The sequence below is a fragment of the Caretta caretta genome, chromosome 3 (genome assembly GCF_965140235.1).
Source record: "Caretta caretta isolate rCarCar2 chromosome 3, rCarCar1.hap1, whole genome shotgun sequence".
NCBI classification, from domain to species: Eukaryota; Metazoa; Chordata; order Testudines; family Cheloniidae; genus Caretta; species Caretta caretta.
The window spans coordinates 24009222-24081064 of NC_134208.1; the positions used below are offsets into that span (position 1 = coordinate 24009222).

The window sequence follows — 71843 nt, forward strand, 5'->3', positions numbered from 1 at the left end:
AATTGTTGCCCATATTTTGCAAAGGTAGGGTATGTAAATCGGGATTGAGTCATACTATGCTTTAATATCTTTTGTTATTTGTCAAAACAAATAATTAGGTTTTTCAGCACCTAGGTCCAGATTTACCAAAGGACTTAGGCACCTGAGAGGGGTAGGGTTTAGGACATTTCCTTTTCCATAGCATCTGCTCTTGGCTAGCTTAGGTGGCTCTCCACCCAGCATGTATAGGGAGCCTGGGGGCTGGATCCGCAATGGTATTTAAGTGCCATTAAAATCTATGGGAATTAGGTATATAAATACCTTAGAGGGTCTGGGCCTGGGCCTCTCACTAGGCAGCAGGTACATAAAAGTTAGACTCTGCAATGCCTAGTGTTGCAACACTTAATTCCCTTTGTGGAGAGGGTCCCAATCCTGCACAGACAGATCCATGTGCCCATGTGGAACAGTTTGCAGGACTGAGGCCTTAATTTATCTGTATCAACCAAAAGATACTTGACATGTAATACACTGCCAATTAAACAGTCCTCCCCAATTAGCAAGACTGTTTTTAAATTGTTGATGATACTTTGCATACATCCTTTCAGTAAGACCCTGGAAACAGACCTTGTGTGAACACTTTAGCCCTCTTATTGATATTTTGTTTTACAGTTCAAATATGCTTCTGTTTTATCTTGAGAGCAGTAGAAGAATCTTCCCATGGCTAATCTAATACCCAGATATTTCCAGAATATTAATCAAAGTCTGTGTGCCCTAATCTAGAAGTGTCTGTTGTATAACTCAAATGATGTAAGTTCAACTCCTGTTGGGCTTTAACAGGTCTATGATCATTTTGCAACATGTAAATTATGGATTAATTACTACTTTTCTAAAGCTAAATGAAAAAGGCATATGACATATTTTTCAATGATATATCTTCACTGAAATTGATGGAATTACACTGGAGGGTAAATTTTGGACAGCATGTCTGAATATAAATATTTGCAGCTAGATTCTGCTCTTGTCAGACTTGCTTGCCTCACCTCCTCTTCATTTTGGTTAATCTACTTGGATCTTGGCTCCTGGGTTGGTGTGTATAGTAGTCCCAGCCTACCGTTGAATGCGTATCACTTCGAGCAGCTGGGCACGGAGTTGGTGGTGAGTGAGAAGAGCCAAGGTTCTGCTCCCTTTCCTCCCCACTCACTGGCCAGGCACAAGGGGAAAATAAACTACACCATTTTTGTCTCCCCCAGAGAACAGTGGAAATATTGACTCTGGTTCACAGTTCTTTCCCTCAGTTGCTTTTGAAGAAGTACAGTTATGTGCCATCCTTTGCTCAGCCTAAATAATCATAATATGTTTGTTCAAAAAGTTAAGAAAACAGTTCAGTGATATAAAGATATGATATATATGGGCTTTTTTTTATACATGCAGCCTTCTAGGGAACAAAGATCCCCAGAAGGCTGCATTCATGCTGATGTCATGAACCTAATTCTCTAGGGGACTAGAGAAAAGTCAGGGTGTTGACCAAAGTGAAAGAGGAGGAGCGGAAACTTCTGCTGCAGGGATTGCTAGAGCGGTTTAGGGGAAGGAGATCTCAGTTAAATGAGTTCTCTGCCTCCCATGCACCAAATGTTCCTGTGATGCTGGCAAACCAGGTGCCAGCTCATGCCAAGGCCCCTACACCTCACTGAACACTGATAAATGCATACCTGGAAACCAGTCTGGCTCGCCTCTCTGTTAGTAATGTTAAAATAGAGATTAGAATTATAAGAATGTGTTTAGTATTTAGACTTTTTGAAATGCCTGTAGGATGCTAAAAGTATCTTGTTAATAATATATGTATTCCATGTTATAAGGCAATATTTAAATGTTTGTTCTGTAACTATAAATATATTTGCTAAGATTGTAAACCCCCAGTCAGGAGAGAAGCATTACCAAGTGTGAAACACTAGTTTACCACAAGATGTATCATCTCCTCTCCAACAAAAGAAGGCCCATAGATACCAGACAAACCATAGTGGAACACCGGTGGACAAAAGATTTTGTTGATTGCTTCCTCTACACCCGTGAAGAGTAGACATGTACAAGCCCTTGTCCCATCACAGCTTGATCGCTGGGGGAAAGGAATAAAAATCCCTGTTAAGGAGAAATTATTATCACTATGCTGCTTGGAATTCAGAGAGGGCAATATTTCTAAGCATAAGTAAAGAATCCCCACCCTGCTTAATTTACATTGTTCCTAAAGGACATATAGAGCTTGCGTATTACAACAGAATCTATTACCTTTTGAAACCTAAGACAGTAACTCATCTGTGTGTATATGTTTACCTGTTTTAACTTTGTAAATAGCTCTCATTTCTTTTTTCTAGTTAGTAAATCTTTAGTTAGTTTATTACAGGATTGGCTACAAGTATTGTCTTTCGTGAGAGAGCTAAGGTACAATTGACCTGGGGTAAGAGACTGGTCCTTTGGGACTGGTTATAATCTGAATATTGTTGTGATTTGGGATGTAAGTGACCATCATTCACAAAGGCTTGTTCGCCTGTGTGGCAACATAGACCCGAGTACCCAAGGGGACTGTCTGTGACCCCATTGTTAGGCTACTATAGTGCTTGAGGAGTTCACACTTGTTATTTGATTGGTGAAATCTAAGTACAGAACTTACCACCAGTTTGGGGTTTTGTGCCCTGCTTCTTGACAGTCTGTTATGAGGTTGGTATTCACACTCAAACTTGACAGCTCCTACCCTGGACTCATCTTTAGTTCCTTCCCATCCTGCCATCCCCACACTGGAGTCACTCATGCTCCAAGTTACTGGTAGACATGTGAGATGTCATCTGGTAAAATGCAAGATCTTTATTTCCAAGTAATACATCTGGCCATTGCTAATTAATTTAATGTTAAAGAAAAACTTTAACAATAGAACACAGCTGGAAAAAGGACATCAAACTGTTGCCATAGGATGGAATGTGATGTCACAAATTTAGTGTTCCAATTTCCCTAGAAGAGCAGTGGTGGCAGGGCGGAGTGGGTGGAGTGGGGTGGGGAAATGGAAAGGATGGGCTGAGGGAGGCACAAACCATCATTTATTCTGTAACATCGTTAATAGTTACCAGATGTATGAAGAACTTTATGAAAAGAAAGAGGAAGGTAAATACCTTGAAGCGTTTGAAAGATTTCCACAGCGTAAATGTATCATGGCATATCTCTGCTATTTACCAACTGACTTAACATAAAAGTGGCATGCATGAATACAGGCACTTTAAAAGACAGCATCAAGAGGAAGCATGCAATTAAAGGGACAGAGGGAGTCTAGGATTCAAATGTAGGTTTTGTGGAAAAAATGTAAAAGATATATTGGTAATAGAAATGTGTTCATGATTTTTTTAAAAATCAGTGCTCTATGTGCAGAATTGTATTTAGAAGTATCTATATTAACTACAAAGCACATGGGCTTATCCGAAATGGTAATCTGGTGGAGCAGATGAAATTATAATTATTTATTATGTGTATTACCATAGCGCCTAGGGGTTCTAGTCATAGACCAGGAATCTGGTAGTACTTCACCAGCTATGTTTAGCAGCATGTCCTGGTTTGCTGCCCTGGGCCAAAGCCTTTCCCAGGCTCCTTCCAGGAACATTTCACTTTATGGCATGAATCTGGAAGACATACCAAGCATCAAATTGCCCTGTATGCATCTAGTACCTTTTGTAGCTAAGTCAGTGTAATCACACAGATGAAGTGTCCTTGCAGAGTCCATTCTGCAATGTATGAGTGCCTTACGTCCTAAGGACTGAATATTGGCTACTTTGCATTATCTATCAATGTGCACTATTTCTTACGGTCTATCCATTGAGAAGATAAAACTGATCCTTCCATCTCAGGCCCCTTCTTTGCCTTTGGGCCCAGAATTCTAAAGTTGGGAAGCTTCTTATAGCTGTTCCAGAGATGAATGGATCCAAGAAAAAAGCAACAGAATTTTCAGTGGAACCTTCAATCTGAGCACTGAAATACTGTCCATCCTTAAGCTTCTTTGTTTTTCTTTGCACCATTCCTGGAGGCACTGCAATACCAGGTCGATGCCTGGGGTGGACAGATCAAGCTCCTATTCCATCCCCCTGTTTCAAAAATCAATTTAATATACAGTCCTCAAATAAAGGACATATCAGATGTTAAACTGATAAGAACAGATACTACACTTGATCTTAAGTTTCTTGTTAGACAGGGACACCTAACGAGTTGATGGGAAAATAATTTCAACCAGGGATCAGTATCAAAAAGCAGGAAACCTCTCTTTCTATCCTCTCAGCGGTGACCGACTGTGAAATACACATGTGATTTTTTTAACAGCACATTCACAGGGTATGTCTACATTGCAATGTAAGCCCAGGTTAGTGGGACTCGAGTCAGCTGACCTGTGTTAGGGAAATCTGGGCTAGAGTATTCACATTATATTTTAACCCTATGTTAAGACTTTTCTAAACCATGCTCAAACCTAGAGCTCTGATGTCCACACTGCAGTGTGCAGACATGAGTCAAAATAACCATATCCCAGAGTCCCTAGCACCCCGCCCCCAAAAATGTGGCTGCTCTAGCCCTATGACCGTGGTGTACTGTGGGAAAACTTTACTGCCAACACGTTACCAGGAAGCAACTCAATTTGCAAAAGGCTTGATCAGTTCACTCTTCCTTGCAAACCCAGGAGGCTCTCCGATAGTGTGCTTGCAGACCAATAATCAGAAGAGAATGGGTTAATGCTGACCTGAGCTGCTGCCATTTGCAAAGTGGGGGTGCCTTCTGTTTTCAATAGAGCAGATTACAGATTGTTGGGAGAGAGGAAGCCATCCCATGGAATTGTGAGATACTTCTGGCTGACTCTTGGGTGGGACCCAAGTCAAGCGGGCTGCGTCTACATTGCAAAGCAACAGGACTCAGACCCTGGGTCCTGGCTTAACTCAAGCTTGGACCCTCCAGCCCTGCAGGTTCCTGGGACCCTGGATCTGAGCCCTGGTTTAGCGCAATTGTAGCATAGATGTCAGAGGGGTTAGGCTTGAGCCCAGGCTCAAGCATGGGCTTACGTTGCAGTGTAGACAGACCCACAAAGGCTCGAGCTCTTTTTTAACAGAGAACCCTAGTACAAACATTGCAGGTAAACTGGGAAATTCACTTCTATTAACTTCTGGCTGAGAAACCACCAAAGGAGTTAAATTTTGGATTCTTTCCTGTTCTTGGATTCCCCAAGAGACTTGAAGCAGTGAGAAATAACCCATTCCTCCTCAACAGAACTCTAAGGGCACCATTAAATATTTCAGAGGACGCCACTGAATTTTGCATTTTGAAGGTCATGGCTTGATGTGTAAGCCCCTGAAGCCAGAACACTTCAGTGGTAGGACCCAGGATCATTGATTCAGGCAACAGAGTTGAAATTGTTGGCATTTTCTGGTAACTTGAAAAGGGTAAAAGGGATCTTCATCACTAACTGACTGAATAAACCACAAAAAGATGGGTGTGATAAATTCTGATTTTACTTGTGAGAACAGCAATACAAAACATTGCACTGAGGGGTCAAATTAGAAGAAAAAAGTAGCGGAACTCAAAAGCGCCATCAACTGGTTTATATTTCAATGTAAGCTTACACTTTAGCGCAGAAGAGGGCAGCTACCACAAAAAAAGCTCCAGCTCATTGTAGTATATAGGAACAAAGTAGCAATAAATAATAATACCTAGTTTGTATGCAGCAATTTTTCATCAGTAGCTCTCCAAGTGCTTTACAAAGGAGGTCAGTATCACTATCACCGTTTTACAGAGGGGGAAATTGAGGTATAGAGTCATATTTGCCCAAGGCCATCCAGCAGGCCAATGGCAGAGCCAGCAATAGAACCCAGGTCTCCTGAGTCCCAGTCTAATGCAGAATCCACTAAGCAACATTGCTTTCTTTTAAATAGTTCTCAAGCCGTCCAGTGGTGTTCACGGCTGTGTCCTGTGTTTTAGAGCCACCCAGACACCAGCCAAAGTAGTATTTGTGACGAGGCCTTACCTGTTGTCTATATTTAATGAACAAAGTTTCTTGGACCCCACTGTTCCCATGTAGTCCTTCATATTATATTTGTTATGTAAAGAGCACAAGACACAGCACTCACTGCGCCACTGAGAGCCAGCCACTTTTGACTGGTGGACACATCATTGTTCTTTTTCTCATATTCTAGTGAGAAAACCTTTGGATTTTTCTGCTGCAGTTAATGTTAAAGCAATTAAACTGTTGTGCAAGTCATAAGTCTCTAATCCTGTTAATAAAATCAGTGCCTGAAGCCATAACATAATATTAAATGGCTAAGACTAAGACTTGAGACATTAAGGTGAACAGCAGTTAGTCAGTGTCCAAGCTGGAAGGGCCAGGTCATATAATTCTTTTTCCATATTCCAAATTCTTCATTGTTCTCCTTAAAAACAAGCCCAAATAAACACCAGCAGCCTAGCAGCTACAGTTATAAACCAGTGCATATATGTTGAAATAATATTTCTGTAAGGAAACAGATTTCAAATTCTGAAAGGGAATTTCCTTTGATCCATCCACTGCCCTTTTTTTAAGTTACTAATACTTTTTACTTACTAGTGTTTAGGGCCTGATCCCAAGCCCACTGACTTCTGTAGGCTTTGGGCCAGGCCCACGCTTCATTTCTTCCAGTGATCTCACAGTACTTTGTAAAGGTGGGAAACTATGAGAAGTGAAGGTCAAATTTGCAAGCATGGGTGCCTGAAATTGCGCAGATAAATACATACTTTTAAAGTAGCCTTATTTTCAAAGGTGCTGGGCACTAGCAACTCCCATTCAAGTCAATGGAAGCTGTGGGCCTCTCTAAAAGTAAGGCCATTTATTTATTATGTAAAGCTGTATTGGGTGACTAAATATAATTTATTATGATTCTAAATTTAAGCAGCCACTGTAATAAGAATGTGACTGACTCCAGTGGCTACTGTTTGGGATTTGCAATCTAGCCCGTTCTCCCCAGACTATCTCTGTCTGTGTGTGCGTGCATGCAGGCATGCGTGGGGGGAAGAGGGGTTCAAGTGCAGCTCTGGCCCCTGTTCTTCCTAGGCTATTTGTGCATTTGTCTTTCTTTCTGGGGGGGTGGGAGGTTGGCAGCCATGGCCCATTACCCCTTAGGCTGTGTACCTGTGGATGTCCGTCTGTGTGTGTGTGTGCATGCCCCTGTTCCCCTCACTCTGTCTGTCTTTCTGAGTTGGTGGTGACGGTTGCACCTTGGCCTCTGTCTCCTCCCCGCCCTCTGCTGTGTGTGTGTGTCTCATGGGGTGTGGGTTACAGCCAGGGCCAGCTCTAGACCAAATGGTGCCCCAGGGGAGAAACTTCTTAGGTGCCGCCCCCCCCAACAATTTGCTAAACTTTTGAATACCTTACACCACACCAAGCCTGGCACCCCTGAAGCCCAGCACCCCAGGTGGTAAACCTGCCCCTAAATCTGGCCCCGGTTGCAGCCCTCCCCTGCCCCCCCCCAGGCTGTGTGTATATGTCGGGGGGGGGGGGAGGGATTGCAGTCCTGTCCCCTGTTCCCCTCAGGATGTATCTGTCTGTGTGGGGGTTGCAGCCCTGACCTCCCGAAAAGCTGTGTGTAGCTGACGGGGTGTGGGGGGAGGCTGCAGCTCTAGTCCGTTCCCCCTAGGCTGTGGATAACTGTGTGTGTTTATGTGCGGGGCGGGGAGGGGGGGTTATAGCTCTGGCCCCTGTTCCCCCCAGACTGTGCATATCTGTTTGTGTGTATGTGTGTGTGTGTGGGGGGGGGGGTTAGAGCTCAGCCCCCTGTTCCCCCCAGCCTGTGTGTATCTGTGTGTGTGTTAGCTCTGCCCTCTATTCCCCCCCCCCCAGGTTTTGTATATCTGTGGGGGGGGGTTAGCTCTGCCCTCTATCCCCCCCCCAGGTTGTGTGTATCTGTCGGGGGTGGGGGGCAGGTGTTGCGTCCCTGGCCCCCAGGCTGTCTGCATCTGGCCCCCAGGCTGTGTGCATCTATAAGGGAGGGGTGGAGGGTTGCAGCCCTGGTCCCCCCAACACTTTCCCGCAGGCTGTGGGGCTTGGTCGGCGGATGGCGGGCAGCAGGCCCGGCGCTGGCGGCAGGCGGAAGGGCAGTGGTTGGCTGGGCGCGGCACAGCGAGCCCCGGGCAGGGCAGGGCCCGTCCCGTCCCGTCATCACTTCCCCACAGCAGCAGCGGGCGGGGATGCCCGGAGAAGGCTGGTGCGCTCGGCGCTGACCTCGCTCCCGCTGGGTCCCTGTCGCTGCAGAGATCCTCCTCCTCCTCCTCCTCCTCCCCCGCGCCGCCCGGCTGCAGCAGCGGCCGCCAGCAGCGGGCCCCGGCCGCCGCCATGGACTCCTGCAGCTCGGACGAGTCCCAGGGCAACTCGGCCTGCAACAGCCCGCTCACCCCGGCGCAGCAGGCGGCGGCAGCGGCCGGCGCCGAGCAGGACTGGGCAGCGGCCAAGGCTTTCTACGACAACCTGGTGTCCACCAAGAGACCCCGCCCGGTGAGTGCAGCCGGCGGCAGCCCGGAGCTGGGGCGGGGGGGAGCCCTCCGGGGCTCATAAACAGCTGTGTTTGTTTCCTTCCTCCTCTCTCAGATACGTGCCCTGTCTGTCCGCCTCCCTCTGCCGAGCCTTCCCTCCAAACCCCGGGCCTGGCTTCCCCGTGTGCCACCTCCTCCCGGTGCCACCCCCATCTTCTCCTCCCTGGGTCACTGGGTGCCATCCCCACCCTCTCCTTGCTGGATACATCCCCCTCCAGCTCCCATGTTATCCTCCCCGTGTGCCACCCCCCATCCTCTCCTCCCGGGGTGCCATGCTCCTCCCCGTGTGCCACCCCCCCGTCCTCTCCTCCCTGGGCGCCATCCTCCTCCCCGTGTGCCACCCCCGTCCTCTCCTCCCGGGGCGCCATCCTCCTCCCCGTGTGCCACCCCGTCCTCTCCTCCCGGGGAGCCATCCTCCTCCCCGTGTGCCACCCCCGTCCTCTCCTCCCGGGGAGCCATCCTCCTCCCCGTGTGCCACCCCCGTCCTCTCCTCCCGGGGAGCCATCCTCCTCCCCGTGTGACACCCCCGTCCTCTCCTCCCTGGGCGCCATCCTCCTCCCCGTGTGACACCCCCGTCCTCTCCTCCCTGGGCGCCATCCTCCTCCCCGTGTGACACCCCCGTCCTCTCCTCCCGGGGCGCCATCCTCCTCCCCGTGTGTCACCCCCGTCCTCTCCTCCCGGGGCGCCATCCTCCTCCCCGTGTGACACCCCCGTCCTCTCCTCCCGGGGCGCCATCCTCCTCCCCGTGTGTCACCCCCGTCCTCTCCTCCCTGGGCGCCATCCTCCTCCCCGTGTGTCACCCCCGTCCTCTCCTCCCTGGGCGCCATCCTCCTCCCCGTGTGACACCCCCGTCCTCTCCTCCCTGGGCGCCATCCTCCTCCCCGTGTGTCACCCCCGTCCTCTCCTCCCGGGGCGCCATCCTCCTCCCCGTGTGTCACCCCCGTCCTCTCCTCCCGGGGCGCCATCCTCCTCCCCGTGTGTCACCCCCGTCCTCTCCTCCCTGGGCGCCATCCTCCTCCCCGTGTGTCACCCCCGTCCTCTCCTCCCTGGGCGCCATCCTCCTCCCCGTGTGACACCCCCGTCCTCTCCTCCCGGGGCGCCATCCTCCTCCCCGTGTGACACCCCCGTCCTCTCCTCCCGGGGCGCCATCCTCCTCCCCGTGTGTCACCCCCGTCCTCTCCTCCCGGGGCGCCATCCTCCTCCCCGTGTGTCACCCCCGTCCTCTCCTCCCGGGGTGCCATCCTCCTCCCCGGGTGTCACTCCCATCCTCTCCTCCTGGGGAGCCATCCTCCTCCCCGTGTGCCACCCCCATCCTCTCCTCCTGGGGTGCCATCCTCCTCCCCGTGTGCTCCTGGGGAGCCATCCTCCTCCCCGTTGTCACCCCGTCCTCTCCTCCCGGGGTGCCATCCTCCTTCCCGTGTGTCACCTTCCCCCCATTTCTCTCCTCCCCCCCCCCCATCTGCCGTCTCTCACCCTTCCATTGTCTACAGCCTAAGCCCCAAAATGCCATCACTGTGGCAGTCTCCTCTCGGGCTCTCTTTGACATGGTGAAAGACAGGAAAATCTATGAAGAGGAAGGGGTGGAGACCTATGTGAAGTACCAGGAAGAAAACGAGAACCTCCCCCTGAAGCCTGGGCCAGCTTTCTACTTTGTCAAGGTAAGACACTCCATATAAAAATTCAGCTAAGCTTTCTGTTCCACAAACTGCCTTACACAGAGTTTCCTGCCTGCCTCCACCCTTCCCCAGAGCCAGAGTGGTTGGTAAATACATCCGTTTACATAATCATGCAGCCAGCAGCCTTTTCTCACATAAAAATACACTAAACATGGCTCCTAGGTTTGTGTGCTGGAGGGGAACTACTCCAGGATGTCACACCAGGGTGGATGCTGAAAGCTCAAGCCCAAATTTGGGGAAGAGGAGGAGTCTTCTACTGAACACAGTGAGGCTGCTGGAAAATGATTTCAGGCTTAGTGGCCTGTTTGAGTTGATTGAGTAATCTCAGTTTGGTCTCTTTATCTCCCGACTGAAATAAATTAGAATTATTTTAATCTCCTCCCCTCCCTGAGTCAGTAAAGATACAAGCCTGTGTAAGATCATGTAGTATTTCCTACTGAAAAACTGGCACAGTTTAGATGGAGGAAGTTAATAGCCTCTTGGGAATCTAAAGGATGGTTTCATACACAAGGTGTGGTTAGGAGGGTAGAATTAATGCCCAGAGTCATGGTAGACAGAAAATTCATTTCCTTTTAAGGCGTTGTCAGATAATTTAGGCCCCAAACCAGGGGCATAGCTACAGGTGGACCTGGGTAGGCTGCAGCCCACCCACTTAGCATCCAGGCCCACGCCCTGCCCCGGCTCTGCTCTGGCCCCAGCGCTAGCCCAGCCCAGACCTGCAAGATACTGCACGCCAGGTGCACACACACCCAGCTCGACCAGAGGGGGAGGGACAGCAGTGACACAGCAGCAGAGTGCTTGACGAACACGCCGCAGCAGGGGGAGGGCGACCCGCCCACACAGCAGTGGCGATCGTCAAAATACATAGGCCTGCCGCCTCGGGGAGCCAGGGCTTGGCGTGGGGCAGTGTGACGGGGATGGGTGCCAGGAGCCATGTGTGCTGCAGAGTGGCGTCTCCTCATGGAGCTGGGTGCATGCATGAGGCCCTGGGGGGCCCCTGGCCAGAGCATCCGTCATCCCCCACAAGGCCAGCTGGACTGGTGGGGTTGGACAGAGGTGGGCCCCCCGATCCCTCTTGCCCCCCATCATTGCCCGCCCACCCAAATGTTCCATGCTAGCTACGGCACTGCCCCAAACTTGTGTGGGTTTTAATTAGTTATAAAACCAAATAAGTTCTTTACTCAGTGTGGAATGACAAAGGTTGATATTGACACCCTATCAAGGAAGATAGTAGCTGAAATAAATGGTCAAAAGGTGAACGATCCTGTGATTGATATCAAAGCATCTCAGAAAATAACATCCACTATTGTGAGGCTGCAGATAAACCACATGGCAGCAGTCAGAATCAATAGAGATGGGACCAAGATATATCTATTTTGGAAGATGATTTTAAAAAAAACTAGATACGTTCATGGAACATAGGTCCATCAATGGCTATTAGTCAGAGTGGACAGGGATGGTGTCCCTAGCCTCTGTTTGCCAGAAGCTAGGAATGGATGACGGGATGGATCACTTGATGATTGCCTGTTCTGTTCATTCCCTCTGGGGCACCTGGCATTGGCCACTGTCGGAAGACAGGTTACTGGGATAGATGGACCTTTGGTCTGACCCAGTATGGCCGTTCCTAGTTTTTAAGACAGAGGTGGGCAAACTAAGGCTCGCGGGCCACATCCGGCCTGCAGGACTGTCCTGCCCGGCCCCTGAGCTCCTGGACGGGGAGGCTAGTCCCCGGCCCCTCCCCCGCTGTTCTCCCTCCCCCATAGGGACGCCACCGCACGGGTAGCGCGGCTCGCACCCGCCCACCTCTCCGGCTTTCCAGTAAGCCTGTCCGGGCCGCTCTGAGCAGCATGGTAAGGGGGTGGGGGGAGGGGGTTGGATAAGGGGCAGGGGGTCCTGGGGGGCAGACAAGGGGCAGTTGGATGGGGCGGAGGTTCAGGGGGGGCGGTCAGGAGACAGGGAACAGGGGGGGTTGGATAGGGGGTTGGGTGTCAGGAGGTCCCGGGAGGAGGGGGAGAGCGAGCGGGGGGGGTTGGATAGGGGGTGGGGTCCCGTGGGGGGGCAGTTAGGGGTGGGGGGGTTCCAGGAGGGGGCGGTCAGGGGACAAGAAGCAGGGTGGGGGGGGTTGGATGGGTCAGGAGTTCTGAATGGGGCTGTCAGGGGACAGGAAGTGGGAGGGGGCGGATAGGGGGCGGACGCCAGGCTGGTTGCAGACGCACAGCCTTCCCTACCCGGCCCTCCATACCATTTTGCAACCCTGACGTGGCCCTTGGGCCAAAAAGTTTGCCCACCCCATCTTAAGATGTACCAGGAGCAGGTTTAAATACTTGCCCAAGCTTTTGAGTGTAATATTATAAGGAAAGTGAAGCTTTTCAGATTGGACAGCTTGGATCAAGCCCTACATAGGACCCTGTACAAGTTGCTAAATTAATTCTCAAACTTCATGACCTGATACAACTCTTGTCCCACGATAAAACAACACCTCAGTTTTTCTCTGTTTACTCACTTCAATTAGAATTTACCTGACTAACAATGTGGGTTCAATATGAATAGAATTCCTTGCTCTATTTAAAAATAAAAACATTTATGACTGGTTTCAAACGTTGCTGGTGCAATGAGAACCAGGCAAAGAAACTGACTCTGATTCAGGGGCCTATATGCAGGAGTGAAACTGACTATTTTGTTTTCATTGTGTGAGCTAAGAGATATGCCAAAGGTAAACAGCCCTAAATGATGTAGGGTAAACTATATTTAAAATAGTCTTTCATCTTTGGTTATTTAAATGTTTCTGATAAACACAGACTTCAGCAGGGTTTCTTGATTGTTATAGAGGAGAGAATTTGGTCCACAGAGTTCATTTTAGTTCTTCAGGGAATTGTCACCTCACAGGCCTCACCAATGCAGTTTTTGAGAAGATCTACTGGACTGTCGGTAATTAAAGAGACTAGCTTGGAGGAAGAGTCTATGGCATAGCACTTCCATGTGGATTTAAAATAGACCCTTAACTTTAATTGTTATAAGACTGGCCTCAGAAAGGTTTTGAGTAGCTAAACATTTTTTACCACTTATGACCAAATTATGGATGTGCTGGATGGAGGGGCAAAAAGAAATAGGTGACAGCCATGATGCGATTACTTGTGGTCTCCTAAGTGCAACAGGGAGAACAGCCACCAGCAACACTCAGCACCTTAGCAAGGATGTGTCTGGGCAGGATGGAAGCAGGACAATGAAAACACCCCTCCCACACACCAACAGGGCTACAGTGGATGGAGCACATGCTACACCATTTTACAAGTATAATAACTACTCCATATGGGTACGAGCATGCTCCCACTAGCCTCCACAAGCAGAATGTGTTTTCAAAAGAGCCTAAGAGTTAAATGCCCAGTTCCCAATGAATTTCAATAAGATTTGACTGCCCCACTCCCATAGGCTTATTTGAAAATCCTAGTTTTTAGGTAGTGTACCTCCCCGCTCATTCTATTGCAGTTCAGGCTGTATGAGCCATAAATTAGGCTCTTTAGATTTAATCATTTGAGCACTAATGATAATTTTTTTTTAAGGACAATTGGATTGGAATGTGCTCACAATATTTTTTTAAATATTAAACCGTAACATACTATACGTATGTTTGGTTGGGTGATATGGGATTGTTTACTCCAGGTTTCAGTCCCTGAGGCCAGAAGGGGTCATTGGATCATCTAGTCACTAGTCTGACCTCCTGCATAACACATAGGGCACTAAATTTCAAATCTGATGAGGGATTATTTTCTACTTAGATGCAGAAATGAATAGTTCTTAAATAGTATCTCTGTATATGGACTCCTTTAAGGGAAAGCTTTAATATGTTGTTTGTATTACCATAGCACCTAGGAGGCCGAGTCATACCAGAACCCCATTGTGCTAGGCACTGAACAACAAGAACAAACTGAACAACAAGACAGCCCTTGCCCCACAGAGATTAATGTAGAACAACAGTCAAGGTTTGCTGACTTTTCAAGCCTAAAACCTTGAGTTTCTCACTAAAAAATTAATTAAGCTTTCAAGTCCACAAAAGTAACTTTTCCAGGTGAACAGCATTACCTGCCACTTCAGAAGGGATTTCTGTTTACCTTCAGGTTGGACTTTTGGGGCCAAATCATCAAATGCTGTAAATCAACATAACTCCATTGAAATGAGTGGAATCTAGCTGATTTACACCAACTGATGATCTGGCCATGGTGGATTTGCTTTGTTTACAGTTTCTTTAAATTTCAAGAAAGTTGCAGTAAAAATAAGTGTGGTCGACACAGTCACTGTAATCGACAGAATCTTATAAGTCACTACATCCACAAGGTGCTTGGGAGTGTGTACCAGATAATGAAAAAAATAAAAACATGATGAATTACAGTAGCCAATACACTAACATATCACCCTCTGCACTAAATGTATCCTCTTATCTGATACTTCAATGAATATGCAGTGTTGTTGTAGCCATGTCGGTCCCAGGATAATAGAGAGACAAGGTGGGTGAGGTAATACCTTTTATTGGACCAACTTCTGTTGGTGAGAGGGACAAGCTTTCAAACTACACAGAGCTCTTCTTCAGGTCTGGGAAAGGTTATGAGAATGGCACAGCTAAATACGAGATCAAACAGATAATTTAGTATAAGTAGTTAGCAAATATTGTAAGGGACCATTCAAGATGAAGTTAACACCCCTGTAATCATAGGACACAAAAGGGGGCTACGGGGTTGCAGATTGTTGTAATAAGCCATAAATCCTGTGTCTTTATTAAGACCATGATTTTTAGTGTCTGGCAAAGTTATGAATTTCAGCTACCAGGCTTCTCTTTTGCAAGTGTTGTGGAGGTTTCCTTTGAGGATGAGGACTGATAGGTCAGATATAGAGTGACTGGTTTGTGAAAAGTCCCACAAAGCGAAAGCGTGATATTACCTTGCCCACCTCGTCCCTTCAATAAATACTGGAATACTACAGGCCCGTGGACACAAGGTGGGAAAGGGGACATAGGGAGCCTTATCCTTTCTCTGTAGGTCTATAGATGGCTGTCACCTAGAGCTTTCCTAAGCATAGTCCACACAACAAGGCCAAGAATTTCAAAACTAAGTGCCTAAAGGTAGGTTAGTAAGTGCACACTTAAGCACCTAAATAAGTGGTCTGTTTTTTAAAAGCACCATCTTGTTCCTTTATTTTTTCTGATACCCTGGGTCACTGGTTCTCAGACGTATTTGATCGGGCCCCCCTTCTTTGTGTATGTAGCTGTTTACGCTCCCAACCCTCCCGTGCGTATACCACCACCCAGCGTTGCGCCAGCAGCAGCAGCACAGAAATAAGGGAGGCAACATGAAAAGTGATATTTCTCAGTGTCACTTTTCACAGCAGACTTACCACTCCACTGCCACCCTTACTTCTGACTGCTGGAATTCCGCCGCCTCCAGGTGAAGGATTGGGGGGCAGGGAAGGAAAACCTGAGCCCAGGTTGTCTCCTCGTCAGGGATTGAGGGATCCCGAGCCTGGGTGCCAGGGCCCTTCTGCAGGAGCCCCAGCCACCCAAGACTGACAGAGCTCTTAAAAAACAAAAACACACACACACATACACAGATCTCACCCCCCTTGACATATTCCTGTGACTCCCTTGGGAGGCCTACCCCATAGTTTGAGAACCACTGCCCTAGGGTAAGCAGGATCTATCCAACTCACTACTTGGATTAGAATCCTCCAAGGGAAATATGTACTAGATAGGGCAGGATTTAATGCTTAATATTTAAGGACAAATTGTCAAACCTGCCTTCCTAAATAGTGTCTACACCAAACCTGCATTTGTAATCACATACATAAAGGCACTTTATGCTTGCTTGTGAATTTTGCAGGAGGAATTTAGATGTTGAGTTTAAAAAGTGTTTCTCAAAACCTGTATCCGTTAACAAAATTTCATAAAGGATTACCAAAAAGTATTAACAGTTACCATCTACAATTTAAACAGCTGTACAGGTCTGGAAAAAAAATAATCTTTTGGCTCCTGGAGAAATCCCATTATCCAAAACCAGGAAAAACTCCAGTTAAATACAGATCATAGTAAAACAAATATACTTCAACCTTCAGAATCTAGAAAGATTAGATGCCACAGTTCATCTGAAAACTAAAAGAAGACCTTTGGTTGTGTACAGTACCGTTGCGGATTTATTTTAGCTGATGATAGGTGTCCCAAGTAAAAGTTCCTTCATTATAAAGTTGAATTCTGTAACTTTCATAAAAAGAAAACGGCTTATTTGCTTCTCTTATAACAAGTCCCAGAAAATAGTTGCTGGGAGGTGAAGAAGGGAAATGAATAAAACAGGTTTGGCAAGTTTAAACTGCCAAACTGCTTTTCACATTCTTCTTCAAGGCAGGGCCCATGTGTATAACCAAAATTACTCTGATTGAGAGGGTGCATATGCAGCTTGTTTATGCACATCGATGTTTCTAACCTGTAGGCACTGGAACAGGTCAATGCCCGGCTTCGTGAGTTGTACCCTAATGATGAAGAGCTATTTGATATTGTTCTGATGACTAATAACCATGCCCAAGTGGGAGTGAGACTCATCAACAGCATCAATCACTATGGTAAGTAAAATAAATAACACCCTGTAGAGCTGCTTGCTGCCATGATGTAAACTGAAGCATTTTCAGTTTGCTCACTCTGACCCTGGAATGGGCAGTTTTTTTGATACAGATACCCATTGCAAGGTGAATGATGTTTATTTGTGTGTGTCAGAACAAATGAGAGTGTGTTAAACAGGATTTGGCCCAAAGCTCTAGACTTAACTTGTCAAGTCTGAATCTCAATTTCTAAGGAAAGGTCCTTGAATGTTTCTTTATTTTGTATTTTTCCCTCTAAACTTGCAATCACTGAGCTGTCTCAGAGGGATTTTGGTGGGGATTCTTGGGGGATAAGGAACAATCAAACACTGTGGCCAGTTAAACCTCTTAAAGTTGTTAAAAGTCGGACTACTACTGAACACGGAAAACATCTTTAAAAGTTTAACATTAATTGAAAAATAAAATTCCTCTTGTAGAACTACAGTGTCAGTTCCTCAGCTGATGTAAATTGGTGTCACTCCATTGATTCTGAATCGTCACTTTATAAAACTGGAAGTCTTCAGACGGACATAGAGGAAGTCCTTAGCTGAAGATCTGGCCACTATGTCCTTCTCAAGATTCATATTAAGTTTCAGTCTTTCCAACATGTGACTGCAAGAGTTGTCCAACATGTGACTGCAAGAGTGCATGTAAGCTGGTATCCCAGCTACAGATGACCCCATGTTTCAGAGGAAGTGGGAAAAGTAGCTTTTGCTCAGTGAGGAATTGGGACAACTGTGCAGCAAGGACAGATCTTAACATTTCAGAAATTTCACTCTGTTCAGATAGTAACTGTATTTTGTTTGTGTTAGGACAAAAACACAGCAGGGTTGCACCTTGTCATACTTCGTTTGTTTCCTCTGTATCTGAGATTTTCATGCCTGTTTTTAGGTTTATCGATTGAACGCTTCTGTATGACTGGTGGAGAAAGCCCTATTGGTTACCTAACAGCATATCTTACCAACTTATACCTTTCTGCTGACTCTGAAAAAGTCCAAGAAGCTATAGAAGCAGGTTTGGATTGGCTCTTACCTTGGTTTATTTCCCACTTAAGCCTATTAACACATGAACTCAAAAATTACATGTATCTTTTCCACAGGAGTAGAAAAGATTGCACTCCATATTTATTTCAGTAAATATGGAGTGCAATCCATATATGTAATATCAACTTGTCACTGATTTTATTTAATGATTATTATTCTTCTGCTTGGATTCTGTTTCTTATAATGCCCCTCTTCGCCCCCTGCACTGTGCCAGTAATGCCAGCCTAACCAATCCTTTTCTTTATCTCTTGCTCCCAGCTTCATATCTTCACCCATGCTGCCCCCTCCCTTGCATGACCACCAGAGTACCAGTCCTGCCTCCTGTCTCACGCAAATTATTCCTGATGTCACCTTTCCTCTGATGTCAAAAATTAGCCAACATCCAGTGCCTTCTGCACTACAACATTAGAAAGAAGAGAGTGAGCTTAAAATAAAAATAAATAAAGCTGGAATAAATATTGTCCTCAGAATTTCCCAGTATTTAATCATAGATCTTAAAGATTAATCATAGAATATCAGGGTTGGAAGGGACCTCAGAAGATCATCTAGTCCAACCCCCTGCTGAAAGCAGGACCAATCCTCAATTTTTGCCCCAGATCCTGAAATGGCCCCCTCAAGGATTGAACTCACACCCCTGGGTTTAGCAGGCCAATGCTCAAACCACTGAGCTATATTTCTTATCTTCAGTGTGATTTAGGGTCCAATCCTGCAAACACTTATGACTGAAAGTAACTGTTCATGAGAATAATCTCACTTAAATCAATGGGACTGCTTGCATATATAAAGTAACTCCTATGCATAAATCTATCCGGGGTCAGGGCCTTAGACTGTAAGTGCCTCTGGGCAGTGAAGTTTTGTACCCATTCTGTGTCTATGCAACAGCAATAAAAATTAATAATAGTGAGTCCACTGGAAACTGCTAATTGAGCTTCTGATGTATTTTCAGGCATTGCATCTGCTACAATGTTCACTGCAAATAAAGACATACCTTACTGTGATAAGCAGTTGAGGGTGGCGTTTGATGGGGATGCTGTTCTCTTTTCCGATGAATCAGAGCAGATCGTCAAAGAGCATGGATTAGATAGATTTTATGAACATGAACAGATGAATGAGAATAAGCCCCTTGCACAGGTATCTGCTTCTTGAACTGTTAAGACAACTTTGCTTTTTTATTGCTAACATTGTAGTTGGTACTTTGATTTTGTTTTTCGTATGTGTACATTATTTTTCTCTTAAATTTATACATTAATGTGTCTTGTTCTTCATGGATGTTTTATTTGTGATTCAAAGAACCTTTTAATTGTAACATCAATTTCATTATACCTGCTTGGATTTCCTTTTTCACGGACAGTCCTTAGAATGCACGTTTGATATTTAAGAGCCTGATCCTGCAGTCCTTCCACAGGACTCCCATTTAATTGGGAATATTGCATGAGTAAGAACATGAGGTTCTTGTAGCTACCTCTGGAGGTATTTTCATTTAATCATCCCCTAGAGGCCTGATCCAAAGTCCACTGAACTCATTGAAAAAGACTACTATTGATTTCAATGGACTTTGGGTCTGGTCCTAGGTAAGGTGAACATGGCAGCTTATATCCATTCATAGCAATCACCCCCACCTCCAAACATACTGCTGTGGAATGTTTGGTCAGTATTTGTGATCCCTTGTTGCCCTCTGTGCACGTAACAGAATGCACATGTCTGGGCTTGGAATGTAATATCCATTCATACTTTGTTCCACGTTTTATTGTCATATGGAACAGCTATTGTACATCTCTCAATAACATATTAATAAAGAGTTGGCATTTGCTTCAAATACCAGAACGGTCCAAGTGTAATATTTATGTTCATTGTCAAACAGAATTATGATGTTTGTCCAGGAATGCAAACATGTTAGAATCAACTTAAACCAACTTTATTTTCATTTACACTGGTATAAATCAGAATAAGGGCCTGTTCTTTGAAAGCAATGGGAATTGCAGGTACTCAGTGTGTAAGAGTTTGACCCAAAATAGTTTTTGTTTTTAATTTTGGGCCTCCTCCTTCTGTCACTCAAACTAGTGTAAATCTGAAGGAACTCCACAGAAGTCAATGTAGTTACATGAGTGTAAAAAATCATTATGAGAACAGAATCAGGTGTCGTTAAAAAGCAAAAGATACGTTTTTAATTTCATGAACTCTGGACACAAACTGTGAATTAGGGATCTCCAGCCCCAGTCAGGGTCAGGACCCCTCTGAATTAGGCACTGTAGAGAAATATAGATTTACAAGATCTCTGCCCCAAAGATCATACAATCTAAGAAGACAGGCAACATTCAAAAAGAGTAAGAGGGATGCACTGAAATATATAGAAATTCTTATATACAAATATACTTTGTGGTGGGAGGGTATTCTATTATGCAAATAGGTATTGGTATTCAGCAGTTGCCCCACACAGCCAAGCTGTCATTTGCTGGTTGGATTTCTTTGTAGGCATTGTGTTGAGAAAGGATTCCAAGGAGGAGAAGGTTATGGATCATGGAAGGAGTTCTATACATAAGGGCCAGCATGGAAGAAAGTACAGAGATGTTTGTGGGAGAAGAGAAAAAACATTAAACCTGTTTCTGATATTTTATACCTAGGGTCCTTTGAAAGGTTTTCTGGAAGACTTAGGGAAGCTGCAGAAGAAATTTTATGCAAAAGACAAACGATTAGATTGTCCTATAAGGACCTACCTCGTCACAGCTAGAAGTGCAGCAAGTTCTGGAGCCAGAGTGCTGAAGACTCTCCGTAGCTGGGGTTTGGAGATTGATGAGGCGCTTTTCCTTGCAGGAGCTCCTAAAGGACCGATTTTGGTGAAAATCCGGCCTCATATTTTCTTTGATGATCAGATGTTTCACATTGAAGGAGCACAACAACTGGGTACTGTAGCAGCACATGTACCTTATGGCATTGGTCAGAAGTACAACAAATCCAAACGTAAAGATGACACTGTTAAAAAATAGCTTCCCTTTAACTTAGACAGCCTCTAACACATCAATAGTTAAGTCTGAAAACTCTACATTTGTATATTATAAGGAGTATGTTTAAAGATTTGACCTCTGTAGCTAAAGAAGTTTTAAAAGGAAATATTTTTAATATAGGCATGTTTTTAATAGTTTTTTAATAGTATTCTTGAACACTTTTTGGTTTGGTTTACTAGGTCTAGCACTGTAGTTTTTTTTTTATATTAGGAAAAGTCTTGTGTTGTTTTTATATTTTAAGACATATTTTAAAGACTTATAAGTGTGTGACTTCTCTGAAAGGGTTGTAAATGGGTTATTTATAACATGAATCATGCTGCATAAAGAATATTTACAGGTTATTTTTGAAAAGACCAAAAACGTGGTGCAAGTATGTTTACCTATTCAGTGATTGTGTCATCATGAATCTTTGATTTGTATGGGTGATTTGTAATTCCAGTGGAAACTGTTAGTTTGTTTGGCCTTCTGTTTACAGGAACCCTTTATTTTTCTAAACTATTTTTCCTACTCGAATAAAGCTGACTTTGCAGAACATTGCCATTTTTCTGTGTTGGGGGTGGGGTGGGGGGGATTTTTTTTCCGCAACAAGGATCACTCAGAAGTTAAGGCTCTTCTGAGGCTTATGTAAAATGAGTTTGGTGACCTCAGTTCAGTTTCTGGTCGACCAGTGTCCACTTAAACACCACATTAATGTTCATTTGCACCATTGTTGATAAGCTGAGCAGAGAACCAAGGAATGACTGGGTATGGGAAAGGGAATTATGCATACCATGCACCTTCCCATCCAACCACCAGTCCATCTAGAACATGAAGTGTGTTGGCCAGGGCATAGTTAGTAGGCTTGCAATGCTTCAGTTTGTGTTGATCCTGTAGATAGAGCACATTTTCTCCAGAGCCTTAACCAATCATGAGCACTAAAGTGTGTGAGGAGAAAAATTTAAAAAAGATCCTACTGTTTTTATTATGTTATACGTTTGTTCATCAGTAGTCAGACTCTAAATTGACACTGAAGGTTCTATTCTTTGATGTTTTAGTTATGCAAGCTTACCTTCAGATATGTCAGCTACATGTTGCAAGATATCAGCAATGTAAGATACTCAAGAATACATTCTAGCTGAGATAAAGTTAGCACAAATCCTAATTCATCTTTCCAAAGGAGGTTCCTCTTCACACACTTTATAAAGTTTCTGAATGCAAACCACAAGGGATCGACTTTAAAGCTCAGGACACATTTAGGCCAAAATTTTGAAAACGGGCCTCTGATTTTGGATGCCCATCCTGACACCTTGGGAGCTAATTCTCTAAGGTGCTGAGCACACACAACTCAGCTGAGGTCAGTGGGAGTGTACAGCATCTCTGAAAATCAGGTTGAATTTATTTCAAGTTGGGTGTTTAAAAAAAAAGAAGAGGACAGAATCAGAGGCTACTTTTAAAAATACTGTCCACAGTGATTCTAGCCATGAGGTATGAAGATTGATGATTAAGTTTTCTGTAGTTCGCAAATGCTGTGTTTCCAGTTTTCTTTAATATAAGCAAAGGAAATATCCTGGTATCTGGTTAGGTTTTGTTGAGCTCTGTGATTGAATGGGCACATCCCAACTATTTGCTGGCAACTCCTGTAACTTCTGTCCATTACAGAATCAAAAGTAAAATGACGATGTATTTTTTGGAATGTTCTGCAACAGTTTGAAGCGTATTTTAAAATCTGCCTGAGAATTTAGTAAAGAACTCATCAACAAGGAGTCAGGCTGCAATCCTGTGTAAGCTTCTGAAAACTTGGAGGATATATACTACCTTTATGACCTGAAACTTAAAGCTAAAAGTACTTTTTTCTGCCGAACTCCAAAGATTAGAGTTCTGGAATGCAGTAAAACTGAGAATTGCCTTGGGATTACCAGTGACTATTAAGATACGTATCAGGCCAGCTGTCCTGAGAGATGGTAGTGAGCTAGATACTTTGAATTCTCCTGAAAAGCTTTCATTTTGGAAAACAATGATCATTGCTAATGGGCTAACTTTCTCATTATGGAAACAACCCATTGTAAAAATATAGTACACTGAAGGACTGACTGAATAGAGGTGATTAAGTTTTTAATCAAATACCTTTACCAGATTTGCTGAACTTTGTTCTGTTATACTGTGGCAGTCCTTCTTGGAAAGGATTTAGACTGAAAATATATTTTAGGCCTGTGGCTGACTTTGTTCTCTTCTTGATAATATTAATTTGATTGGTGTGTTCTGACTGGGATAACCACAGGACAGAGATGAGGTTTGGGGTATTGTGACAAAGTTCCTGCTCTACCTTGGTGGGTCTTGTGCTTATTGGCAGATTTGCTCGCCTGGGAGCTTCACAGCAGCCCTCAGCTTGGCCGTTTTTCTGAACCCACAGTCCAGGTCGACTCCTCCTGTGTCTGACTGGGAGTTGGGAGGATTTGGGGGGAACCCGGGGCCGCCCTCTACTCTGGGTTCCAGCCCAGAGCCCTGTGGAATGCAGCTGTCTAGAGTGCCTCCTGGAACAGCTGTGCGACAGTTACAACTCCCTGGGCTACTTCCCCATGGCCTCCTCCCAACACCTTCTTTATCCTCACCATAGGACCTTCCTCCTGATGTCTGATAATGTTTGTACACCTCAGTCCTCCAACAGTCCGTGTTCTCACTCTCAGCTACTAGTGCCTCTTGCTCCCAGCTCCTCACACGCACACCACAAACTGAAGTGAGCTCCTTTTTAAAACCCAGGTGCCCTGATTAGCCTGCCTTAACTGATTCTAGCAGCTTCTTGATTGGCTTCAGGTGTTCTAATCAGCCTGTCTTAATTGTTTCCAGAAGGTTTCTGATTATCCCTGTTACCTTACCCAGGGAAAGGGAACCTACTTAGCCTGGGGCTAATATATCTGCCTTCTATTACTCTCCTATGGCCATCTGGCCCGACCCTGTCACAGGTATCTTTAGGCATTGCTCCAAGTCAGCATCTCTTCTGGGTGTGGTTCTTAGAATGAAAAGCAAAACTCATCCCTTTGACTTAGCTTTCCTTCTCTCACACACACACACTCAGGGTGTGTACACACAATCACTAAGGCTGTGATTCTTTCACAGAGGTCGCAGAAGTCATGGATTCCGTGACTTTCTGCAACCTTCATGACTTCTGCAGCAGCTGGTGCAGCTGACTTCAGGGCCCCTGGGCCAGCTGTTTGGGTGACCCATGGCCAGCCACACCTGCCACCAATGGAGCGACCTGGGGCCAGCTGCTCTGGCAGTCCCCGGGGCCAGCCGCACCAGCCACTGCTCAGGCAGCTGGCTCCGGGGACCGCCAGAACAGCAGCTGGTGTGGCTGGTTCCGGGGAACACCCAAGCAGTGGTCCTGCGGGAGCCCTGGGGACCGCCCAAGCAGCTGAAGCAGCGGCTCCAGAGGCACCCGGAAGCCATCCAGAGAGCAGTCCCCAGGAGCAGCAACTGGAAGGCAGTCAACCCCCAGCACTGGAGCAGCCCCCCCATCCCCTAGCAGGGGCTTCTCCTTAGCAGTGGGGCCCCAGAAGTAGAGATTTAGTCAGGGGTGTTTTTGGTAAAAGTCATGGACAGGTCATGGGCCATGAATTTTTATTTATTGCCCGTGATCTGTCCATGACTTTTACCAAAAATACTCCTAACTAGATCTTAGCCTTAACTATCAATATCACTAATCTTGGTCAGGGGTGTGATTATGCCACTCCCCTAAGTGATGTGGGTTACACTGACCTAAGCACCAGTGTGGACACTGCTATGTTGGCAGGAGAGCTTCTCACACTGACACAGGTATTGCCTCTTGTGGAGGTGGTTTTATTATGCTAACGGGAGAGCTGGGTTTGGAGGACAAGTTTGATTTATTTCCCTCTTTTTATTTTCCTTCAGAAAGGAGGAAAAACTCAGATGCTTCAAAGTGTATGTTATTCTGTGTGTTGCATTGTGCTTGTGTTACTTATTTTATTAGCATCTGTACAATTGTACTTGAGTTTATATACAAAAAGTTTTGCTACCTCAGGCCCAGTCCTGTGAGGTGATGAGCACCCTCAGAGTCTAGCAGCAATAACTATTGGAAATAAGGGTGCTTGACACTTCGCCGAATTGTGCCTATGAATGATGAGCCAGAATGGACATGTTTATCTACATCTACCTTTGTGGTTGTGGTTTTAAGGTGGGAAAATGTTTGTAAAACATTTTGAGATACTCAGATGGAAAGTGGTAGAATTATGAAGTATTACTTTGTTTGGGGGCATTTTTTTGTTTTTGTTTCTTTGGTCATTATACTACTTAGCTGTCCTCTCAATGTTGTAAGTATTTAATGTGCTTTGTGATCCTGATTGATCATGCTCATCTTTTAGTATCTGAATTATTTGTCTTATCAATTATGCTGTTTTCTAATTTAACAGGGAAATACATTTGTACTCAGCAAAAAAAACCTAGGCAACATTTTCTTTCAATGTAGACTAGTGATTTTTGTGGGTGCGCAACTTGACCAGCTTTGATTTTTGGAGAATGGATGTTCAGCCCTTTTTAAAAGCAGATCCCTTTAAGGCAGAGGTCTCAAACTCAGTTTACCGTAGGCCACTGCCAGTCCTCAAATCCTTCCAGCAGGCCAGTAAGGTCACTGAAGATGGTGTTCAGAAAATAAAATGTTTATATTGTATTTTTTATTTTGAATTTCTTAGAAATAATAAAACTGTCATACAACTTTATACAATTCTTCGCCTGCCAGAGAGTTTTTAGGGTTTGCCAGACACCTGGCAACGCTTCAGTTGTGTCAGTTTGTTGACGTTTGGCCTCAGTGACTGAGCAGCTGAAACGTCAGGATTGCAGCAAGGTGGGCATCAGATAGTTGTGTTTGGTATTTTGACTTGTTTATATTCATTGGGGGAAAAAGTGATGCCGCCTCCATGGCTGACTCTGCCCAGCAACAAATGATGCCGCCTCCATGGCTGACTCTGCCCGGCGACTAGTGATGGTATCTCTGTCCCTCTCCCTCAGTCAGTGGGAGCCATAGGTGCCGACTCTGCGAGTGCTCTGGCGCTGGAGCACTCATGGGGAAATATTAATGTGTGCTCCGCACCCACAGGCAGCCAATCTCCCTGCCCCACCCCCCCCGCCTCACCTCCTCCTTCGCCTCTGCTTCCTCGCAGCACACCGTGTCTCTGATCCTCTCTCCCTCCCAGTGCTTGCCGCTGCCAAACAGCTGTAGCAAGCTCTTGGAGGGAGGGGGGAGGAGCAGAAACATAGCGCGCTCAGGGGAGGAGCTGGGGAAGAGGCGGGGCTGGGGCGGGGATTTGGGGAAGGAGTCAAATAGGGACAGGGAGGAGCGGGGACTTTGCGGAAGGGGTTGGAATGGGGGCAGGAGGGGGCAGCGTAGGTAGGGAGTCAGGGTGGGGCTGGGGGCAGAGGGCGGTCGAGCACCCACCGGCACCAGAAGAAGTCGGTGCCTATGATGGGAGCTGGGGGGGATGGCACCTGCAGCAGACATTGGGCAGCGTGTCTGCATGTGTCTCACCTCCGCGAGCTGCAATGGGGAGGTTCTAGGGCTGCAGATGGCCCACAGGCTGGGACTTTGAGACCCCTGCTTTAAGAATCCTCAAGTTGGGCAACCAAAATCACTGCTGTTTTTGAAAATCTTGGCCTTGGGGACTTTGTCTTAGGAGGCAGTGTTTTGAGGGACAGTATTCAGCTGAGTGGGCTTGGTCATGTCTTTTCCAATCTCTGCTAGATCCTTGAGAAAGTATAAAATTAATCTTCAGGGACCAAGTTCTACCCATGGACTTACACCACATAGAACCCCAATGAAGTCAGGGTAGAACAAGTTTTAGTGCTCCCTTGAGATGAGTATTAAGAAAAACAGGAGCCTGGTCAAATAATAGCATCGTCTTTATCATGTATTACAGGGGTGGCCAACCTGAGCCTGAGAAGGAACCAGAATTTACCAATGTACATTGCCAAAGAGCCACACGTCAGTAGCCCCCTATCAGCTCTTCCCCCGCCCTGCCAATCAGTGCCTCCCCCTCCCTCCCTGCACCTCCCACCGGCTGGCAGCCCTGCCAATCAGCACCTCCCCGTCCCTCCCGATCAGCTGTGGCATGCAGGAGGCTCTGGTGGGCGGGGGGGGGGGGGGAGAGGAGGCATGTCAGGCTCAGGGGAAGGTGAGGGAATGGGTAGTGTGGGGGCAGAGCCAGGGGTTGAGCAGTGAGCACCCCCCGGCACATGGGAAAGTTGGCACCTGTAGTCGGTGCCTATACAAGGAGCTGCATATTAACTTCTGAAGAGCCACGTGTGGCTCCGGAGCCACAGGTTGGCCACCCCTGATGTATTAGATTAAATCAGCAATCCGTACAGATATATATCCTTCTTCTAAGTTTTGTACTGAGAGATGGAGTTTTCTCCATGTGTCTATTAAAATCTTTCATGTTTTGAAGGGTTCTGGAGGCCTTAGATAGCTTTCGTAACCCAATTTGTTTCATTTTTCATTGGGTGGATAATTCAAAGTCATCTGACATTAAATATTTTGGATACTTTGAGAAATATTTCAATAGCAAATTGATTTGAAATTGAGCCATTTATAGGTTCACTATGGTTTATCTTCTGTCTCCCATTTTTGCTTTCATAGTACTAACCTTCATGCTTTTGTCTCTAGATTGGCCCAGAGTTTGCATTGGGAAACCTAAGCAAAATAAAAGGACTGCTGCCTAAAGATAAGGAAGCAAACGTTGTCAGAGTATTCAAGATTAGTCTATACATAGCTGAATCCATGTCCATAAGTGCATCTGTGATTTTTTCTTTATTAGTTCTATGTAATAAATTCACCCATAACCTGTCATTAATAAAAAATGCATTCAGCCATGTTTTGTAATGAAGAATTTGTTAAGTAATATCATTCAGTAGCTCAGATCTGCGTAAAAACTGAGTATTACTTCACAGAATAGTAGATTCGTAGGGCTGGAAGGGACCTCACAAGGTCATCTAGTCCAGCCCCCTGCGCTAGATCATTTCTGACCAAAGTTAGTCTAACCTCCTGTTGAAAACCTCCAGTGAAGATTCCACAACCTCCCTCAAAAACCTGTTCCAATGCTTAACTGTCCTTATAGTTAGAAAGTTTTTCCTAATATCTAACCTAAATCTCCGTTACTGATTAAGCCCATGTCCAGTGGACTTCAGTGGACATGGACAACAACTGATCACCAGCCTCTTGACTTTATAACAACTCTTAATGTATCTGAAAACTATTATCAAGTTCCCCCTCAGTCTTCTTTTCTCAAGACTAAATATGCCTTTTTGTTTACATAGTATTTCCTTGTAGCTGCAGGGGTGCCCTGAACTGGACACCATACTCCATCTGAGGCCTCCTAAGTGTGGAGTACAGTGAAACAATTACCTCCCTCTTTGCAATGGCACTCCTGTTCATATAACCCAGAATCTCAGTCTTTTTTGCAACTGCATCACATTGTCAGCTATATTTAATTTGTGATCCACCATAACCCTCAGATCCTGATCTGCAGTATTACCGCCTAGCCAGTTTTTTGCCATTTTCATAGAATCATAGAAGTGTAGGATTGGAAGGGACCTCATCTAGTCCATTCCCCAGCACTCAAGGTAGGACTACGCAATCACTATTCCATTCCTGACAGGTATTTATTTTTAAAAACCTCCAGTGACAGAGATTCCACAACAGCCCTCGGCAATTGGTTCCAGTGCTTAACTACCCTGGCAGTTAGGAAGTTTTTCCTAATGTCCAGCCTAGCCCCCTCCCCCTTGCTGAAGTTTAAGCCCATGGCTTCTTGTCCAATCCTCAGAGCTTAAAGAGAACCATTTTTCACCCTCCTCCTTGTAACAACTTGAAAACTCTTATTGTGTCCCCCCTTGGTCTTCTCTTCTCCAGACTGAACCCATTTTTTCCAACCTTCCGTCCTAGGCCCTGTTTTCTAGACCTTAAATCATTTGTGCTGCTCTCCTCTGGACTTTCTCCAACGTCTCCCCATTTGTCCTGGTGTATCTGATCTGTCATGGTAGTACTTTGCACCGGCTGCCTTCCCTGACTGCTGCTACCTTTCAGAACAGAGTTCTCCCCATTGTCAAGGGAACTTTGATCTCTTCAGTCTTTCGGGCTCAGGCCCAGTCCTGACTGGGAAACTCACACGAAAAGGGTGCAGAGTAGCAGCCGTGTTAGTCTGTATTCGCAAAAAGAAAAGGAGGACTTGTGGCACCTTAGAGACGAACCAATTTATTTGAGCATGAGCTTTCGTGAGCGACAGCTCACTTCATGGGATGCATCCGATGAAATGAGCTGTCGCTCACGAAAGCTCATGCTCAAATAAACTGGTTAGTCTCTAAGGTGCCACAAGTCCTCCTTTTCTTTTTGCGAAAAGGGTGGTGGCTGCAGGAGACGCTTTTATCTGCCGGGGGCGCAAGCCGCTCAGGGGCTGCCCTGCCCGGGGAAGGGCTGCCTTGGGGCGGGACACCGCGGTACCGGAGCTCGGGGCTAACCCAGCCCAAGGGCCCCGCGCAGGCAGCTCCCACGGGCGCGCAGCCCTGGGCGGCGCTTCGAACCGACACTTGGAGAGGCGGAGGAAACTACGAGTCCCAGAATGCAAAGTGGGGGGACCGCGGCGGCCAATCGGCATCTAACGCGCCCGAGCGCGGCGCTGGGCTTCCGGCGGCGGGGTAGGGCCGGCGGCGCCCTGGGAAAAACGCCGGGGCGGGTGTCGTTCGGCCCCTGCTCGCGGCTCCCTCCTGGCCCCGAGCGCTGGGCTATGGCCGCTGCGGCGCTGCTGGCCGCGGCGCTGGGCGGGGGGCTGCTGCTCATCGCCCGCCGCTACCTGAGCGGGGCCGGCCGGGCTTCGCGGAGCGCGGCGGCGGCGCTGATGCGGGGCAAGACGGTGATCGTCACGGGCGCGAACAGCGGGCTGGGCCGGGCCACGGCGGCCGAGCTGCTGCGGCTGCAGGCGCGGGTGATCCTGGGCTGCCGGGACCGCGGCCGGGCCGAGCAGGCGGCCCGCGAGATCCGCGCCGAGCTGGGCGCCCAGGCGGAGGGCGGGGAGCTGGTGATCAGGGAGCTGGACCTGGCCTCGCTGCGCTCCGTGCGCAGCTTCTGCCAGCGGGTGCTGCAGGTACGGGGGGGGGCGGGGAGAGGGGGCCGGCGGGGGAGGGGTGGGGTGAGGGAAGGGGTTGAGTGGGGAGGGCAAATATGGGGAAGGGGAGGAGGAGAAGAGCGTGGTGGAGGGGGAGGGGCAGGAGATGGGGTGAGGGGAGAGGGCAGGCTGGGGTGAGGAGGGGAAGAGGGCAGAGGAAGGGATGGGGAGAAGGTGGGCTGGGGAGGAGGAGGAGAAAGGTGGAGGGGCAGAGGGCAGAAGATGGAGTGGGGGAGAGGGTGAGGAGAGGGTGGGGGAGAGGAGGGAGAGTGGGTGAGGAGGGGGAGGGTGGGGTGGGGGTGAGGAGGGTGGTGGGAGGGGGAGGAGGGTGGTGGAGGGGAGGGGAGGAGAGTGGGCTGGAGGGGAGGAGGGTGGCGGAGGGGGAGGGGCAGGAGATGGGGTGAGGGGAGAGGGCAGGCTGGGGTGAGGAGGGGAAGAGGGCAGAGGAAGGGATAGGGAGAAGGTGGGCTGGGGAGGAGGAGGAGAGAGGTGGAGGGGCAGAGGGCAGAAGATGGGGTGAGGGGAGAGGGTGGGCTGGGGATGAGGAGGGTGGCGGAGGTGGAGAGGGCAGAGGAAGGGATGGGGAGAGGGTGGGCTGGGGGTGAGGAGGGGGAGAAGAGAGGAAGGGATGAGGAGAGAGTAGGCTGGGAGGGGGAGAGGGCAGAGGAAGGAATGGGGTGAAGGGAAAGGGTGGGCTGTCTCTCTCTCCATCATCCAGTAAGGGCTACTCAGTCTTCACATTACCCCTTTGGTGACTTGGGGTTCTTCAATGCTGATACTGAGTGGAGATTAGCAGCTTTTGTCAGAGCTGTTCTTGCATCTTGTTGGGCATTAAAAATAATCCCAAAATATTTTGGGATGTAATGTAATATTTTGGTGCATTCTTATGCATTGATTTTTAATCCAGGGAACAAAGCCTTATTAGGCCAAAGCTCCTTTCCTAGGGAAATCTTCCTGTTCCACTAGCTGTGTTGACCGGTAAGAAGAGGGACTGGGCCCATGGAGTATACAGTGCAGCCAGAAATCACCTTCACAAGCTCATATCAAGATGCAGCAGGCAAGGGGTGACCTGTTATCTCTGGGGGCAAAGAAAAAACTAGGGCAGCTGCAATCTGCTGCAGTTTATTCTTCAAGGCATCTGGGAATTTGTGGCTGTAAAGTGGCTTAAGTTTGAGTCCCCTTCGACCTACAGCATAGAGGATAGGCTGCAGTGAGAGATCACTTCATGGGGTCATCTGAATCCAACCTACATTTATCACATTTCTATTACAGTACACCCTCTCTCTAATGCCCTTCATAATAACAAATCTTTGGATATAATGAACCCAGTCCCGGGATCCCACCTCCAGCCATGGGGCTGTCAGTTGAGGGTCTGGAGGAGCTGTCAGCTCCATGGCTGGAGAAACTGACCGCTCCTGGCGCCGGTCTTTTGGTATAATGACCCCCTGGCTATAGTGAACAAATGGCTTGGATCCTGAGGAGTTTGTTATATCGAGGGTGTACTGTCCATAATTATTCTGACTTTGTCAGACCTATCCTGGATCCTGCAAGCCTAATTTTTGAGGTGCTCACTAGGGTCCTATAGGCGTTCCTAACAGATTTTGTAGAGGGGCATGAGCAAGCCAACAAATGGTTTCACTGAGTATCTCATGGATACAATTTACACTGTTTAGGGATATTCCAAAATAGAGGAAAGGGTGTGTGCTGTGGGAGACTGTACATAATGGTAGAAAATGAGCTAATGCTGGAGCTGTCACCCTGTATAACTTTGGGGTAAATATTTTCTTGATATAATTTTCTTAACCCATGAAATGTTGTCATCTTAACACTTGATGTTTCAACATAACTTCACATTAATAATAATGTGATGAATATTCTCTTTCTCTTCACCCTTTTGGGCCTTTAACATAATTTGCCAGGAGGCCCACAGAAACAACAGGGGAAATTGACTAAAGCCCTAATTCTGTAATTGGTTTGTCGCGGATGGACAGTTGTGGCCGTGTAAAGCTTCAGTGGGAAACCATTTAGGGCCACCTGCATAGATCCAGTTGCAGGATCTGGTCTTGTTTGACTATACAGGGAAAACTGTGAATGTGACTAACTATACACAAAGTAAACACTGGGAAAACAATATATACTTTTTTCTAATCTGGTGTAGTACCTCATAGGTGTTAGTGATACATTTAAAAAAATGTGATTTTTAGGCTGGCAGTCTCTCTATTGGCAAAACCAATTAAAGTGTTGTCTTTTCACAAGAAAAATTGAGAACTATTATAGCTAGGCAGGAGATGACGTGTGTGGGGTGACATACATGGGAGTGGTGCCGCTCTTGGGTTTATTTCTTGTGGTATCTGCTGTTTTAGAATACCCTCAACACAGCTTAAATGATGGAGAAACAAAATGATTGAGATGACTAGTTCTAGAAACACTTCCAAAGGGCTGTAGTACATATGCACTTACATTATTCCCCTCCTTTTCTGAACTTGTGACTCCTTTCTGAAGTTGTTTGTAAGATAAAGGAGGTTCCTAGATTGATAAGATGAGAGATAGCTGGCACCCCCACAGCCTGGCTTTCATTGTGCGTGTTTAGATACCAGAATTCTGAACTGAATTTTCATTTTTCACTTTTTTAGCCTCACTGCACAAAGACCAACTGCATTGTGTATTCAGGGTAATATGATGGCTTCAGTCATAAATTGTTACATCTTTCAGTACCATGGAGCTATGGGGGAGATGTGAATTCTTTACAACTCATACATGAAGGATCCAATCCTGTGAGATGCTGAGCAGCCTCAACTCCCTTTGATATCAGTAGGAGTTAAGGGAACTGAGCATCTTGCAGGATCAAGCCCCAGCTTGATTTAATTATTAACTAAATGCAGGATCAGATTCTGCTCTTAGTTATACTTGTACCACTGATGGCAAAATGTGCATACTATTAAATTTCAAAGGTGTAAATGAGGATAGAATCTGGCCTGCAGAAAATTTCTTACTGGTGGTAAGGAGCCAGAAGGCACTCAACTTGACTTCCAGATCCTATGTTAAATTTGCAGGACTGGCGGGAAAAGGTCGGAGAGGGGGAAATTCTTTACTGGTAAACTGAGCATTCAGGTTGAAACATGGAACTTTATAGTGACACTTGTGTGAAGACATTTTTCAGAGTGGAACCACACTTTGAAACTCCTAAGATCTTTCTGTCTCCGAGTTCTGGGTGCACAGACTATGCAGGATTTGGAACATAAGTATTGGGGCCTTAGATTTTATTTTTCTGTTACCAGTTTTACTTTTTGGTTCTTGTGCATTGGCACAACATAGTATTTTGGTCCACCACAGTTCAGGCAAATTTTAAACTAGGTACCATTGTTTGAAATCATTAATAGCAGTGTTTTCAAAATTCATCATAAATCTAATTATTTTTCCATAATCAAATGATGGGTTTAAAATTTGTTGGCAGTGTCTCTTTAACCCTAAGTCCCTGCCTCAAAGAGCTAGATGATCTTTTTGTTCTTTGTTTGTACAGTGCCTAGCATAATAAGCTCCATGACTGGGGCTTCTAAGTACTACCACAATATAAATACTAACCAGTAGTACACTTGTCAGCTTGTCTTTAATGTCACATCCTGATCATTTTTTGGAAAGAAATTGGTATTACAAGAATAAATTCAGTAGATTTCAATTAAAAAATGCTGTTCTTGAAAAATGTTTATATTTTAGCTATCTTCAGAGGAACACATCCCCATCCCATGTGATTTGATACTCCTCTTACTGACAACTACCAATATGCTTATTTTTGAAAGATTACATTAAAATAACCATGACTAGAAAATCCCATTTTAGAGGATGAGCAGTTGAATGGTTTTTCCTAATAAAGGTCAATGAATACAATTAATCTTAATAACATCTTGCTGTGTTTATAAATCTGATTATTTTTGCTATTTTAAGGAAGAGCCGAAACTGGATGTCCTGATCAATAATGCGGGGATATTCCAGTGTCCATACATGAAGACAGAGGATGGTTTCGAGATGCAGTTTGGTGTCAACCACTTGGGTCATTTCTTGCTCACTAACCTTCTCCTTGGCCTCCTCAAAAGTTCTGCCCCAAGCAGGATTGTGGTAGTTTCTTCCAAACTTTACAAATACGGAGAGATCAACTTTGAAGACTTGAACAGTGAAATAAGTTACAATAAAAGTTTTGGCTACAGTCGCAGTAAACTGGCTAACATACTATTCACCAGGGAGCTAGCCCGCCGATTGGAAGGCACAGGAGTCACTGTCAACGTGCTTCATCCCGGTATTGTCCGAACCAATCTAGGCAGATACGTGAATATTCCTTTGCTGGCAAAACCCCTCTTCAATTTGGTGTCATGGGCTTTCTTCAAAACCCCATTGGAAGGAGCCCAGACTTCTATTTATTTGGCCTCCTCTGCAGAAGTAGAGGGTGTGTCAGGCAAGTATTTTGGGGATTGTAAAGAGGAGGAACTGCTGCCGAAAGCCATGGATGATTTAGTTGCAAGAAAACTGTGGGATATCAGTGAAGTGATGGTTGGATTATTAAAATAAATGCTAGGAAAAAAGACCTACTGAAAGGAATGAAGATAACTAATATTTTGCTACCCTGAAGCTTTCTGCAATGGTATTTCCCCCTTGAATAGTGTGAAACACAAATTACTTTGCTCACAGATTTCAAAGCTACTAGGAGTAATGTGTACAGCTCTTTTAAAATAGAGAATATTCTCTATTTTACATAAATCCATATTTTGAAAAAATACAGAACTAGAGTCTTAACAGCCTGGGTGTTTGAATATTTTTCAGTTAAAATCTCTTCTGAAAGCTACTTGTTCTACTAATAAAAAGTTCTTTGCTATGTAATGTATATGCTTCTTTGTTGTCTTCCACTATTTGATCTCAAACATAGCACTGCATTGCATTGTATGTGAAATGTGTGGCTGTTTGTAGATGGTTTGTGAATCCATCCTAATACCGATAAGTGTTGGGTTGGTGAGCAATTCAAGCTAAAACCGTGTGAAAGATTTTACCACTGAGTTGTGAGCACTCTTCCTCTGTGATCCTCTAAGCCTCCAAATACTGTTTCCTAGCACAGAAACTCTTTCCCGCAACTGCGTATCACTGGCTGGCTGAACAGGAACTATATCAAGCCATATTATAACTCAGCTGTGGGTCACAAGTCAGATATTTTCAAGATGGCCTTCCGTAAGCTAGCATCTGTCACTTCCATTACTTTAGTATGTATGTTTGATTGTACAGCAGGTTCTATTTTATTTGGGCCAAACCTGCTCTTCTGGAGATATGAGCCAAGGCCCCCATCCTGCAATAAGCCTTGTGCTGGTGGATGCCCCACCATTGACTTCAGTAGGTCAGTGACTGGAGGGTGGGTTAGAGCCCAAGATCTGACCCTGTGGTTTGTTTTGTGAATAGTCTATTTATAGATTTTTGTCACCCTGCCTTCCATAGTGAAATGTGCATAAGGTTCAGTCTAATATGGCCAACAGTTCTTCCTGATAAGTCATCTTCTGTGTAAGTGTATATTTCCTTAACCTCACTAATGCATACATGGTACAAATGTGATCAAGAAACTATTACACACTTGACAAAATTAGCCTTGGCAACTATGCTGCATAGGCTTAGAGAGTCTCTACTATGCAGAGATAATGGAATTAAAATAAGCCAAAAATAAATATAGGGATATTACATGAAGACGCCTCCCTTATTTTAAATAATTACATAATTATTTTAATAATTTAATATTAATTTTAAATAATAAATATATAACTTCAGTAACTGTTTCTGGTTAGTTATGATTTGCTTGTCTCTCTTTAGTAATTTTATTTAACACCACCAATTTAAGGTACAAGTAAATGTAATGAATATGAAGAAAGTAATGCTTTGGGATCTTGATTACTACTAATAATTTATATATACATATAAAAGATTGAAGTGTTTGAAGCTTAGTCTATCCCACAATAAATCCTTATTGGTTCAACACTTGAGTTAACACCATTTTTGAGATTCTCAGATCATTTACAGTGTATGTTTCTAACTCATATTCACTGCATGTTCTGTATTGTGCTCAATCCCTTCCACACCTGTTTCCACAGATGCAGTACTGTGGGTATAGGAAGGAGGCATAGCAGGAGCTCCATGCTTTTGGGAGGAAGACAGCGAAATCTAGACGAGCATAAGTTAAGGGAGAAAATTGATTTTTTTTTTAAAGATCCTGTAACAATAGTTACAGCATATATTGCTCGCTATATTTTAATTGCAGTATATATTGCTCACTTATAGGCAACAGAGCCTGTAGGAGTAGAGCTGAAGTGTGTGATTATTGTGTACTCTGAATGTTTGACACAAAAGTGCTGTTTGTAAATAATGCAAAGGGCCATCCCATAGAGAGGATGGAAATATGGTTAGAGAATAAACAGGAATTCAACCTGTGAAGTCCTATTTTACATTTATCTTGCGTCTTTCATCTAAAACAATCCCCAAATGACAATATGTAATACCATTGAAATGCGACCCTGGCTGGAGTGGAAGGCATCAACCAACTACCATGCAGCATAATACTGAAGGCAAGGCGAAGTTTTGACCAATTGCACCAGGGCACGAGCTCTTCTTACAAAAAGATGGGTTCTCTCAAGCCCCTACAGACCAGAAGATACCTTAGTTTTTACTGTTTCATCAAAAGGAGCTAAAGGTAAAGTAAATAGAACTCCAATTTATGATCTGTGTGATCCACTGTTCCATTGCTACCCCCGTCAAAACTCCAGTGTGCATGTTATGAGAGAGTCATGGATGCCTATTGGGGCATAGCTTGCAAAGAAAAGTGCCATGCTGAAAAGCACTTACGTGGGAATTCTGCACCTTGATCCCTTAGGGAGATTTTCAAACATGCCTGTGCCTAAGAAATTTGCCCAAGGTTAGATAGGGAGTCAGTGGCAGAACTGAACCTAGAATTTCTACAATGGCAGTCTGGTGCCCTAACCACTAAACCATCCTTCCTGTCTACATGGTCACCTCTGCAAGTGAATTTGCCACTAGGTTGTCATTTTTTGCTGTCTTTGTTCATGGCAAACAGGGCTTGTGTACATATTTTTAAAAAGAGAGTACAGAAGAAAATACCAAGTCTTTGGCCGTTGGGACACTTGCTTTATAAAGACCCAAAATCTACAACTGTGAGGGGGAAGCTGTACATAGCATGAGACTTCCAATATAAATGGTCCATCTTAATATGAGATAAATGATCAGTGTTTCCATGATGCAATCAAAAAAATATTTTAACTCCCATTTCATTCGTTTGTGGTTGCTCATTTTGCCCATGTAAGCTTCCTATTATGGGAAAGCATCACAGGCTTCAAAGCCTGAGTCCTGTGGGAGTAGGGTAAGGGCATGATGGAATTATGCAGATATGGATAGCTCCCAGTTTAAATACATTTGATTTACTTCTACCTCAGGCCATAAAGAAAATAACTTGCAAGAGTCATTCAAATAATTTTAGTGTACAAGGCCTGTTCCCCTTTACATATACATTTTCCCAAGCTAATCTTGAAGGAGCTATTGGGCTGGCAAAAAGATCCAGGAGGCCTAGATAGCTGAATTGTTACTTTTGATGTGTCGCAGAGTGGAGCTGATATTTCTCATAACAGAAAAACTGCCTCCCTACAGGCTTCTTACCCACCCCATCAGCTACCAGAAGTGCCCTTGCACCTGTTGTGACTGGACTCAGATTTGAGAACTTATATTTGAATATTTAATTGTTTGCAAATGTTCTAAACCAGAGGTTTTCAAACTGTGGTCTGCGGACCATTGTTCCCTCTAAGATGCGTTCCTGGGCAGCTGCACCCAAGAGAATGAAGGGCCACCCACCTAATTAGTGGAGTCGTGCAGGTGTGGCTCCACTAATTAGATGCCTGGCCCCTGGAGAAGACGCACATGTAAAGTGAGGTAGTAGTCTCGGGGGGAATAGTGGGTAGGTGGGAGGGGTTACTGGGGTGAGAAGAGGTGGTGGGGGAAATTTGGGATGTGCAGGGCTGTGGTGGCCAGAGAAAGAGGCGACTCCCCAGCTCCAGGGCAGCCAGGGAGAGATGGCCCTCCTTCCCAGCCTCACCTCTGTGGCTGCTGTGGTGGTGGAGAGACCCCACTCCTTCCCAGCCCCAGCTCAGGGTCTGCCGCGGTGGGGGAGAGAGGACACATCCATCACATTAGAAAGGTAAGACCACTGATATTAAAATATGCATTGTATGCTTTTATATGTAGAACAAAAAAAGTGAATTATTAAGTTTTATCCAAAGCGCTTTACAATAGTTAGCTAACAGTACAAATAACATTTGGAAAGATCATTAAGTGGTCCGCCAAGATGCTCAGCGATTTTCATGTGGTCCACAAAAAAAAAGTTTGAGAACCACTGTTCTAAACAGCATAGTAAAGAGAACATGTTACTAATCATCCTTCAGAAAGGCTGGCACACTAGCCATCTAATAAGGTTAACAAACCTCTCCTGCAAATTGGAAATTTTTATTTCTTAAATATTTGCAGATAAACTGAAGGAGATTCACTGTAACTAAGAGGGGTGTGGGACAATGGATGGATGGTCATGAGTGCTGCAAGATGCTGAGGTAGTATCTTTTATTGGACCAACTTCTTTTGGCAAAAGAGACAATCATACATACATAGAGTTGACGAAGAGCTCACCTACAGAAGTTGGCCCAGTAAAAATTATCTCATTAACCTTGTCTGTCTGACATCTTGGGTCCAGCGTAATATAACAACACTAAATGAAATGCTGCAACCATAAGCATCAGGCTTGAAATACAGCCCAATTCTGGAAGGTGTTGAACACCTTAACAACTGCCTAGGTTCCCAAACTCCCAGGATGAAATCCTGGCCCTACTGAAGTCAATGATAGTTTTCAATAGGGCCAGGATTTCACTTCCCATCGACTTAAAGTAAAGTCAGTGGGAGCTTAAGATTGTCTATGCATTGTGGGGTCAGGCCATTAGACTGCTTGGAAGTGCGTGTCCCAATCCTGCCCAGCTTTTTTTGCCCCTTCTCTGTTAGATACATTAAGCTTTGGGTAGATTAGTGTTTGTGTACCTTTTCCAAAAGACCTTAACAAACACAGTCTTTACTGTGTGGACATTTAAGATTCCAAGGCATTTTCCATAAGACTTAGGGTCCACTCCCCGGTTATCCTTTGCCAATATGTTCTTTTCTCCACCTTGCTGTTGCTCTGAGAGTCAATTTTCTAGCTGGCTACTACCCTCCATCCATGCCAGAGGTGTCTGCAGTTCAGTGGTAAGTGAAATGAATCCTGGAACCCTCATCCTATAGTCCTATGGGAGCCCAAGTGACCTCTTGCGAGAATAAGGACTGTTGATTGGGCTGAGATGCACGGGGGTGACAAAACCTACAATACATACATTGAAGATTAACAGCCACATTCTCAAAGGTGGCCTGTTTTTGGGTTCTCAACTTGAGATACCTGGCCTGATTTTCTGAGGTGCTGAATACCTGCAATGCCATTTGAAGTAAACAGGAACTGCAGTTGCTCAAAACTACAATTGGCAGGAAAATGTTGGAGTCCAAAGTTTTTGAGTGAAAAACATGGACTTTTTTGCAAAACGTTTTGCATTTTCCTCATTTTCAATTAGCTCTACTCAAACCCTCTGAAAATCAGGTCAAAGGTGGCTCAAATTGTGCTCCCCAAATCTTGAGGCACACGAATTCAGAGAGTACTTTTGAAAATTTTGGCCATAATACTTCCCTAAAATGGACAACTTCAAAACACTTTTCTTAACATTGCATGTATCCATGGTCATGTGTTGTTATTAATCAATTGTTTTCCTGTAGCACTGAGGCTCCAACCAAGCCTGGGGCCCAGGCACAGTAGAAGCAGAGTAGGAGATGATGCATTATCCTTTGTTATCTCAAAACAAAGGCAACAGTGATGTCCCTTTAAGCATACTTGGGACAAAGGTTAAGTCCTATCAAACTACTTTGCTTTTTGAATTTATTTATTTATTTAAATAAAGCTTGCTTTTGGACATCTATTATTTTTAAAAGGGGTTAAAGCATTGGGAAAAGTGTAAATGGTCATTGCTTCAACAAAACAGCAACATGTTTGCTATGGAAAACACATAAAATGAGAGGAAATGGCTTAATGGGGGAGGTGTACAATTTTAAGGCTTCTGTTGACAGAAGTTGATGAGTGAAAATATTGCATTCAATAAGGAGCGTGGAATTTTGATGCAGCCTAGAGGGATAGCTTTGTACTATGGTGGTCTAAATTGGGGTTTTACATTAATGTAACCAATCAAAACCCTTGTTAAAGCTAGAGTCAAAAGTGAAGACTGAGCAAAAGCACCACAAAGTTTATCTTTTGCTCATCTGGAAGAGTTTATTTTAAAAACAGAACATTGTTTGCTGCTGCTGAAATGAAAGTGTGAGAGTTGCAGCTTTCTTCTGATGCCATCTGGCAGACGATTGAATAGTGTGTGGTATTCACTAATCCAAATAACCCTGTGTGTGGTAACCATTGTCTCTTTACTGATCATGCAGCTGGGTTGATTGAACTTTAGAGGGCTCATGCTAGACTATCAATGGTGGGACTGTAGATAATTTAAAATGAGCACAGTATTAAGGAAATGTATATGATACAAAACATGCATGCCAAATTCATGGTGGTTTTTATTAAGAATCCTCCCTTTTATTGACCTTAATTCAGATTGTTGTATGCAGTGCAGTTGTAGCCATGTTGGTCCCAGGATATTAATGAAAAATATTACCTCACCCACTTCGTCTGTCTGATGTCAGATCAACATTTTGCCTCAATTCTGTGGTCTTGATTCACCACATAAATTCTAGTTCTATGCAAGTTACTTCATTGAAATCAATACCAATACCAGCATAACCTTGGAATAACAGAATCATGTATGGGACTTAGTGCTGACCATTCAAAAGGCTTTCTCCTTAGATTTGTTTAATATTTTTGTTAATAATATAGTTGAATTTCTAACTGTTGTCCTCTGTGTGAGTTAGTTCTTTTTCAATTTTAAGGCCAGTTTAAAATTCATGAAAGCACCACATTCTTTGATTAACCCTGGAAATAAAAGTCACACATAGAATTATATTGTAAGGACAGGAAAGGAGTTACAGATATACATAAATGTATATGCACTGGAGAGAACGTGGTACAATTGAATCCAAGAATGCAAAAGAGAGGGTGTCAGAAAATACACATGAGAGGGTCTCAGCTACATGTCATGGATTAGAATTCAGAGATTCTTCAGAATAAATATTTTGGGCAGGATTTGTCTCTCACCAATTTTACAGCAGTGAAACTTCACTGACTTCAGAGCAATTTCTCTTGATTGAGTCTAGCAGTCACCTTCAGCCCCCAACTAAAACCCCTCCAACGCATTATTAAGGATCTACAACCTATCCTGAAGGATGACCCAACACTCTCACAAATCTTGGGAGACAGGCCAGTCCTTGCCTACAGACAGCCCCCCAACCTGAAGCAAATACTCACCAGCAACCACATACCACACAACAGAACCACTAACCCAGGAACCTATCCTTGCAACAAAGCCCATTGCCAACTGTGCCCACATATCTATTCAGGGGACACCATCACAGGGCCTAATAACATCAGCCACACTATCAGAGGCTCGTTCACCTGCACATCCACCAATGTGATATATGCCATCATGTGCCAGCAATGCCCCTCTGCCATGTACATTGGTCAAACTGGACAGTCTCTACGTAAAAGAATAAATGGACACAAATCAGATGTCAAGAATTATAACATTCATAAACCAGTCGGAGAACACTTCAATCTGGGGGGGAGGGATAGCTCAGTGGTTTGAGCTTTGGCCTGCTAAACCCAGAGTTGTGAGTTCAACCGTTGAGGGGGCCATTTAGGGATATGGGGCAAAAATTGGGGATTGGTCCTGCTTTGAGTCAGGGGGTTGGACTAGATGACCTCCTGAGGTCCCTTCCAACGCTGATATTCTATGATTCTATCTCTCTGGCCAGGCGATTACAGACATGAAAGTTGCGATATTACAACAGAAAAACTTCAAAACCAGACTCCAGCGAGAAACTGTTGAATTGGAATTCATTTGCAAATTGGATACTATTAACTTAGACTTGAATAGAGACTGGGAGTGGCTAAGTCATTATGCAAGAAGAAAAGGAGTGCTTGTGGCACCTTAGGGACTGGCCAATTTATTTGAGCATTGGCTTTCAGAGAGAGCTGTAGCTCACAAAGGCTTATGCTCAGGTGGATTGGTTGCTCTCTGGGGTTCTACAAGTACTCCTTTTCTTTTTGCGAATACAGACTAACACAGCTGTTACTCTGAAACCTGTCATTATGCAAGGTAACCTATTTCCCCTTGTGTTTTCCTACCCCCCACCCTCAGACATTCTTGTTAAACCCTGGATTTGTGCTAGAAATGGCCCAACTTGATTATCATACGCATTGTAAGGAGAGTGATCACTTTAGATAAGCTATTACCAGCAGGAGAGTGGGGTGGGGGAGGTATTTTTTCATGCTTTGTGTGTATAAAAAGTTCTTCTACACTTTCCACAGTATGCATCCGATGAAGTGAGCTGTAGCTCATGAAAGCTTATGCTCAAATAAATTGGTTAGTCTCTAAGGTGCCACAAGTACTCCTTTTCTTTTTGTAAGTGGTTAGAGTATCCGAACCATTATTAATATCAACATACCATTATTTCTGTGTATTTCCATTTCCAAATTAAGGCCCTGCTTTTGGAATTGGATCCACTAGCACGGGCCTCGTGATGATAGAATTACACAGTTTCTCTCTTCTCTTTTAAGTCCAGGAGGGACCATTATATCATCTAGACTGACTTCCTGAATAACACAGGCAAAAGAATTTCACGCAGTTACCCTTCTGTTGAGCCCAAAAACTTGTGTTTAGCCAAAGCACATCTTCTAGAAAGCATTCAATCTAGATGTGAAGACATCAAGAGACGGAGAATCCACCCCTTTCCTTGGTACTTTGTTCCAACACCCTCACTGTTAAAAAACTGTCTTATTTCCAGTTTGAATTTGACTTTCACTTTCAGCCATTGATTCTTGTTGTGCTTTTCTCCAGTGGACTGAAGAGCCCTTTAGTTCCCAATACTTTCTCCCTGTGAAGATATTTATGCACTGTAATCATGTCACCTTTGGATCTGTGTTTTGTTGTTTTGTTTTAAATAAACTAAGCAAATGGAGCTCCTTAAATCTCTCTATGGTATTTTTCTCATGAATCATTTTTGTGGATCACCTCTAAACCCTCTCCAGGGTTTTTGATTTTTTTTTAGGAGCTGTGTGCCCCAGACTCCAGGTGTTGGTCTGTCTTATATAGAAGTAAAGTCACTTCCCTACTCCCACACTTTGTTGTCCTAAATGCCCCATGGGCCTTGCGAACCTTACTCTATTTTTTTAGCTACCAAGGGATTCTTAACAGTTCTACATTAAAAAGTTATAGAGTCATAGGAATTGCAAATGGAAGGAGGGAGGGAAATAAAGACAATATAATGTATATGGGAAACATTTTTTAAAAGTAGATATTACTTTGCTGTACTTTGCAATTTCCCCCTGTAAATCACATAAGACGTACACATACGGTGGGATTTTTCCAGTGGGGAAAAATGTGCTCCTAAGTCACAGAGGTGCTTTGAAAATTCACCCTGCAAGCTAAATATTTTCTTTAAAATTAATCCTTATCTCTGCCTTTTACCCTAAGAATTGAGTAAGTAAGAACTGAATAATCACACAACTGGTGTTAGGAAGTGGACTTTTCTGCCATCAGTTTGATTTCAAATGGGACAAGAGACAATGCAGAGGTGACAAAAGGAAGCAAATCCATTTTCCATTCCTTTGATATCTGATTTGAATTCATTACATTCATCAGTTTAAGATCAGATCCTCCCCTGGTTGGTGCAGTGGCAGGGAGCAGAAGCACTGTTCAGTGAGCCCTACACTGTAGACTTTCCACTGGCTTGAGGAAAGTCCCAATTTAAAATTAAACTGATGCAATATTGAATATTGGCAAGGCTAGCATTGCTGTTAATATTCACCTCTAGAAGCAAATGTGTTGGAAAGCATTTGAAATGGTAGCTGAGTCACAAAGCTCATTGCAGGCTCACAGTGGGGATTCATCATCGCTTTCATTAGGTTTTATTATCATCCCCTTCAATGGCACATACAATGTTTATTACATCACTCTGTATGATATTTAAACATTTTATGACAAACAAATACTTCCTAGCACCTGGCTGTCTGGTTAACCTTTGTTCTGTATAGTTTGTTTTGCCACTGTAGATTTTTAATGTGCACTTCTGCATGTAAGCCAGGTGATGAGATCACATATAACTAGTGCGTCCTTGACAAATTTATTATTCTTGGTCTAATTTGATTTACAGAACTCTGACAATGAAAGGCCACTATACCAGACTGTGCTAGGGAAATGACTGTACACACAGACATCTGCAATTAATGATGCTCTACTATATTTAATGCACTATAAGTTCAGCATTTTATCAAGACGATTGCTTAGATCGGTTTCTTTGAACACTAATTTAGGAATTTTGGCAAAGACCACACAGAGTAATATATATAATTTATTATACTAACAATGTTTATATTTGTTGTTTCATCAATCAATCTGCAGTGCTCAAAGAAAACAGAGGAACTCATGTATTGCTGCAGTGTAGGTCTGATCTCTGTAGCGTACAGGTAATATATTTTGAAATAGAAATATGCATTGCAAAACTGTTCTCATAAGACCCTTTTATGGAGTATTTCTCTCCCTCTCTTCCTTTATGTTTGTCCCTATCTCTTTTGACATTCTTTTATTCCTTCATTGTCTTTATTGTTTAAGTGAAACAAGAGAAAACATAGATTTTTATACTAGGAAAAAAGTACAAATTCTTCTCAGCTGCTGCTGTTAAAAAACACTGAAACTCAACTGCCCCAGGTTCTTACTCACTTTTTGGAATACAAATGTGAACAACAGTAATGTCATATGTAAATATGGATTTATTCTAGGCTCTCTTTTTGCAGCAGGAAACCCCGGGCTTATCAAGTAGGGGCTTTGTTGCCGAAAGAGAATTAAAATAGCACAAAGTGGTCATGTAGTTAATCTAGTAAGAGAAATGCAATTGTGTTGTTGAGTTTACTTAATAATTTACTTGTCGTGCTGTTGATTTGACTTGTGCAAAGATGGAAATAAATATAATGGAAGGGCTCGATCGTGGCTTTGATGAGTGCCGTATAGAAAGAACAGAAAAGCAAAGGGCAGAACATTGTTGTGCTACCTCAGGAGCAGATCGGGATATTGTGATTCAAAGCGTCGCAGGCTTTGTCTAGACTACACACCGTACCGCGGCACAGCTGTACGGTTGCAGTTGTGCCGCTCTAAGGTTTCCCGTGTAGCTGCTCCATGCTAGTGGGGGAGAGCTCTCCCGCCAGCATAATGAAACCACCCCTAACAAGAGGCAGCAGCTCTGTCGGCAAGAGAGCGTCTCTTGCTGACATTGCACTGTCCATACCGGCACTTTTATTGGTGAAATTTTGTCAGGGGTGTGTTTTCACACCCCTGACCGACAAAAGTACTAGTGTAGACGAAGTCACAATTCCCTTCCTGGTTCCCCTACTGCTCCGAGAGGGAGCAAATTTCTGGGCCCTGTACCCAGTGCAGTGTATGTTTCTCTGATGTGCCTTGCACCCCCTTATGCCCCTGTGCCACCACACTTACTAGGCCAGAGTTGAGCCCTAAAGCGTTATACATTTTAGAGAAGTGTATTCACAAATTTCAACATTTCTAGTTAGCAACAGTTCCCAATTCTCATTGGAGCAGATTTTTAAAAGCACCTACAAAATGTAGGAGTATAAATCCTAATGACTTTCAATGAGATCTTTGCTCCCCAATCGTGTAAAAAAAATCTCCTCTATGATTAGTTGTTAATAACCAACACTGTGTTCAGTTCTGGACTGGTAGGGGGTAGACAATGAGGCCCAGTGGGTTTTTCTCTGTGTTTAAAATTCATAACATGAAATGTTGTGTCAACTGTTATAGTCAATTTCTGTGAATTATGCAATGTATGATACTGTACTTCATTAAAATGCCACTTTTCTTGTCAATTTGCATCTAATTTACTATTTGAATCTAGGAGAATTTAGTCCTGGTTTTTGTTAACTAGATTAACTTTAAACACAGAGCTTAAATCATGTTGTTTTGGATCTTTCAGCAAGTCAAAGTGGCTGCCAATTCCCTAGAAATAAGCAAACTGACTGTTTCTCATAAGACGTACTGTTTGTTTGAAATTTGCAGTGGGGCATTACCATATGTTTGTACATAGGCTTCACTTATGGCTCTGCTTTTTGTTCATAAATTATAACATTGCTTCATTACTCCCTATGCATTGATCTCCAGTTTGATTTTAGTGTTTTAGCTAATTGGTTTCCCAGGAAAAAACAAATTTGTTTAATATCTCCCTGTCATGTTCACTTAGCTTCTTGGCAACACCATTTAGGGTTTTCTGACTTTAAAGATAACTGGCAAAGTTAAAAAAATGAGCTTGTTTCCCTTTTCCCTCTTGATGATGTATCAAAGTTTTTTAAATAGATACATTTAAAATATAAACATATTTTTTTCTGCTTGCTTTTTATTCATTAGCAATTCAGATACTACCTAGACTGGAAGACTCTATGAAATGGTGTAGTCACAAGAGCTTTACAAGCAAAAATTGAGCTGCAAAGAGGGTACAGAATTAGAGTAAGACTGCTTAAAATGGTTGTTGTTTTTGTTCTGGACACCTATTTAACTTCAATGATTAATTAACATTTTGAAGAAAAGAAGCCTTTAGTAAACTCTTTCACCCATTCAGCAATGTCACAATGAACAATACCTCTCACCTTCCCTCCAACAAAGCCATGGGGAACCAGACTTTTTGTTCTTGATATTTCTAAGGTTAAAAAAAAAGGTAGAAAACAGCAGCTTTAAAATAATGATAATAATTAATAATAAAAACACATTCAGGCCCTCTTTATACATCATAAAGAATCAAAAGAGGGCAGAAGTTCAATTAAAAGAAAATCCTTTACAGGTCACCTTTCAATGTTTATGCAAAATGCGTTGGCACATAGGAATACAAGTGATGGAGGCCAGATACTGGAGGGGACTTTCCCTATTTGAGAAGTCTCCCATAGGAATACAACACTGCTCTATTTGTAATTAAATGTCTGCGCTATTATAGATTTGCCCTATTAGTAAAATTTCCCCATCTGGTTAAACTCACTATGCATGTACCCTGCTTGTTCTATCCTAGGGGACTCAAATCTGGAGCCTACTGCTGTAAAAACACTATAGTGCTGCCAGATAAGCCAACTAGGAGCCTTCCAACAGCAAAGACCTCAGATTGGAAAAGCATCCCTATTCATCAACGGTATGTCTTCACTACAGAGCTAGCCCAGGTTATATCCTGGGTGTTGCCTCTTAACCTCTTCCGTCCACGTAGAAAAACCTCTAACGTGGGCTTGAGGGTGCTTTAAGCTAGCAGGCACAACTGAAGGTACAGGATTGAGCTCAGACTGGTGACCTGCCTATTTTGCAGTGAAAATGAAGGCTAAACAAGTCCAGGTCCTCTTAATTCTTCCAACCTATCCCAGAATTTCACCTGGGATGTACTTTTTTTCCAGTTCCTCCCCTCTGCATTTTAATGTATATCTGCCTGCTTCATTTCTGCTGCACTTCTATAGCATTTGAACAGAGAGGCTGGCCAAGAAATCCTTCTCCATATTGCTGGTTAGCTAGAAGCTGTCACAAGCTGCCGAGTAAAGCTGTGGTATGATATCAGCAAGACTCATTAAAGCACTTCTGCATAGGCGCCCTGTATAATGCCACTGCAGACACAACCACCTGGGTCTGGCACAGGTAGGACTTTACAGTGGTGATGCTCCACCGATGGTAGGCTTGCCTGGACTAACTCTGCAGTGAAGGTATAGACCAAAGGACTGAAGCACACGCTTAAGATCCACTGAAATCAAGTTAAGCATACATTCCATAATAATAAGCTTGCATAATTTGCTGAATCAAGGCACAAGCCTGTAAGAGCAGTGCTACGTTGCTTCCAGATGAAGAATGGATTTTGTGAATCTGAAACATTACATGCCTTTTATGATTTTCTACATAAAGCAAAGTACTGTAAGAAATTCGGAGTAAACAGTTTCTCCACCAAAATTTAAGACTCTTTCCTGCACACAGAAAGAGGTGTAACGTATTGTGCTTTCTCCAGTGTACTACAGTGCTTCCCTGTAACAATTCAACCCTGACACAATCTATCCCTTAATCTTTTTAGAGAGTTGGAATAAATGGATTCAAAATATACTGTATTTAAAATAGCTTTGATCAACAAAGGGCACCTTTATATTTTATTTATTTATTTTTGTTTGAGGCAAAGATCCAAGAAGTCATAATTAATTAACTGTTCATTCATAGAATCATAGGACTGGAAGGGACCTTGAGAAGTGATCTAGTCCCATCCCCTGAACTCATGACAGGACTAAGTATTATCTAGACCAGTGGTTCTCAAAGCCGGTCCACCACTTGTTCAGGGAAAGACCCTGGCGCTCCGGACAGGTTTGTTTACCTGCCATGTCCGCAGGTTTGGCCGATCGCGGCTCCCACTGGCCCCGGTTCACTGCTCCAGGCCAATGGGGGCTGCGGGAAGGGCGGCCAGCATGTCCCTTGGCCTGCGCTGCTTCCCGCAGCCCCCATTGGCCTGGAGTGGCGAACCGCAGCCAGTGGGAGCCGCGATTGGCCGAACCTGAGGACGCAGCAGGTAAACAAACCGGTCCGGCGCGCCAGGGGCTTTCCCTGAACAAGCGGCGGACCAGCTTTGAGAACCACTGATCTAGACCATCCCTGACAGGTGTTTGTCTAACCCGCTTTTAAAAATCTCCAATGAGGGAGTTTCTACAACTTTCCAAGACAATTTATTCCAGTGCTTAACCACCCTGACAGGAAGTTTTTCCTAACATCCAACTCTAAAGCACCCTTGCTGCAATTTAAGCTCATTGCTTCTTGTCCTATCTTCAGAAGTTGAGGAGAACAATTTTTCTCCCTACTCCTTGTAACAACCTTTTATATACTTGAAAATTGTTATCATGTCCCCCCTCAGTCTTCTCTTCTCCAGACTAAACAAACCCAATTTTTTCAATTGTCCCTCATGGGTCATGTTTTCTAGATCTTTAATCATTTTTATTGCTCTTCTCTAGACTTTTCTCCAGTTTATCCACATCTTTCCTGAAATATGATGCCCAGAACTGGTCACCATTCTCCAGTTGAGGCCTAATCAGAATGGAATAGTTCAGAAGAATTACTTCTTGTGTCTTGCTTACAACAACTCCCAAAATGATGTTTGCCTTTTTTGCAACAGTGTTATACTGTTCACTCATATTTAGCTTGTGATCCACTATGACCCCCAAATCCCTTTCTGCAGTGCTCCTTCATTGGCAGTCATTTCCCATGTATGGTGTGCAACTGATTTGTTCTTCCTAAGTGGAGTACTTTGCATTTGTCCTTGTTGAATTTTATCCTATTTATTTGTGACCATTTCTCCAGTTTGTCCAGATCATTTTAAATTTTAATCCCATCCTCCAAAGCACTTGCAACCTCTTCCAGCTTGGTATCGTCTTCAAACTTTATAAGTTTACTCTCTATGCCATTATCTAAATCATTGATGAAGATATTGAACAGAACCAGACCCAGAACTGATCCCTGCAGGACCCCACTTGATATGCCTTCCAGCTTGACTGTGAACCACTGATAACTACTCTCTGGGAACGGTTTTCCAACCAGTTATGCAACCACCTTATAGTAGCTCCATCTAGGTTGTATTTCCCTAGAAGGTCATGCGAGACAGTCATGTGAGACAATATCAAAAGCCTTACTAAAGTCAAGATACTAAAGTAATTGATCTCTCTTTTTATGTTTAAATGCAAAGTCTTTAGGAGACACTGGAAAATTTCAATTACAAAGTATGTTTGCTTTTCAGCAGGTAAAGCAAGTATTCCAAATGGCAATTCAGCAATGGTAACTATTAAGCCATAGAGCAATTCCAAATGACTCTCAGTTGTGTTTTCCAAGAAAAAGGATAGAATTGTAGCAATGATGAACAAAGTAGCATATGTTGCATGGTTGGTATTTTAATTAATGAAGGGGTTTTTTTTATTTGTAGGTGACTGAGTAAAAGCTGAAGTGACCTTGCCAGATCTGTCTGAAATGTACACAGTAGCTTCTAATTGGCTCCTAGAGTGATTATAAAGCCAGAATGCTTGTTTTTGTCAAACATCCTTCTCATTCATATGTCATTTCTGGAACAGGTGCTAGGTAACACACGATTATTCCTTTTAAATAGATCATTAAAAAGTGTTTTCTCAAGCAGACTGTTGAAATAAGTCAGATAATTTGTAGTTTCTCTGTCAGCACAACTTAATTTAGAAGCCTCCTGTGTAATAACCATAACTTTCAATTGTTTATCAGGATGGTTTCAATAAGCAGTATGTAACATAGACCAGTGACCAGCATAACCAGTTGGTTCAGTGCCAGAATAGTATCATCTTTCATTGGTGTTAGAGAAATAGCACAAACAATGATGTCTGAGTTATGTCACAGTACTGTGATCAAAAGAAACGTATTCCTTAAATATTATAATAAGCCCAGTGATTTCTTTTGAAACAGAATGATTTTAATTCACAAACATCTGCTTGAAAGTCCAAGGAGATTAGAAATGTCCAGTTATGAAAACATACTAATTAAAGACTCTAAATACTTAGAATAGTTCTTGGGCTATGTAAGTTGGTCCAACTGATAACACAACTTGACATGTTTCATATTATTTCAACTTCTTTTATTTGAACAAGGGAATAGATAAACAAAAGGAAAAGATCCCGTTGTTTTTTAAATTTTATAAAAATATAACCCGAACAGAGGTCAGACTTCAAATGTACAGTCCATATGGCTTGGCTGACACAAAGTAGCTATAAGGATAATATCATTTTGTATGCACAATGGATTTTAGCTCCATCCCAACACAGTGTAATAGAGGAATAGAAAGTAAATGTAAACCAAACTGCCTCCTTATCCACTGTTTTTGATGTTTCTAGAGCTGCGTCATTTGGAGAAGCTTAAACTATTGCACAGAAAACATAGCTTCCTTGTATTTTGGTGTTACATCTGAAGGACTGCTAATTAACATTTTCAAAAAATAGTTATCTTCTAACTCATCTAAAAGGTTGGGACTGACTATATTATATTTAGCTGTCTGTCTGTTACTGGATGGCACTATTATAGATAGCCTTGCAAGTTCTGTTTAACTGGCTGCATGTACCTTAGAGAATGCCTTTTGATAGCTATGGTGCAATTATTTTGGGGCAACTATCATTTAACAAGTAAACCCTGTTTGCTGCTGTACTCCTGAATGAATCGTTTCTTAGATGCAGCTTTTGCCTACACAATAAACAGATACAAACAAAATAAATCACCTGGGGCCAAAACACTGCATAATTTATTATGTCTACTACATAACTGCATTTTCAGTTAGACATCTTCTTCTTCTTTACTTCCTTTCCTAAACTGTGGTATGCAGGTGCTTTGCACTGTTTAATTGTTGCTTCCTTCCAGCTGCTCCTTTTCAGTAATGGATGAAGTGAATTCTGTATATACTGGGCCACATTCTGCAGTCATTACTTAGGTGCAGTTCACCAATTCCCTTTGACTTCAATGGAGAATCAAGAGGAGCTGTGTTTGTATATCTGGTACCAGGATGTAACCTGTCATTTATAAATCACTTTGGGAATTAAAGGCGCTATGCAAATGTAAAGATGTTAATATTAATACTGAATTAAATTAAAGCTAATGATCACTTGCACCACATGCTGTAAAGTAATTAGAGGTGAGTCCAAACTGCAAAGTTTGCCTGCCAATCTGCATTTCCCTAAAAATTCAGGACCAATGGGGTTTGATTCAGCCCATTGTAGTGCTACCAGGCCAGTGGCAATGTTTAGATCATGGTGCAAACCTCTCCAAAGTTCAGGGGTGTTTGGCCATGATGTTTGATTCAAGCCCATCTCCAAAAAAAAAAAAAAAAAAAAGAAGTGATATAAGTTTTAGTCAATGTATGTCTGGAACAGACAATGGATTTCAGCTCCATCTCAGCACAGTGCAGTAGTGGAATGGAAAGAGTCATAACAAAACTGTCTCCTTATCCACTGTTATTGATGTCTCAAATGAAGCTGAGTCATTTGGAGAAGCATAAACTGCTGCCCAAACTCACTGTAAAGGATGGTGCAGAAGCTAAGAATTAAATTGTCAGAAGCCTTTCCTGCATTGAGCCAGTAGGAACCATGAGGAGTAAATCTCTGATAGCAGTTATTCTTTCAAAGATAACAAGTGACTCGTGATTATACCGCACGGATAGTATGGGGCTAAGGGTTAGGGGTAGTGTATAAATAAAATTAATAATAGAGCACAGAGCTGGAAGACAGGAGATCTGGGTTTTGTTCCTTACTCTCCCATTGATTTGCTTAGACACAGCTTCCCCATATCTCAGTTTACACCATCTGTGACATGGGGATAATACTGCTTATCTAACAACCAGTGAATGTGTGGGGCTCAATTAACTGAGAAATGTTTATAGAGCATTTGGAAATTCTCTACTAAAGGACACTGTGGTGGTTCTAATTTTTGCTCTTATTATGGCAAAGGTGGGCAAACTACAGCCCGCAGGACGGATCCATCCCGCCAGCCATTTTAATCCAGTCCTTGAGCTCCTGCTGGGGAGCGGGGTCTGGGGCTTGCCCCACTCCGGCCGGGGAGCGGGGTCTGGGGCTTGCCCCACTCCGGCCGGGGAGCAGAGTCGGGGGCTGCTCCACATGGCTCCCGGAAGCTGCGGCATGTCCCCCCTCTGGCGCCTACATGTAGGGGCAGCCAGGAAGCTCCGCTCTGCACGCTGCTCCCACGCCAAGCACCACCCCTGCTGCTCCCATTGGCCAGAAACGGCACCTCTGCATAGGAGCCGGAGAAGGGACAAGCTGCTGTTTTCAGGAGTCACTTGAGGTAAGCACCGCCTGGAGCCTGCACCTCTGAGCCTCCCCCCTGTGCACCAACCCCCTGCCCCAGCCCTGATCCGCCTCCTGCCCTCCAAACCCCTCGATCCCACCTCAGAGCACCCTCCAACCCCATGCCCCAGCCCTGACCCCCCTCCCACCCCCCGAACCCCTCGGTCCCATAGACAAAGCCAACTACACATAGGTTATCTTCCTAAGTAACTGGCTACAGGGGCTTGATTGCCATGGTTCAACTCTCAGGACACGAGGTCTAATAATATTAAAGTGTCATTGTTTGGCTTGTGATAGAGAGGAAGGATGGGGGTGTGTTGTGGTTAGGGCATGAGCCTATGACATGGGAGACTTTGCTTGAAATCCCTTCTTTACTACAGACTTCTTCTTTGGCCTTGAACATAGCTTCTCTGTGGCTCAGTTTCCCATCTGTAAAGTGAGGGTAATAGCACTTCCTTACCTCATAGGGGTGTTCTGAGAATAAATACATTAAAGATTGTGACATGCTGCTGTAATGGGGGCCATATTAGTACGTTTGCTAGATATAAAAATGAGCAATACCATCACATCACAATATTATATGGCTGCTATGTAGAGCTTTTCCAAGTCTGATGTACCCAAAAGTGGAAGTGACTCTTTTATTTATTCAAGAAATGCTGAGTATTTCTAGGAACACTAAAGTGACTGAAATTGGTTCTGGACAGCAGAAAAGCAAAATCTGCATATGTGACTACATTCATTGTGATCAGTCACCAAAGAGCAAGGCTGCAGGATCAGATAAAATCCTCATACTACTTGGTTTTATAGTTTGGCAGATGAAGAGTTTGCAGCCATCTTCAGTCAAATATCAATCCTTCTTCACTGATCAGGCCATCAGTAGGCACTAACTGATCCTACATAGGAAGGCCAAAGCCCTCCTTTCCCCTGTGGACAGGGCTCAGGAGACCTGGTCGACTTCCTCTCCATTCCAGACATGAGCAACCCACAGCAGCTCAATTACTCAAAAATGGTGGACTTGACTCCCCTGAAGTGAAGCTCATTTGCATAGGAGGCAGTTTTTCTTAGGGGTTGGCCCACACCTGTGGAATTCACTCCTGTGGGAACTAAGAATGATCACAGAGCTCACCACTTTCCAGTCCAAATGCAAAACTCATTTCTTCTTCTTTGCTTTCCTGAACCATCACACATAGCACATCAGTTTTGTTAATATTGAATTAAAAACAGCATGCATGTCCCCCCCTTGTGATGGAGAAATGGGGAGAAAACATTACTTGACTGATATTAGCCACCTTGCTTATTTTCACCTTGGATGACATTCACATGCCATTGCAATGGGTAAATTATAAGAACGTCAATAGAATATAATAATAATACCCAACTGTTATGTGTCAATCTCAAAGTGCTCTATAAAGTATCATAATTACCCTCATATAGCGAGGGAAACCTAACGTTCCAAGATACTGGCCCAAGGTCACACTGTAGACCAGTGGCAGAAGTTCCAGAGTCCCAGGCCCGTGCATTAGGCACTGAGCCAGAGTGTCTCTCTTAGCATAGTTAACATGAGCCATGTTCTAATTAATTTAAAATTCAGTCAATATCGTTTCTTTTCTGGTGTCAATAGAGCCTTCCTCCCACACACATATTATTTTCAATTGCACCATCAGCTGAAAGGGCCCAGAACTTTATTTTTAAAGTAGTGCTCTTTTCTTGAAGTGGTTTCAGGTTTTCCCAGCAGGCAGTTGAAAACTGGCCATTTCCCTGACCCCAATCTTCCCTTTCTGTTGGCTGGCATGATGGGCAGAAAGCCCTCTGACAATTGAATAGGGGCATCTGAGCAGTTCCCTGCTCAAGACTCATCTTGAAAGGACCAGCTCTTAGTACATGTTAGACAACAAAAAGTCCTGGAAGTGAAGTCAAGGAGCAAAACGAAGAATCAGATAGAAAAGTTCCCTGTCAGCAAAACTATATATGAGCATGTCTCTGTAAACATTGTACTGGGTAGACTGACACAACCAGCCAGTGTCTTCAGTGCAATCCCATTAAATCACACAGATATAAGTCAGAAAAGAATTTGACCCAATACCTGTGACTTAATGTATAGTTTAGTGGTTAGAACAAGAAACTAGGAATTAGAACTGCTGAGTTTTTATTCCTAATACTGTTGTCTGACTGCTCTATGCCTTAATTTACCTACATGTAAAACAGGGAGAGTAATACCTACTTCCCAGGGATGGTCTCAAGATTAAATAATTTATGTAAAGCCCCTGGGGGATCTTTGGATGAAAGGTGTTAAGTTAGAGCAAAGTATTATAATTAGTTGTAGTGGTTGAAGTAGTTATTCTCCAGCATGTACCAGATGTGTGTGATAATACTGTGGTAAATATTCATAGATTCCAAACTGCCATTATCTAGTCTGATCATCTGTATCAGACACCATCACAAAATGGAAGCTCATAGTCTAGAATCTTCCTAAGAAACATACTGTGTAAGTAACTTCTCTGCTTATTTCATTAAATCCTCATAGACCAACACTGTTAAAGGGACAAGATTTCAGAGACTGTGGTTTTTATGACGACAGTAGCCTTTCACTTCTGGAGACCTGTGTTCATATTTGTCTTAGTTCACTTGTGAAAATACATGTGCAGATCTCAGTTCAGTTCCAAGATGATATTATTTGTCCATGGCATAAAATCAATATAGAGTACGGTACAACTCAGCACAAATGGGAACTTTTTGCTCAGGTGTACTGCATGACAGAAACAGCATGACTGATTCACATTAGCAGAACTGTATGGGTAAGCTTGCACTGAGGACGACTGAACTAAGTCCAGCACTAAGATTCACCCAACAGTTCTGGTGAGAGACAGAGATTACTGGGCCTAATTATCTGCCAGTGCAAGAGGCTGCAACTCTATTGAAGTCCATGGAATGGTGCCAGTTTATGCTGGAGAGAAATGTAGCCCATTATCTTGCAAATAGAAATCTCTCTTGGTAAAACACCTACCACAGAATGGAAAATCATAAATGAATACATGGCTCAGAGGAACTTTAGTTAATATTACACAGTGTCCTGTGAACTATTGGGTTCATGCTATAGAACTGTTAAGTGAACTGGAACTGTTCTATCTCTACTGCATCACACATGAAACACCCTATAATATGTATAGAAGCACCTGCAAGGTATAAATAATATTATGACCAAGCTCTGAAATAATAATATAAAATTCATTTTATTAAAATTGAAAATGTCTTCACCTCCCTTCTGCCTGTGAAAGAGGAAAATTTTACATATACTGAAACAAAAACAAAGTAGAAAATGTTTAGAGAACCAAGCAATCTGATTGGTCAGACATCACAAATTGCTAATAATAATAAGCTCCAAATATTATATGCCAAACAGCTGCAGAGCCTCTTAAATGTAATTCCTGCCTTCTTGGAGGACATGGCAAGGGGGGAATTGAAACGTTTGCCAAACCTCACCACAAAATGTAGGCAGACATTTTTCTTCAAATCCATCATTGTCACCCTTGATAAAGCCTTCCACAAATATCGTGGCATGGAGGAATGCTGTGAATTAGTGCAAGCAATGAAGCCAGCAGCAATGAAGCCAGTAGATACAAAAAACAAACACAGACCAGATACTCTAGTAAACAAAGCCATTCGTAACCAGGAGGTGATGCATGCAGAATTTATTGTACATAATCAGATATTTCTTGCTTCCCTATGACAAGGTTGTGCTCAGCTTGTTCCATTGCAATACACCACCTGCTATAACAATGTGTAAAATTCTAAGAACGGTAATTTGGAAAATTCACATGAATGTTAAAAATATATATATTGAAGTTGTTTGCTCTTATAAGTCCTTTCCTAGCTCTTATACTTTACAGGGCAGATATTAAAATTTCAAATTAATATTTTTAAGACTCATGGAAAGTTTTAGTTCTTAATGTGGAATATTCAGTCTCCATGTGGTGCCAATGTCCCAACTTTGCAGATAGTACAAACGTATTTCACCCACAGCACTGGGTATCCCATAATAAGCCAGCTACATTCCCAGGACATGGTTAGCCTTTCTTCTAAGAATCTCAAAACACTACACAAAGCAGAGTGATTAATTATTATTTGTTTTGCACCATCTATCTGTTCAACACTGGTTTTATGGAAAAGTAAAAGCAGTCCCTGCCTTCCAAAACCCACGAAGGAGCCTGTACACCTTGCAACTTGTGAGGTGCACCTAATGCCCCCACTGCGATGAATCACTATATTCTGGAACAGTTCTCCCTCTACTCTGATCACCCTTTTGGAATTCTTTGATCCCCTCTCTCTCCATCTGATATCCGAGAATGACCAAGAAAAACTGGAGGCCCATCATCCCAGTAGCAGCTGGGATTAATTCATAACATGCAATCTGGCAGTGCTCCTGAATATGATAGCTTCTTGACAGATTTCTACCCATACCTTTCTGAAACAGTTGCCTCCCTTTTACTGCACATTTAATATGTCTCTAGGAAGGGATGGTCTATCTTCCACAATGTAAACCATGCTATCTTATTACTGCTAAAGCCCAGATCTGTATGCCAGAAACCACCCAATATTCTTGATCAATGCTGACTAATATATTGGCAAAAATATGTACAGAGACTGGGGAGAGCTCTCCCTGGGGAGGAAGGATGGTCTTGTGTTAAGGCATGCAACTGGGATGTGGCTCTGCCACAAAATTCCTGTCTGGTGTTGGGCAAGTCACTTAAATCTGCCTGTGCCTCAGTTTCCCCATTTGTATACTAGAGATAATGATACTGTCCTACCTTTGCTGGTACTGTGAGGATAATTTTACTAGGGCTTATGTGGCACTCAGACACTACAGTGAAGATGGACATAGAAGCATGTGAATGGATTGGTGTGTACAGTCAGATTGGATTCTTTAAACACAGATACAGAATGTGCCAATCTGTGATCATAAATCTAGGATGAAATCCTGGCCCCACTGAAGTCAGTGGAAGTTTTGCCAGGAGAGGATCAGGAGTTCACCTCTGATATCCATCTCTTGAGACTTCCAGCACTTATAGCAGCCAACATCTCCTTCAAGTAATGAGGAAGATTTTGATAGTGTGGGCCAAGAGTACCTGTTTTCACACGCATGATTTTGAATGATTTTCCTGAGTCAGCTGACTTTACAGAGAGGTGTTGGCCACTACCCACGTGAATGACCTAACCTCTAGCTAGTTCACTCCCATCCAGGGCACAAAGTAAGAGTTCCCTTCTCTGCACTCGTTTGATGCTGCTCTTGAACCATGAGCAATCAGTGTTTGTCAACATATGTGGGATTAAGAAGATAGACAATGATCATAAATGATTGTTGTAGGCTGCTGATGCTTTCCTATTGATTTCCCAGCCAAAATCCTTCATCCCTCATCTTTGGAACACTGTGAATTACAAATGTAAGCAACTGTTGTGTTTAACTCCAGTTGGGAGTCATGGCATATTTCCTGAGCCAGAGTGTACCTAAACTATCTATTGTTGGGCACAATATAAAATAATCTGAAAAAGGAAAGCACACACCCTGCAGTTTAAAGTCTAGGGTGAACACTCAAATGAATGACCTGCCCTGATTACTGTCCACCCCCAACTCCCTCCCAGTCTACACACTCCAAGTTTACTTTATTATAGTCACTGGTTTTTGGGGGAGAGGCTAAATTGTCCATCTCCAAGCCATACTTGCTGACAGCTAAGGGTAAGACTCACCAGCCCCTAAAATGTAATATAAATATTTTACATTCTAGCAGGACCTTCACTGGAACCAGGAGTTGGTCAAAGACATCAGGCTGGGTATTTATAGAACAGGAATTGATTAATCCTGTCCCACTGTGGTCTGCATATTGCTGTCACACCCCTGTCAGCTCTGTTCCTATCTATGCCACCAGAAAGATCTGGGCAGAGCTAGGCAGGCTCATAAAGTCCCATCCACACTGCATGCAGACACATTTCTATTTGGTAAACCAGATCTCAAATATCAAATGCCTATGACGTGATAGAAGTGGATGCAGAGAGGCATTCTCAAATTTACCCAGCTTTGTACCAATTACATTGTTAGGTTATTTTGAGACCTTGTTATGTTATGCTAGTAGAACCATAATTCTGGCAATACTATAATAATACTTACTACGGGCACCTACTTACTAATAGGGTCAGCCTACGATTCCCACAAAGAGCCTGCTTTGTTAGCCTTCCCTATGGGATTGATATCAATACAGAGACATGCCTTTTCCATCTTCACTTTCATTAGGAATGTAGGCACCTTCAAAACCCATATGAATCGGAGACTTCCAGTTTACAATCTCAAATGGATTATGATTTTGGATTGTCTGTAACACAAGATGCTCGCAAGGCCTTTGGAAAAGACTCATCCATCAGAAAATACTGTTGCTCCTCCATCAATCCCATTACAGTGGGAGCACTTAAAACATTGCTCTGTTACCATGGCTAACGGTGTCTATTCATCTACTAACACTGTAAAATGTCCCTTGAGCTAAGTGAAAGAATAGCTCAGTGGTTTGGGCATTAGCCTGCTAAACCCACGGTTGTGAGTTCAATCCTTGAGGAGGCCGTTTGGGATCTGGGGCAAAAATTGGGGATGGGTCCTGCTTCGAGCAGGGGGTTGGACTAGATGACCTCCTGAGGTCCCTTCCAACCCTGATATTCTATGAAATGCTGCTTCCTCGCTCTGTCATTCTCTTCAATCCCTGCTATTCCACTTATGTGCAGCAGGTGGCAGCACTCTTGCAATTGATGGATATTCTCTATCGACATCCCTCTGTGTCTCCATATTAGCACATCCCATACACTTGATCACTCGGGGTTGGATTGGTTTCTATAATGCCCGGATTATAATAATAATAATAATAATGCTGTATTCCTTGTGGGGCCTCTTGTTGGGGACAGGGCTTATGTGTATATAAAGCTTACACTTGGGGAAAGTTGGTTACTGTTATTCCTTAAAGAAAAGGAGTACTTGTGGCACCTTAGAGACTAACCAATTTATTTGAGCATGAGCTTTCGTGAGCCACAGCTCACTTCATCAGATGTGAGCTGTAGCTCACGAAAGCTCATGCTCAAATAAATTGGTTAGTCTCTAAGGTGCCACAAGTACTCCTTTTCTTTTTGCGAATACAGACTAACACGGCTGTTACTCTGAAACCTGTTATTCCTTAGACACAATTTATCCAGTCACTCCCTCCACTCCAGCATCCTAACACATTCACAATTGCTCATTATAGTTGCTCATTAATATTACTAAGCATATGAATTATACACGCAGAGCACTTTATTGGCAAAAGACCCTCCAGTTTCTCCTGCTAATGAACCACTGGGAGGTGAATTCTGAATGGAAAACCTGAGTCCCAGCCTAGCCATTTCATGTGGTCAGTCAGCAGCGAGGTACTGGGACACTGAAGAATCATAATCTAGAGGTGGATGCTATTTTCCAAATGTCAAGTTTTCAGTTAAAACTTTAATCTAAAAATCAATTTTGGGTAACTGTGAAAAATGTTGAGGAACATTCTGTTGCCATTTTGGAGAAGTTTCTACTGGCTACAGAAATGGTTGTATCTTTTAAACAATCGAAATATTTCCTCAAAATGTTCATTTTAGAAAAAAGGTATAACATTTCTGAAAATCCCATGAAAATGTTACTCTTTCCCCAAAGCTCCACTCCTCTGTATGCTGGTTAATAGGGGCTTTGTAAGTAAAAGGCTGTTGGTTCCTACCTCTGCCTAAAGCGAGGCTCAGCTCTCTATGGCTTCTTGTTGTTGTTTTCTTTAAGAAAACCCTGGTTCAAACTCCCAGTACATTACACTGGGGTGGGCAAATGTTCTACACAGAGCACTCTGTGTGCCTTAAAGTGGCGGGATGCTGTATTTTGTTTGTTTCCTGGGCTCCTCACCTTCTAGGACCACTTTTTGTGTTATATTCCATTACAGCCTGGGCTATATTCATATTATTAATTATTTGTATTGTGGTACCATCTTGCAGCTCCAGTCATGGGCCACAGAAAAAGACAGTCCCAACGCTGTTTTCTCATTTATACAGGGTAAGGTTTCACCTCACAATGATTTTCAATATTGATTGACCTGCAACTGACTCCATTCATGGATTAGAGGACAAAAGGTTATAAAATTCAGTTTCCTCTTCAAGGGATCTATAACAGGGCAGTCTGTTGCTTTAATGGCCAGGGGGCCTTGGACCAACCCACCTTGTTCAATCAGCCCCATCTGTGCCATAATTAACTGCCTGGGGGGCTAGACTAATGTTAGCACAGTGAACACCTGGGCCTCAGAAAAAAGGGTTGAGAGAGCCCAGTTAAGAGGAAGCTGTGACAGAAATTAGAGGGAGCAGGCTTGGATCCTGTGGGAGGCCCTAAGGAAGGGTCAGCAGGAAGCAGCAAGGTTGCTGGGGGGGAAGGCAGGCAGGGAACCTGCTAGGAAGACCTGGACTCCAGGGAAAGTAGCCTGGGAGGCACTGCTCAGCACAAGGAGAACAGAACTCTGCAGGCCCAGGAGTACGGGGTGAAGAGCAAGGGAATTCAGCGTAGTCCAAGAGGGGCAGTGAATGGTGACCTGGCTGGCATTACTGTAGCAAGGCCCCAGAGGGCCTTGATGCAAGAATAGCTGAGAGACTTCCTTTCTGATTCCAAAATCTAAAATTGTGCTAACCTTTGCTGTCTGGGAAAATCAGAACATGCTCATTGTATCCATAGATACCTGAGCAGGGGCTACCCCTCCCTCACCTTGCAACCTGCCCCTGCCCTCTACAACCTGCAGGATTAGGGGACCTACTTCTCATCCTTTGTACCTATTATTGTGTATGTGGTAATCATTGCCTATCTGACTTGTAGATATTTGATTATAAATTCAATTACCTGTAAAATTCATAGTTTAATATTGACCTCAACTAGCTTTAAAAATAGACGTTTCGTGTTGCAATTTTGCAAGCACACCAATGTTAACACCACTACTCCTCTACAAAAATGCTATGGGTCTTTCAGTGTTCAAGGGTAGTGGCTCCTAGCATATGCTAGGTTACTGAGTCAATATGTACTCAGAGTTACTGTTGCCACCACTGGCATGTGCCTGGTTGTTCCCCTTAGCAGAAGAAATTGGCTACATGAGCCAGGTATTCCTTTGGTGCAATCCTCTATTTGCAAAAATGTACACAAAGTCCTATTGGAACAAGCACCAGGAGGTAGTTTCCTTGTTCATTATTTAAGCCTGCTTTCTGGTCAGTCTCCTGCCCCAAGGAGCTCTGTCTCTGCTCCCTGATAGGGTCATGCTTGCCAGTGCTTCTCCTGACTTTCTCCTGGTTTTTCTGATTGCTTTCTTCTTCTGACACACACGGTTGCATCAATCTGTGTCCCAGCCCCTGCGTTGTCAATCAGTCTAGGGAAACCCCTTATTATCCCTGAATTAGTGCTTGCTTAAGTCTTCCCATGTGGTCCAGCAACTTGGGCAGTGGCTTCTAGTGTTTCAACTCTCTTACTCCATAAAAGAGCTTAATTGCTTCTTCCATTTAGCCTGAATGAAAGGTGACTAGCACTGCCATCAGGTTCAGAGAGGTCTGTGATTGCTCATAGATCAAAAGACATGCTGGCAGCCACCAATACCCTCCAGCACATCACCTACAGAATAACCTGCATCACAGAGAAGTAGCAGCTGCATAGCCCTGCAGACGTATATCTTACAACATCCAGTTGCAGAAGTTACTGTAAATTAGATCAAGTTGGATAATTTCTTAGAAAAAAAACTGATGGAAAAATGTTTTGTTTTCTGAGCATCTTTACTGTAAAACATTTTATCAGTACTTCTTTGTTTGTATAACATTTATAATATATGGATGGAGGATTTACTGTCATATAAAATTACACACAAAACCTATGTTAAAAATATTATTAAGGTTGCAAAGTCAAGCATTCATATGCTGTTTTTCCATAAGACCCCCGCCTCATTCAGTACATAAAATGGATAGGCCTCACTTAATAAGCAACTATTCAATAGTTTGTTTTCTCCTGTTTGTTCAGTGTGCAGCCCCATGGCTTATTTACTGCAAACTATTCAAACTTTGCTATACAGAGAACTTCCTTGTGGGTTTTTCTATGATGCTCATCACTATAGTTTCTGAGTGTTTCACAAACATTAATTAATATATCTTCAGAAAACTCCATGTGAGGTGAGTAGGTGTTATTACTCCCATTTTACACATGGGAACTCAGGCACAGAAAGATTACAGTGAAAAGTAGCCACTAATTTTGGGTGCTCAGTGTGAGAAGTGTAGGACCTGATTTTTCAGAGAGCTTAGCATTATATAGCATATCTCCCATCAGCTTCAGCTGTAGCTGTAAGAATTCAGATCTTCCGCAAATCAGACCGATTGTTTTAATTTTGACAGACTAAGTGGGCCCAGAGAGTTAAAGATATTAAAGTGATCCTGTCAGTGCACAACACTAAGCAGTTAAGCATGGTTCAGAGTTTGGAGTACACAGACCTGCTTAGTCCCATGGCAAGCACACCCAAAAATGTGTACTGAAGTTTGGAGATTTATTGATTGAGATACACACAATAAAAAAAAATAAAAAAACAAACATAAAGCATTTTGAAATTGAGTGGCTAAGTAAAACAAAATTCATATGTAACCCTTCTGCCAGGTGCTGTCGGCAGCAACGAGGGCTGGGTTCCATACCTAGGGGTTCCTCTTAATATTACAAAACAAAACCAGCTCAAGCCCCCAATGGCATGCACTGAGTCTGTGTATCACAAAAAAACCCTTTTATTAAGGAGAGAGGGAACTCGGCATTAATTTGAAAAAACATAACAACAATGACGCAGTAGCACGCCAACAATAAGTAACCCCTCTCCCCAGTAGTCCTTTCCCTCAGATTTCCACTTAGTGGTGTAAAAGTCTAATGGATAAATGTCTCCTTAATGTGCTACTCCCCCTTTTCCTTCCATTTCACCCCACGCATGGTTGATTATGTAAGGTCAGCGAAGTCCCAGAGCAGATGGGTTCATCTTATGGCCCTGGAAGATCATGGTCAAGTAATGCCTCTCCCATTGCTTTCTCACCCAAACCAATGCCTTTAGCTGTGATGCCATGTTCCAATTGTCCTCCACGTAGCCCACTCCTTAATGATCTCAACTCTGAGTGATTTCACAGAACCCCTTTGCTCCTGCCTCCTCAGCATTGCCTTTCACCAAAACACTGTCCCCACACCAGGTCTAAGTCTCAGCTCCCTAGACTCACTAATCAGTGATGTCAGCTCTAGTGATCGCTGAGAAGAAACAAGGACTCTCAATTGTCTCCAATGAGCTCCATCTTTAACCACTGGAAGGAGAGATTCAAATGGCATCTAGGACACTTTAAACACAATCCCCACTCCTTCTGTCTTTCACTTGGGTATGGCACGCTATCCCATGGTTAGCGAAATAAGGGGACCCCTCAGTTAGGCATGCTAATTACAATTCTGCTGCTTTTTAGTCAGACAATAAGGATAACAACATTGTATTATCCCTGCATTGGAGACTTATGTGAATTTTAACCCAAAGCAGACCTAACTGATCACGCTGGCAAAGCAGGTATGTCTGTGAATCACCTAGGCAAAGTAGGCACGATTATGCACAGATGTTCTGCTCCTGAGGTCCTTTCCCCCAGTTCACCAGCAGATGGGAGGAGAGAGCTCATTCAGAACACTGGCTTACAAATAAAAATGTCTCAAAGTTCCTTCGCCATTTTTTTCAACCCACCTTACAATAATTTCATCTAGACTACATTTCCCTAGTTTGTTTTAGAGAATCTCATGTGGGACTATGGTAGTTGGAAAGGAACCCACAAGCAAAAGGAAGACAGAGCAAAATCTCACATGTTATCTGCCTGGACTCCTCACTGGACCAGCAGTGATGAGCGGGCATCCTCACTGGAGTGTTGCTCTAGATATCTCAATGACTGAGGCTCACCAAGTCTCTGGGGTGGAGTGGAGGCCTGTTGGCTTTTCCCTGACAGTATCTCTCAATAGCCCATTCCCTATTTAGTCCCTCCCTTTCCCACCAATGGCTCTGTGTTAAGGCCCCAAAAAGGACATAAGGGGTAGAATAGCCCTTTTGTTCACCAACTAGGCCTAATTTCACACAGAACATTTTAGTCTATTAATTTCCAGTTCCGTTCTTCTGTTTACCAGACATGGTCTTAACACAGAGCTTAGGATTGTAGCTGTAAACTTTCTTGTTTGGACTAATACAGTCTTTCTGCCCCCTTTTTATACTTTTTTCTCTTGGCATTTATTGTTAGAGGTGATTATAACACTTTATACACGTTTACCCACTTTCCAACAGTTCAGCTTACAGTTGCGAAAAACTTGCTAGATCCTAATGATTACAACAGACTGCAGGGTCTCAAGTTAGGCACCCAGAAAATGAGGAACTCACAATTAGTGACCACCTCTGAGAAGTTTGGTTTAAATGGCTTGCCTGGCATCATAAAGGCTCTCTGTGGCAGAGGCAGGGACAGAATCTAATTCTCTAGGCAGCATCCAAATGCCTTAACCACGAGATCATCCATTGTCTTCCTGCAATCCCCAGCCCGTTTCACTACAAAACTTCCAGCTTCTGCAACAAATGAAACAGGGGGTCCTAGAAACAACAGCCTCCTTTACTACACAACCCTGATTCATCCCCAGAGTAGGTTGATGCTGTGTGCTGAATGAGGTACTTTATTTACCACCCGTAATGTTCTTTTAAGATAATTTTTGTGTGTAATTTTCTTGTGCTTTAAAAAAAGAAAACGAAAACAGAAAAAGCAGAAATCCCACCATCTGCTGTCATACTGCCGACCACATGGTTCATCAGCAGGATTGGAACCTTTAGATCCACCATAAAGACCTTTGACACTTAAGCTAATGGAGTAACTGACAGTAGCAGTAGATTGTTAACCTCTTTCTAGCCAAGCACTAGAAGAGGATGAGACAGACACATTGCTCATGGATTTCAGAGATATTTTCCAACAGCACAGGAATGCTGAGACACAGGGATCTTGGCTTCCATTGCAAGCTCTGGATGGCAGAGTGTTCAAGTGGGCAGAGACTCTTCTGCCTCTGGTCCCCAAGCATGATCCCTTCTGCCTGTCCTGTCCAACCTGTCATTGCCCCAGTACTGTCTCTGCTCCACCCCTGGATCCTTGTTCCATTCCCATTCTCTTTGCCTACCCAGTCCCACTCTCCACTCTTCGAGCTTCTCATCTCCGTCGCAGTCTCCTTGCACAGCAAGTCCTAATCTCATCACTCTGGACTCCCTGTTCTGGTTCCATTCTCCCCTTAACTCCCAGTCCCAGGCTCCTTGCTCAGCCATTCCCAGTTCCCTACCTCCTCTGGCTCCTCATCTGATTGGTCTCTCTCCCTCCTTTGCACTCCCCCTGCCCATGTTCCTTATGCCCACTGATTCTTAGTCCCATTCTCCCTTCCCAGACTCCTCAACCAGTCTCAGTGTCCCCTCCTGCAATTCCTCATCCCAGTCTCCTTGCCCAGCCAATCCCAGTTCTCCCCTCTCACCCAGCTCCTCATCAAATATGTTTCTCCTCCTTTTTCACCTCCACCCTGCTGCCCCACTGGCTCTCTGGCTTCTCATCTGTTTCCAGTCTCTCATCTTTTCTTCTAGCCTCCAATCCTTCCCCCCCATTTCTGCTCCCAGTTCCAGTCTCTGCTCCTGGCTCCCAGGCCCAATCTCCTTGCCCAGCCAATCACAGTCTCCTTCTAGGCTTTCTCGTCCCAATCTACTCCCCCATGCAGGCCTAGCTCTTGTACCATCCACATTCAAATCAGGCATCTGCTTCTTCCATGTATCCTGTTTCCTGCCTTGGATCTGCTCTGCTTTCAGTTCAGGTGCCTGGAGCTAGAACAGCCCACAGCAGCCCAGAGTGCCAATTGCAGGGAAAGTCATGCTTAGCTCTGGGCTGGAGCATGTCCAGTGTGGGTGGAATCTTTGGGGAGTTTAGCTGTTAAAATCTAAGAAGTCTCCACTGAGCATGTGTGAACAGCAATTTTCCAAAGGCTTATAATGTAAGACTCACCTAGGTTCAACCGTCTTTCCTTTTCCATGGGGTGGTGTGACATGAAATAGTGGTCTCAGAGTAGGACATGTTTCCATTAACTCTTCCTCCTACGAGGGTGAGCTCATATCTCTTTCACAGTAGTATTAAGGAGACGGGATAGTAATTCTCTCTGTTTTTGCCGTGTATGTTTTTCTTCTAAAGGACGTAGCTCATCTGAAAGGGCACTAGAGACAAGGAGAAGACTTAGTATGTTGACTGATTATTTAAAATACAATGTGTAAGATTTTGGGCTCAGATATATTTATGCCCTGAAGAATAGTATGAAGGATGACTGAGTTTCACAGCAAGTGTTTGGAAAGCTTTTCCTAGCTCGGCCAAAGATAAATTGGACATATTTTACTCTGTGTGTGTGTGTGTGTGTTAATGCAGGTGGTTTGGTTTGATTGCTGGTAGCACTACAAAGATGTTTCACTTATTCACTGAGAAAGGTGGCAGTAGCTATGTCTATCTTCACACATATAGATAAAGCGCAGCCACGTCAGCCCATCATCAGACAATTCCACTAGCTCTCCTTCCATTTCAGGAGCCAGTTTACAAATTCCTTCCTAGTTTTCAAATCTCTTCAAGGACTTGCTCCTCTTTCACTGATAGACTGTGTCTTTCTATCTTGTTCCCTCTAGCCTATCACCAGCCACTGTCTACCACCAGACACACTAGTACTATGTCCTGTCACATAGTCTCACCCCATGTAGTGCAAGAGCCTGGAAACAGGAGCCAGCTCCTGTTATCTGGAACAACTTTTTTTATAACTCGGTACCTAATTAACTCACCAAATATTGTCACTTCTGACCTTTATGCATATAGGGCCTGCTTCAAAGCATACTGACATCAATGGGGGTAATTTTAGTGAACTTTGGATCAGGCTGGTGTTTCTCTTTTGCTTATACCTCTTTATTTCTCTTTCTCTCAATTTAATGCTCCATTGGTAAATGTGGGTCTAATCACAATCTGCAGAGCCTAGACTGCCAGTGCACAGAAGGATAAGAAAATGGGAGGGAAATTTTAAAGCAATGTCGGACCAAGCACTGAAGCCAATTCCATTTTTTAATCCTGCCCAAATTCTCCTGGAACTCAGCCCACATGTGTAAACTTGATCTGAGGGCAAACAGAAACTAATGGAATTGTTCAGAGGTTTTAGGTGATTATAAACATACGGTCTAGGAGGGGAAGAGAGCTATGTAGACTGGGAGAAAATATAATCAGTAAATGAAAGGTTAACTTTAGAGCCTCATACATGCCTATTATCAGATAGCTTGACATGAAAGGATTCCTACAGAAATGCTAAAGTGCACAGCTAATAGCTCAATGATTGTAGCAAGAATACTTTTAAGGCATTGGAAAGAAAATTGTCTATAAAAGAACTCATCACATATTTATGGCCTCTTATAAAGAATGATGGTCTTGTGGTTAAGGTACTGGACTGTCACTGGAAATCAGATCTGGGTTTATTCCCCAGCTCTGCCATATATTTCCTGGATGACCTTGGGCCAGTCACTTCGGATAAAATGTTCAGAAGCTCCTAAGTGACATAGGTGCTTAAGTATCATTGAAAGTCAATGGTTCTGGTGTGCTTTAGTGAATTTTGAAAATGGGTCTTCATTTCATAAATCACTTAGCATCTTTTGAAAAATGTACCAGTTCTTCTGTTCCCCATGTCCCAAAGTAGGGATAATATTTCTTTCAGAGTAGCAGCCGTGTTAGTCTGTGTCCGCGAAAAGAACAGGAGTACTTGTGGCACCTTAGAGACCAACAAGTTTATTAGAGGATAAGCTTTCGTGGGCTACAGCCCACTGCATCGGATGCATAGAATGGAACATATAGTAAGAAGATATATATATATATATATATACATACAGATAAGTTGGAAGTTGCCATACAAACTGTGAGAGGCTAATTAGTTAAGATGAGCTATTATCAGCAGGAGAAAAAAACTTTTGTAGTGATAATCAAGATGGCCCATTTAGATAGTTGACAAGAAGGTGTGAGGATACTTAACTTAGGGAAATAGATTCAATATGTGTAATGACCCAGCCACTCCCAGTCTCTATTCAAACGCAAGTTAATGGTATCTAGTTTGCATATTAATTCAAGCTCAGCAGTTTCTCATTGGAGTCTGTTTTTGAAGCTTTTCTGTTGCAAAATTGCCACCCTTAAGTCTTTTACTGAGTGGACAGAGAGGTTGAAGTGTTCTCCTACCGGTTTTTGAATGTTATGATTCCTGATGTCAGATTTGTGTCCATTTATTCTTTACCGTAGAGACTGTCCAGTTTGGCCAATGTACACGGCAGAGGGGCATTGCTGGCACATGATGGCATATATCACATTGGTAGATGTGCAGGTGAACGAGCCCCTGATGGCATGGCTAATGTGATTAGGTCCTATGATGGTGTCACTTGAATAAATACGTGGACAGAGTTGGCATCCGGCTTTGTTGCAAGGATAGGTTCCTGGGTTAGTGTTTTTGTTGTGTGGTGTGTGGTTGTTGGAGAGTATTTGCTTCAGGTTGGGGGGCTGTCTGTAATTGAGGACTGGTCTGTCTCCCAAGATCTGTGAGAGTGAGGGATCATTTTTCAGGATAGGTTGTAAATCTTTGATGATGCGCTGGAGAGGTTGTAGTTGGGGGCTGAAGGTGACAGCTAGTGGCTTTCTGTTATTTTCTTTGTTGGGCCTGTCCTATAGTAGGTGACTTCTGGGTACTCTTCTGGCTCTGTCAATCTGTTTCTTCACTTCAGCAGGTGGGTATTGTAGTTTTAAGAATGCTTGATAGAGATCTTGTAGGTGTTTGTCTCTGTCTGAGGGATTGGAGCAAATGCGGTTGTATTTTAGAGCTTGACTGTAGACAATGGATAGTGTGGTGTGTCCTGGATGGAAGCTGGAGGCATGTAGGTAAGTATAGCAGTCAGTAGATTTCCAGTATAGGGTGGTGTTTATGTGACCATTGCTTATTAGCACAGAAATGTCCAGGAAATGGACTGCTTGTGTGGATTGGTGAAGGCTGCGGTTGATGGTGGGATGGAAATTGTTGAAATCATGGTGGAATTCCTCAAGGGCTTCTTTTCCATGGGTCCAGATGATGAAGATGTCATCAATATAGCGCAAGTAGAGTAGGGGCGTTAGGGGACGAGAGCTAAGGAAGCGTTGTTCTAAGTCAGCCATAAAAATGTTGGCATACTGTGGGGCCATGTGGGTACCCATAGCAGTGCCGCTGACTTGAAGGTATACATTGTCCCGAAATGTGAAATAGTTGTGGGTGAGGACAAAGTCACAAAGGTCAGCCACCAGGTTTGCCGTGACCTTATCGGGGATACTGTTCCTGATGGCTTGTAGTCTATCTTTGTGTGGAATGTTGGTGTAGAGGGCTTCTACATCCATAGTGCCCAGGACAGTGTTTTCTGGAAGATCACCGATGGATTGTAGTTTCCTCAGGAAGTCAGTGGTGTCTCGAAGATAGCTGGGAGTGCTGGTAGCATAGGGCCTGAGGAGGGAGTCTACATAGCCAGAAAATCCTGCTGTCAGGGTGCCAATGCCTGAGATGATGGGGCGTCCAGGATTCCCAAGTTTATGGATCTTGGGAAGCAGATAGAATAGCCCTGGTCGGGGTTCCAGGGGTGTGTCTGCACAGATCTGTTCCTGTGCTTTTTCAGGGAGTTTCTTGAGCAGATGGTGTAGTTTCTTTTGGTAATCCTCAGTGGGATCAGAGGATAATGGCCTGTAGAATGTGGAATGAGAGAGCTGCCTAGCAGCCTCTTGTTCATATTCCAACTTATTCATGATGACAACAGCACCTCCTTTGTCAGCCTTTTTGATTATGATGTCAGAGTTGTTCCTGAGGCTGTGGATGGCATTGTGTTCAGCACGGCTGAGGTTATGGGGCAAGTGATGCTGCTTTTCCACAATTTCAGCCCATTCACGTCGACGGAAGCAATCTGTGTAGAAGTCCAGTCTGTTGTTTCGATCTTCAGGAGGAGTCCACGCAGAATCCTTCTTTTTGTAGTATTGGTAGGAAGGATTCTGTGGGTTAGTATGTTGCTCAGAGGTGTGTTGGAAATATTCTTTGAGTCAGAGATGTTGAAAGTAGGATTCTAGCTCACCAAAGAACTGTATCATGTTTGTGGGCCTGGAGGGACAAAAGGAGAGGTCCTGAGATAGGACAGACTCTTCTGTCGGGCTAAGAGTATGGCTGGAGAGACTAACAATATTGTTGGGTGGGTTAAGGGAACTACTGTTGTGGCTCCTTGTGGCATGAAGCAGTTTAGATAGTTTAGTGTCCTTTTTCCTTCGTAGAGAAGCAAAGTTTGTGTTGTAAATGGCTTGTCTAGTTTTTGTAAAATCTATCCATGAGGAATTTTGGTGGAAGGTTGTTTTTTTATGAGAGTATCCAGTTTTGAGAGCTCATTCTTAATCTTTCCCTGTTTGCTGTGTAGGGCGTTGATCAGGTGGTTCTGCAGTTTCTTTGAGAGTGTGTGGCACAATCTCTCAGCATAGTCTGTGTGATATGTAGATTGTAATGGATTTTTTACCTT

The 71843-nt window shown here is 43.8% G+C and overlaps 2 protein-coding genes and 1 non-coding gene across 3 annotated transcripts; 2 read left to right on the forward strand and 1 right to left on the reverse strand.

Annotated features, from left to right (window-relative positions):
- Window positions 1-4017: 4017 nt before the first annotated feature.
- On the reverse strand, window positions 4018-4208 carry LOC125635017 (U2 spliceosomal RNA). The gene has a single exon (XR_007356117.1). It is a non-coding gene; the product is annotated as a U2 spliceosomal RNA (small nuclear RNA).
- Window positions 4209-8260: 4052 nt separating this feature from the next.
- On the forward strand, window positions 8261-21418 carry NT5C1B (5'-nucleotidase, cytosolic IB). The gene is made up of 6 exons (XM_048845570.2): window positions 8261-8512; window positions 10041-10208; window positions 16697-16826; window positions 17733-17855; window positions 18831-19015; window positions 20506-21418. The coding sequence occupies exons 1-6, from the start codon at window positions 8354-8356 to the stop codon at window positions 20866-20868; spliced, it is 1128 nt and encodes a 375-aa protein (XP_048701527.1). The 5' UTR covers window positions 8261-8353; the 3' UTR covers window positions 20869-21418.
- An 8045-nt stretch (window positions 21419-29463) lies between these two features.
- On the forward strand, window positions 29464-36482 carry RDH14 (retinol dehydrogenase 14). Its single transcript, XM_048846247.2, has 2 exons — window positions 29464-30005; window positions 33969-36482. Exons 1-2 carry the CDS (start codon window positions 29484-29486, stop codon window positions 34584-34586), a joined length of 1140 nt encoding a protein of 379 aa, XP_048702204.2. The 5' UTR covers window positions 29464-29483; the 3' UTR covers window positions 34587-36482.
- Window positions 36483-71843: the final 35361 nt, after the last annotated feature.

What these genes read in the sequence shown, in the direction of transcription:
- RDH14 (XM_048846247.2), top strand. Translation starts at nt 29,484, where the DNA reads ATGCAAAGTGGGGGGACCGCGGCGGCCAATCGGCATCTAACGCGCCCG. An exon ending in TCTGCCAGCGGGTGCTGCAG is followed by an intron (nt 30,006 to 33,968) that starts GTACGGGGGGGG and finishes TGCTATTTTAAG; the next exon opens with GAAGAGCCGAAACTGGATGT.
- NT5C1B (XM_048845570.2), top strand. Translation starts at nt 8,354, where the DNA reads ATGGACTCCTGCAGCTCGGACGAGTCCCAGGGCAACTCGGCCTGCAAC. An exon ending in CCACCAAGAGACCCCGCCCG is followed by an intron (nt 8,513 to 10,040) that starts GTGAGTGCAGCC and finishes CATTGTCTACAG; the next exon opens with CCTAAGCCCCAAAATGCCAT. An exon ending in CAGCTTTCTACTTTGTCAAG is followed by an intron (nt 10,209 to 16,696) that starts GTAAGACACTCC and finishes TCTAACCTGTAG; the next exon opens with GCACTGGAACAGGTCAATGC.